Below are 68,014 nucleotides of genomic sequence, written 5' to 3' on the forward strand. Positions count from 1 at the left end.
AGTCCTGTCTCTGCCTCTCAAAGTGTTAGAATTACAGGTGTAAGCCACCGCACCTCGCCTAATTAAATTTTTAAATACCTATTTTCAGATATGACTTTATATTCCAGAACTCTCAATTCTGTGGTGGTCATAGACTTGGCTCAATTTGATCTTAAACTTTCGCCATTTGGGATTTGTCTGTGTGCTTGGCACATCTTTATGGACTGTGGCATTGGGAATCTGCATTATAAAGCAATTTTTTCTCATAGTAAAAGGGAAAATGATGGCTCAGATTAATGTGCAAGTTGGGTCTTCTGATGAAGATATGTCCTCATTTATAATTTAAAGCTGATAGAACTGAACTAAGTCCAGGCTCAGTATTAGCATTCAACTTAATAAAGGAGTCTTGGCTTTCAGCAGTAGGAAACTGATCAGGGAGAGGCATCCTAGTGTTTTGGTGTGGGATTACAGGAGTTTGTTAGAGGAGAGCCTAAGACCCCAAGACAACTTGTCAGTCTGTGGATCTGCATATCACCTGTTTTGACGATGTCCAGCACTGAGGTTTTTTCCCCAAAAGTTACTGCTTTCCTATCTAGTATGTGAAGTTTAAAGTTACTTGTCTCTTTTATGGATGACTTAATTGACCTTGGCCTTGTATGTTTACTGTTGAATAAACTGCTGAATGTTGAAAGCAAATGAAATGTGAAACAAAACCATCCTGCTGGGATGAAAAGCACAGTTGGCCCTGCTTTGTGGGGGCAAGCAGAGCAGTGCCTTTTAAAGGCTTTTTTTTTTTTTCCCCCTTAGGCTAATGAGGTGGCAAAAGTGAGGGAAGGCTGAATATCAAGTTTAGAATAGGTGCTGACAATTCAGCTTCTATAGTTTTTGGTTGTATTAAATAACCTGTTTTAAAATATACCAGTGGCACAACTGGGTCTGCCTTGTGACCTTGTTGGTTTGTATGGTGGTTTGTGATAGTACCAAAGCCACTGTTTACCCCAAATGGATTTTTAAATCCTAGCTGACTTTGACCAAGCCTGCCCTTTTTGCTATTTGCATAGTTAGGGTCAGGCTGGGCAACTTTGAGGCCTGGCTTTGGGACACTAGCCCATTGCTTCAATTACTGCTTTAGCCCCTAACTGAGAACTGGAAAGTTCAAGTCAATTGTATTAGCCCAGGTACACTTGTGTTTGACACAAAAGGCAGAATGCCAACTCCTTGGTCTATTCTCCACCTCTCCCCAAGTGAACTAGATTTTTTGTTTCCTTAGTTGAAGAGCATCTAGAATTAAGTAAAAAATACTGTGCAACCTATCTCCATTCTGCAGTTTAAGTTAGGCTAGAAAAGAAGCAGCTTTAAGACTGGGCGCAGTGGCTCACACCTGTAATCCCAGTACTTTGGAGGCCGAGGCGGACAGATTGCTTGAACTCAGGAATTCAAGACCAGCCTGGATAACATGGCGAAACCCTGTCTCTACTAAAAATACAAAAATTAGCCGGGCATGGTGGTGCAGGCCTGTATGCCAGCTACCAGGAGGCTGAGGTGGAAGACTAGCTTGAGCCTAGAGGCAGTTTTACAGTGAGCCAAGATCACGCCACTGCACTCTGGCGTGGGTGACAAAGCTAGACCCTGTCTCAAAAAAAAAAAAAAAACCAAAACAGCTTTAAGACCTTTGTTGGTATGGTGTATTCAAAAAGGAAGACAAAGACTTCTATCCAGCTAATTTTTGAAAACAGCCCTCTTTTGCAAGGTACCAGATTCTCACACTACTCCAGAGACAATATGTGTACTAAATTCTGTTTCTCAGCTAATTCAGGCAGACACGAAGTGAACAGAACAAGGACTAGAACTTGTAGTGTTAAGTTTCACACATACCCCATAGTACCCAAATGCTCATTCTCCACTCCAAAGTTCAGAGCCAGAGGCAAGGAAGATGATTGACTTCAGTGTAATACAGTAAAGGTAAAAAGAAAGGTTATTTTGGTATACTGACAAAATGACAAGTTGAAGGTTTGTGGGTCCCTTTCACTTAACAGAGGAGAATCTGTGATAGAAAAGGCTTAACTACTCACGATCATGAAGCACATGGGTTTTGCTACAGAATTTCTATACTTGGCTGGGAAAATGACTCAGAAGCAGACACCAATCTAGTACCTGTGTTTGTATACATATGGTACATCAATATGGAAACAGGCTTCTTGCTGTCCACCTGTTCACCACGGTGTGCCCTAAACTATATTTAGTGTGAGCTTCTAAAGTTGTTGCTCTTGGTCAGTGCCTACAGGATGAGGTAGGTAGTGGACCTGAGGATGGATACTGGGGATGTTTTTTTCCATAAGGAACTGTTTGCCAAGCAAACGTGAAGAGGGGCAGCAAGATTTGGTTTAGCTGGGGGTTATAAAAGCAGGGATGAGGCCAGCTTGACAAGGCTCTATGGAAGCTAACTCCCTGTTCACCAGACTAATTGTTACTCAGCTTTCCCCAGTAAGGGTGGGGAAATGTCAGCTATGGAGGCCAGTCTTGATGACACTGAAGCATGTCTCTAGATCACGATTTTCCCTCTATAGTTCACTATTCTATTTTTATTGATACTGAAACAGCCCCACCTTCATTGGTGAGATCTGTGCAGGGCAGAGGTTGAAAATATGGGTCTATTTCCATCTCCTTAACATGAGTAAGATGTGAGAAAAAATCAGTTTGAATGAAGCCTACAACTGCTGAAGTCAAGACAAAGCTTTCCCACACCCACCCAAGTCAGTCAGCCTGAAGAGTTTGGTCCGTTTGTTAAGCCTAAGTCCTGTTGGTCTCCCAGCCTTCCGCTAGGACCTCTTCTCACTTCCTGCCATAGGTAGATAGCTAGTGGTAGCAGCCCTTCCACGGGCCTTACTTGAGTCCTCCTATCTTCCTGCCAGAAAGAGGCTGGAACACCCACTCTACCTGCCAACAGAAAGAGGTCAGCCTCACAGCAGTGCTGACCAACTTGGCCCCATGCCCCAGCTAATCATCATGATCCTAGACAAAACTATACATCTCTCTAATGGTGGGGGGTGGCTGCTAACAAAAATATTCCTTTTTTTTTTGAGACGGAGTCTTGCTTTGTCACACAGGCTGGAGTGCAATGGCATGATCTTGATTCACTGCAATCTCCGCCTCCCAGGTTCAAGCAATTCTCCTGCCTCAGCCTCCCGAGTAGCTGGGATTACAGGCGAGTGCCACCACGCCCAGCTAATTTTTGTATTTTTAGTGGAGATGGGGTTTCACCATGTTGGCCAGGCTGTTCTCGAACTCTCGACCTCGTGATCCGCCTGTCTCGGCCTCCCAAAGTGCCAGGATTACAGGTGTGAGCCACCATACCCGGCCAACAAAAATATTCTTACTCAGACCAGGGACAACACTAGCAACAGGATTAAGAGGAATTTTTCAAATCTCTTAAGTCTTTTAAGTTAAAAAAAGGTTGCAAAATAAGGTAAAAGTTATAGCCTAATTACTGAACAAAAATACACAGTCATGTGCTGCATATTTCATCAATGACAGATCACGTATATGATTATGGTCCGATAAGATTATAATACCCTATTTATACTGTACTTTTTTTTTTTTTTGAGTCAGGGTCTTACTCTGTCACCCAGGCTATCACCAGGCTGGAGTGCAGTTGCATAGTCTTGTTGCGGGTACAGGCATTGAGTTACTGCACCCAGCCTATACTGTGCCTTTTCTATGTTTAGATACACAAGTACTTATCATTGTATTTCAGCTGCCTATAGTATTCAGTATAGCAACATGCTGTACAGGTTTGTAGCCTAGGAGCAATAGGCTGTATAGCACATAGGCTAGCTGTGTAGTGGGCACTACCACTTAAGTTTGTGTGAGTACACCCTGACAAAATTGTCTAACAAGGCATTTCTCAGAATGTATGTTGGCCGTTAAACAACACATGACTGTATATACATTTCTAGGAAGGGTACAAGAATATTAAAACTGAATTTTACTTTTCACAGTTTACCATTCTATATATAATTTGTGTTTAATTACCGGTATGAGTGTTTTTCAGACTTTTTTTTTTTTTGAGATGGGAGTTTTGCTCTTCTTGTCCAGGCTGGAGTGCAATGGCACGCTCTCAGCTCACCGCAACCTCCACCTCCTGGGTTCAAGCAATTCTCCTGCCTCAGTCGCCGAGTAGCTGGGATTACAGGTGCCCACCACTACACCCGGCTAATTTTTGTATTCTTAGTAGAGACAGTTCCACCATGTTGGTTGGGCTGGTCTTTGAACTCCTGACCTCAGGTGATCCATCTGCCTCGGCCTCCCAAAGTGCTGGGATTACAGACGTGAGCCGCCGACCAGGCCTTAAACTAACTTTTAGTTTTGTTTTTTTCACCCCTTTACGTATCTTGGTTTTATCTGGCTTACAGACAGTAGTCAATTCCTAATTAGGAAAGAGTTCTTGTTTGATACGACCAAACCTTTCCAACGGAGACTGGGGAGTTGGGGAGAAGCTCTTATAAACTGAAACATAAGAAATCATCATTATTCTTAGAATTCTACTCCACTCCTTAGTACAACTCTAAACATCACTAAAGTAGTATCACTAAAGGACTGAGCTGAACCAGGTTACAGGGTGGTATCCCAGAGTTTGAGATCACAGCTTCCATTAAGGGAATCATAGCTTCTACTCCTAAACCCTGCCCAATAATCTCATAGAAGCCAGGCGCAATGGCTCACGCCTGTACTCCTAGCACTTTGGGAGGCTGAGGCAGGCGAATCACTTGATGCCAGGAGTTTGAGACCAGCCTGGGCAACATAACAAAACCTTGTCTCTACAAAAATTAGCCAGGTGTGGTGGCGTGCGCCCGTAGTCCCAGCTATTCAGGAGGCTGAGGTGGGAAGATGGCTTGAGCCCGGTGGAAGTTGCAGTGAGCCGAGATCACGTCACTGCACTCCAGCCTGGGAGACATAGCGAGAACCTGCCAATAAAAAGACTGCCGAGTGAGTGTTCATTCTTCCAGCATCTACTGAACACCTGCCCTAACAAACATGGGCATGTGGAAGTTTCAGCATCCATGCAGAGATCTTGAAACATTACAGCTCTTCATAGGGTGGGTAGTTGAGCAGTTTGAGGGAAAGGAGATTCTAGTACCCTCAGCTGGGGAGGTTTCCTAGTGTCCTAAACCCTGGTCTCCTGCTTCTCTTTAGTGGCCCTTCTCCTGGTTACACAGTAGTGCTTGTCACATATTAGTCACTGCCATGGATTTCTCAGGTTTTCAGCATCATGACTACACTCCAATGCTCTGCACCCCTTTGGCAGGTGAGGCCATTAGAGAAATAACAGCAGTTTAAAAATGTAGTTTGTAGCAGGTGGACAGGTAAAGAGCTGGGTTAAATGACACCTCCACCTATCCTAGCTGTGTAAGACTGAAAGAACTCTGAATCCTTCCTGAGAGGATTGAACCAGCTAACCCTATGAAGTACATGGTGCCTGATGCCTGCCCCCAAGGTTTAATACAGTATTTAAGATTTGCCTTTTAAAGTTCCCCATTGTCAACCTCCTCAGTTCTCCACCCATCTTCCCATGTGAGCTCTGCCTTAGCCACACAATGGCCAGTCCTCCCTACAATGAGTCCATTTCCTTTATTCTCAATTTAAATTCAAAGTGGGGAAAAATTGCACTTGAGAATGAATCATCCATTTTATTTTATTTTGTCATGTGCTCAACAGCATCTCTCTCTCCCCTCTCCCTGGCAGGTCACAGAGATAAATTAAAAATAAAATCTACAAGGAAAATAATTTATAAAAGCACTCCCAGGTTCACACCTTCTATCCCTACTGCTCAGTTAGGCACCCCCTAACTGGGAATCAGTGCTTCCCCCCACCCTCATTTCACTCCTGCTTGTCTGGGGCAGATGGTACTCCAGAGCCAGACAGGGGTGAGGGCAGCAGTGGCAAACAGTTAAAAATAAAGACATTGTGGTCCTGGAACCATCTGGCCACCTTGGCACTCCCATGTCTGCCTCCCCCAGGCAGCCCTCCAGGAGCCTATGCTAACCTGGGGCTGTGGAGGGAGAAGCTGCCTGTGGCTGAGAGCTTGTGTGTTTAGGGGGGTGTGCTCTCAGCCCGTCACATGCACTTCTCAATCTTCTAAAAAGAAACCCAAAAAAGAAAGCAGACGACGACCTCGGGACAGAGGAGAAAAATCCCAAATGTTCACACAGTTACACGGAGTCTTTATGGCAAAGAGAACATTTAGCAGCTTTGAATATTGGGGCATCTCCTTTTTACTCAACACAAGCATTCTAGACCCTATAAGTGAAAGAGGGCACAAGCCCTAAAAAAATCAAAGCGCAAGAAATTCTAAGAGGACTAGTTTTTTGTTGTTGTTGCTGGGTTGTGTAATTTTTTGTGTTTTCCCAGTGATAAGCCCAGTTGTTGGTAGACAGAGGCCCGAGGGAAGGGTGACTCCCCAGTGTTGTGCTGAATCCTGCCTGGAGGCTGCTGCACTAGATCCTCCATCATTCCTCTGCCTCACAGCAGTCCCAGAAGAGGAAGGCTGCAGGCCCAGTTCCCGGAGCACTGCCAGCACCCTACCCCAGCTTACAGAAGAGCTCAGGAAGTCTGTGAGGGGTGGGGAACACAAACACCGAACCCAGGGAGGATGGCATTCACATGCAGGCTCTGATGGAGACAATGGGAGCCTCAGCTCAGGGGTGGCTGGAGCACAGAGGGAGATGGAGTGGCAAGGCAGTGAATGACATGCGTGATGTTGGGGCTGCTGCAACATGGGGCCACGTGACCCTTTCCAGTTCACTCTACCCTTTGACCCTAAATCTCCAAGCCAGTGTTGGGGCCCAGTGGCTCCATTTGATTGAAACGTTATGGCCAATGATATCCAAGAGCTCCCCTTCAGGGATGCCAAAATGCAAGGAGCAGAAAGAGTTAACACCGCCCCTCCCCAACCCCACCCTGTGTCTGTGTAACCCCCAGGGGTGAAATGGGGTTTATCACACCAGTGACCTAGGCCCACCAGTCACTCCAACCTGCTGCCTGGAATCCTGGCCAGAGCCAACCTTAACCTTCCCTCTGATTTTCTTCTCGCTTTGATTTTTTTTGGGGGGGGTTTCCTTCCTTCCTTCTTTCTTTCCCTCCTTCCTGAAATGAGACTTTCTGCCACCTTCCCTTCCTCTCACAGGTCCATTCCTTCCCCTCTGTTGGCCTTTGCTCCACATAGCTCCTCTACCTCCAGCAACTCCACCATCACCCTTGCCTCACAGGAAAGGGGTAGGGTGAGGACCCTGTCCATCCAAATGGTCTGCCCACTTCCACTCCACCCGAGTGGAGCTGAGCCAGCCAGTGCCTGCCTCTTCCTGTACACTGACCCGCAGTCATCCCATCTGAGAAGATATATTGGATAAGAAGGCATTTAAGTCCCCGCTGTAGGTCCAGGTCCAGGTCCAGGTCCAGCCTTTCTCCAGTTTCGGTCTTGGTGGGCATCAAACCCCCTTCCTCCCCAGGCTCACTTTCTCCGGTCCTTTGGCTTCCTCTCCTGCCGCCGGGCCTGCTGGTCGGCCATCGTGCGGGGGATGAGGAGGACACTGCCGTCCCCGGCGTACTGGAGCGCATACTGACTAGGCGAGTAGGGTCGCCCATTCTCATCCCGCAGCCGCCCAAACACCTCCTGGTACAGGCTCTGGACCTTCTGCTTCATCTGTCGCAGGGAGCGCAGGAACTCCACTTTCTCCCGCAGCAGCCGAGCTTTGTCGCGCTGCAGGTCCTCCACATCACGCTCCAGATTCAGGATGGTGTCCAGCTTGCGCTTGCGGCAATTCTGCGCCGCCATCTTGTTCTTGCCCCGGCGCCGGATATCTCGGATGAGGCTCAGCTGGGCTTCACTCAGCTGATATTTGGACAGCAGCTCATTGAACTCCTCCACAGGCAGGTTGATGATTTTGTCATTGGTGAAAGGGATCTTCATGGCTCGGGCTCGGTGCTCATCCCGGCTCATCTGCTTGTCCAGGAAGTCAGCCTGCTTCTCCTTGCTGCCTTTCTTGAGGGCACTGGGTGGTGGCAGGTCGGCTGAGTCCAGGGCACTGGGGGCCATGTTGTATGTGTGGTTGTGGCCCACGTGCTCCAGGTAGGGCAGGCATGAGAGCTGAGCTGGATCCTGGTAGCTCATGCGGCAGAACTTGGAATACTCAGGCTGGTAGCCCACAGCACCCTCGGCCTCTTCCAGATCCAGGGTCTCAGAGTCAGAGCTGTAGCCAACCGCACCTTCCTCAGAAAAGGAGGAAGAGGCAGAGGAAGAAGCAGAGGAAGAAGAGGAAGAAGAGGAGGAAGAAGAGGAAGAACTGCCTTCAGAGCTGCTTAGGGAAGAAGGGCTATGGCTCGAGTCTAAGGAAAGGCCTGAGTCAGAGTCAAATTCCTCCTCCAGCTGGGAGGCCTGCACAGGGTTAAAGCCTTCTTCAATGGCCAGGTCCATTAGGCTGATCTCATCCAACATGGCTTCATCTAACAGACCCCCCAAAGGGTCAGGCAGCTCTGGGCCTGCTGTGTCATTGGCTGTGCCATTGAGCTGGGGTGGAAAGAAGAGCCCTGTCAGGTTGGTGGAGCCGAAGGTGGAGTTGAGGCTGGTGGAATTGCTGGGGGCCAACGGGAGCAGCGTGGAGCTACTGGCCACAGGCAGGCTTTCCACCTCAGGGCTGAAGAGTAAGAAGTCCTGGCTGCAGCCCCCCAGGGACGCCTGATGCAGGCTGACATTCTGATTGATGGGAGTGTTGGGGGCAAGGCTGTAGTTGGTGCTCAGTGGGTCTCCAGGAGGGGCATTGTACAGGATTTCACTTGCTGATGTGTTCACTTCCATGGCCTGGGAGGGGGAGAAGAGCACCACTGTTCACTAGGAACTGACTCCCTCCCCTGGGGCTCACACACTGCAGGCACCCAACAGAGGCACAGCTGCATGGGTGTAAAGGCAAAAGACTATAAACCAAAGCCCACAGTGTCAGCTCCTGACCCAGCTTCATCCGCCAGGCCTGGCAGAGATGGGTTCTTCCATGTGGGCTCCACCCTAATACAGGACTGATCAGCTTTTCCTCATGTTTGGCCAGACTCCCCTATCTTGGAGGGAGAGGAAGAAAACACTACCTTGTTACTGCAAAATCAACACAGTGAAAACACCCAGACTTCAGTCAGAAAACCTAGCTGCACCACTTGCTGTGTAACCATGGGCACATCATTTAACCTCTCTGAGCTTCAATTTCCTCACCTTTGAAATAAAGGCTGACTAGATGACTGTGAGGGCCAAGTGAGCGAACGATGGCTGTGAAGCACCATGTGAATGTCAGCTATTATTAACGCAGAACCTTGGAAGCATTCAGTCAAGTGCCTATCTGCCTGAAGGAAAGGAAGAAGGCACACCCAGGAGGCAGGCCCTGATTTGGAAGGCTGAGTCCTGAGTTTTATTTAAGCCAAACCCTACCTGTCTTCACCTCCCTTGCCCCAAGGACACTCGTGGACAGGTTTCCTCTCATTGTCCCCACTTTTCTATGGATCAGAGAAAGTATTACTTTCTCTCCTCAGAGATGGAAAAGCAACTGAGTGCTAAGACACGCTGTGCAAAATCCAATAGGTTTGTGCCCGGTTCCGATAATCCTACCTGCATTTCCATGATGGACATGAGATCTTGCCACTGCTGTTCCAAATCAAATGGTGACTCTGTCCCGGTCAGAAGAGGAGACAAGAGGTTGTTCTGAAGAGCTGGGGGCTCACTCTCAGTAGGCACTGCTTCTGTTATGCTGGAAATGTCTGCTGGAAACTAGGGCAAAACACAGAGGCTTTAACAAGGGGGAAGGAAAGACCTTGTGCTTTCCTCCCAGAGATTACCACCTGGAGTCTGTTTCTGTTCTTCCTTCCTCTGCATTTACCCCCAGCAGCCAGAACAAGAGCTGGCCCCTCAGCCATGGAGGGACACACCAGATACAGGCTGCCCTGCTCATTTGGTGGGCTCTCACTGGAGTCCTCCTCACCTCAGCATTCTCCCCAAAGGGGCAGGTGGCTTCCAGCAGCCTAAGGCACTCTTCCAGGGACAGGGCCGTCTGGTCCTCCCCACTAGGCACCTGTGGCAACAGGAACTGTAAGTCTGACTGATCTGAGCCTTGGCTGCCTGGGGCTGAAGCTTCTTTCCCAGAATGGCTGAAGGCCTGCAGTCTCCCTCCCATTCCCAGGCTAATGGCTGGCCCGGAGTCCCAAACTCCCAGGAACAACAGAAAGGAGAGTGAAAGAGTCCTGAAGCAAGCAGGAAGATGCTAGATGCTCTGCCTCCCTTGCATTGTCTGTTGCCAAGGCCCGGCCTTTCTGCATCTGCTGCTTTCCACTCCCCCTTCCAAGGCTCAGCCACTGTGACTTATAGACCCCAACCCAAAACAGAAATTCAGGTCCACCCCACAACCTGTCTTCTCTAAGGGAAGTTTCTGGAAGAACTCCAGCCTGGTTTGTGTCAGGGAAGGGAAGTAGGGACAAAAAGAGAGCCCAGTGAGCAGGGGCGATGGTACCTGTGCAGGGAAGCTCTCCCCAGTCTCTCCATCCACTAGCAGGTTCCGTGCCAGAGCTTCCGCGCCCTCGCCTGCCCAGGTGTCCTGCTCGCCTCCATCTCGCAGCTCCTTCTCCACATCCTGCTCTTTCTGGCGATGACTATAGTCAAAAACCTCACGCCCAGCCCCCAGATCAATATCCTGTCGCCAAAGGATGTCAATCAGATCTATGTCCTGAAAGACAAATCACATGACTTTAGCTCTGAGGTCCCAGGGTCCCTTCTCTGTCCTGCCCCTCAGAGTTCCCTCCTAGTGTCACTCCAGTTAGTCGTGGGTGGGACCCCTCCCAGCTCTTTACCTGCCAGCCGTTACCCCCTGGTCCCTCTGCACCAGCAAATGTTCATTCATCTACTTCCAGACACTATCCCCTTCCCACAAAAAAAAAAAAAAAGAGCCACTAGCAAAACCATTAACGTGACTATCACCATAAGGGTGGGAAGAATTAGGGTCTGGACCAAGACACACCCAGCCAAAAGGCAGGGCCGCCTCACTCCTACATAAGAAAGAAGGGGAACATCAGGAGACACCTCTAGCTTTGGAGATTGGACCCCTTAAAACTTGGTTTGGAGGAAGCTGGCCATGGCAAGCAAGAGCAAATTATCATGCAGAATTACTTAGCAGTGACCAGGCTTGCATCAGCCTGTGGTGCCATTTCATTTGCATAAAGGGGTGGGGTGGGCTGGAGAGGAAAATCCCTGCATTTCCAACCACCTGATGCAACCAATGACAACGCCATGCTGTCTACAGCCCTTCCTATAGCCATTCCCTATTCCCCGGCTGGCAGCAAGAGTAAGGCTGAACACCCACAACTCCTCAAGCCCAGGCTCACCTCAAGACTCATCCCCGCCAGAATTCCCTCTCAGCTGATCCTAGCTGCTGCCTCCATTCCAGGGAAGCTCAGGCAGTCAGATGATCCCCGGGGGGGGCACCACACCCCTGCTCGGGACAGCCTCACTGTGTCCCCTCACACCAGTGCTCTCCCTTCCTCACCATACCCCAGGACTCACCAAATCCCCATCAGTCAACCCACTCAAGGACGTAACCCCCATCACTGCTCAGCTACAACTGCCACCTTGGGCACCAAAAATGCTTCCCTCCGGCTCTACCGTGGTGGCTCATGAACAGTTGCTGCACCAACTGCCACCCCCACTACTAACAGCATAGAACCCCAATAAATGGAGCTATTTGGGCTTCCTATACCCGGCACCCCCCTGTAGTCGAGCCCTCCCCACAAGCCTGAAGAAACCCTAAAGTGTTGCCTTCCATCCAGGGGTTAAAATGCAGACACACACTTTCCAGAAAGCAATTTCCTTAGATCAGACCCACCTCCCTACCTCTAAGCCGGTATTCCTCTCCCATTAACCCTCCCTGACCCTAAGACCTCCCAGACATACTACTTTAGCCTCCCCACATACACCAACCTGAACAGAAGCCCTGGACCCAGGAGCAGAGGGGGGCTGGGCCACCCGGTGACCAGCCAGCAAAGAGTTAAGGGGCCGGCTGCCTTTGGCATGGCCCCCACCACTGTGAGAGCTGCGGTCCAGGCGGGTCATGGTCTGCGAGATGAGCCCCAGGGCAGCCGGTGCCGGGAAGCCGGACAGGGGGCTGCAAGGAGCTCTTGGCTTTCAGGGAGCACACCAGGCTGGAAGGGTGGCCCCTTGCTAGCTCCGAGGGGCCTGAGAAGGGTGCCCCGCCCGTGCTGCTGCCTGGGCGGCCCAGCCCAGCCCCCTTCCTCCATCCTTGAGCAGCCCCCTCCCACCTCACAACCCCAGTTCCACTCAGGCGCCCAGCTGCCCCCACCCTGAGCTCACCGCAGAGGCTGCAGTGAGATGGGACTCCCACCCCATGCTCCGTGCTCAAGCTGCAGAGGAAAGCAAGCTCCCTGGGCCTATCCTCCCGCTCCTCCCCCCCACGCCCCCCAAACTTGTTACCTAGGCTGCAGCAAGGAGCCAATCCCCTCCCCCTCCCACCCCGCAGGTCACTGCTGAGGCTGCAGAGAGCCAATCCCCTCCCCCAGGTCAGCAGCTGGGCTGCGGAAAGAGCCAATCCCCTCCCACTGTCGTTACCTAGGCTGCGCCGAGAGCCAATCTCCTCCCCCAAGTCTCCGCTGGAGATGCGGAAGGAGCCAATCCCCTCCCACCGCCTGTTACCTAGCTGCAGACGGGAGCCAATCTCTGCATCAGGGCAGCTGGAGAAGCTGCCGCAAGGAACCAGCCCATCCCTGGGCCGCCTCCGTCTCCTTGAGGAGATGCGCCCAGGGGCGGGCAGCCCCACCCAGCCCAGTCAGCTGGGGTGGCGCAGTGAGAGCCCTGGGGGAAGGGGTGCCACTCTCCTCCCTCCTGTCGCATCTTGCTCATCCAGCCCACTCAGGACTGGGCAGACACTCCTCCCGCAGATTCTCTGGGAATCTAAATTATTTGCTGGAAGTGGAAGGAGTTACCCCATTCCTCAGGAAGGCAGTGGCCAGTTCTCAAGGCCAGGGACCACAAGTCAGGCTGGGCAGGAACCCAGGGTACCCAGGCCCACCATAAGTCGTAAGTTTTGTCACCCCAAAATAGGCCAGACTACGGAAAAGGGGAAGGCCATTTTGCCCACGTGCAGCAATGTCACAGTGCCGGCCAAGCCTAGCCCCAAGCAAGAGGAGGGGAGACACAACCCTGAAGCCCCACACTTAGGGAGACAGGTGCTCCGCTTTCTCCTGGCCACAAATGTCCCCCACTCCCTTTTCACCCTGGCTTTATTCAAGAGCATTCTCTGCCTGATACCTGGCCCACATCTCATCCAAGCAGAAAAGAAGCCCCTCACAGACCCAGTATCACAATTCAGACTCCCCGGATTGGCTTCTCGAGGGGAAATTTAGCTCCCTCCCCACTGCTGCTCCCCTGGAGCCTAAGGTCAGGTCAGAGAGACAGTATGTTCTCTCTGGTCACAGTCTGCTCCTAGCCTGGAAAGAGCTGTAAACAGGCCACCCCCCTGCTCTGGGCAGAATGCCAATCTCAAGGGGAATCCTATCCCTGACAAGGGCCTAGGCTATGGCTGTCCACAGAGCAAGCCTGGCAGCGGGGGAGCACTTCCACCCCAGGGATAATACCGGTTCCAGCAGTGCCTGTCACATGCTCTGGACCTGGGTATTTTTATCCCTGAGTTGCTGAGGAAATGTTGTTCTAGACACATAATAATCCTCCCTTCCCCCATACCCAGCCTGGGCCCCTAATGCTGACCCACCCCACCTCCCAAAGGGAGTTGTAAAGGCCTGAGATGAAAAGCACAACCTTCACAAGGGCCAAGAAATAGAGGAAAGCAGGGTCAAAGTCCCATCCCATTCCACCCCAACCCACCCAATAATATCCAAAACATCCCATCCCATCCCAGCAGGAACAGATATGGAGCTACCCCTGCAAGGTTTCCAGAAGCAAACCCAGTTCCACCCACCCCTGGGGGAGCTACCCTGGGGGAGGAGCATGGAGCAGAGACTGGGAAGCATACTTCAGAACACTGTGCCAACATTGGAGCCCACTTAAAGGAAAGGGAAACGGGAAGCAGAAAAGAGGTGAAGTTCCAAGTGGCCCTGTAAGAAGCTAAAATAAGAGGCCCTGAAAGGTAAGAAATGTTCCTGGCTCCTGCGCTCAGATAATCCTAGTCCCTCTCAAAGCAGGTCCAGTATGAGCCATTTGAGCACAGAGCAGAGTTTCTCAATCCCTGCACTACTGACACTTGGCGTCAGACAAATCTGTTGTTTGAAGGTGTCCTGTGTCATTCAGGATGTTAACCAGCATCCTTGGCCTCTACCCACTAGGTGCCAGTAGCACCCCTGCCCCAAGATGTGACAACCAAAACTGTTTCAAGATATTGCCACTGGGACAAAATCACCCCCAGTTGAGGACCACTGGCCTAAAACAAGCCATACTCTTTGACAGTCACTAACAGTCAGATAACTAAGCTCAGGAAAAGGCTACAAAGGAGGGAAGGAGGGAAAACATGGTCTGACCTGGCATGCAGAGGAGCCCATTTCTGCAGCATCTGTAAAACTTTTTACATTCCTCCACATGCCACCTCCAAAAACCCAATCGGGCTTTCTCCTTCCCTAATGGCCAGGGGAGTGCAGTGGGCCTTTTTCCCAACTACTTAAGGCTGGGGGGCAAGCAAAAGTCATACAAACCCAGAGTTCAAAGCAATCTTATGTTGGTGAGGCGGGGCAGCAGCAGCCATTCACATCTTAAAAGGCAAAGAACTGCATCGTTTTCTGCCCAGAACAGTATGTCAGCCATGTGACAAGAGCTAAGGATCTCTTCTGACAGCTCAAAGCAAGTTGACTTGGGCAGCAGAATGCAGTTTCTCTTCTACCTCCCAGCCTTCTCTTCCCTACTCCCTGCAGTGGGCCTTTAGAGCAAAGAATGGAAGCCTTGGCCCTCTCCTGCCCAAGAATAACTATCCAAATCTACCCTTTGGCTCAGGCCCAGGAGGTCTGAATTATCAGGACAATACAACAACAGGCCTGACCACAAAGGAGAACTTCAGGGTATGTCTGTGTTCTGATGTGGGGGGAGATACAAGGCAAGAGTCCATAAAGTATTTGTGTCTTAGCAACAGATGTACACTGCATCAAAGCCCATCACAACATGACTCCTCCCCCACCCCAGGCCTCCAGCAGTCATGCTGAAATCCAAGCAGTCAACACCCTGGCATGTGTAGGAACCTCCCACTGCCCTGACAGTACATTTAGAGGTAGGTCAATGGTTCAACACAGGGAAATGCTCCCAGCCCCCAATCCTAAAGTCAGACAGTTCAGCCCATCCCTACCCAAGAACAGTGCCTGAGGCCCTGCTGAAATCTGTCTGACTCTTTACAGGGCTCTGTGTTCTGACCACAATCATTCTGGACGAGCCCACCCCCAAACCCCAGGCCCCCCACACCCACCACAGGTCCACTAACCTCTTTGGTTAAGTCTCCACTGACTGGAGGGGCTACAGCCCCCAAATCCTCCAAATCTTCACCGAATCCCTGCTCCGTTTCGCTTTCTCGCACCCCGTTGTCTGGGCCTGTCACATCTTGGAGGCCACTGGAACTCTCGAGGGCGAGGCCTGAGTTGGGCTGACTGCCAGAGACAGACCCCTCTGGATCTCGGTGAACCAGCCAGGCATTTACCTCAGTGGTTGGCACCTGGAACCTGTCCAGGGCCCTCACCTGACTGAGGAGCCGCCGGGCAGTGAAGTAATTGTCCAGGTCTATGCTCTTGGGGTGGATACCATAGCCATCCAAGGTATTCCTCAGGTTGTGGAACTGGGTCTGAGTATAGGCAGAACTGGGCCCCAGGATGATCTCCCGGAGCGGGGGGAGCTGTGAGGTCAGGTAAGTATCCACGTCCACCCGTACCCCAATCAAACTCAGCAGAATGGTGAACTGGAGAAGTCCTTCCGTTAAGTATTTCTTCAGAGAAAGCATTGCTGAAGGACCAGAATGTTTATGCTTTTTGGTTTTTAAATCTTCCAAAAGACAAATCAAGGCCACTGCTCTGCCGCTCCAGCCAGCAGGTTACCCTCCTCAGTGCCAAACCCCGTATCCCACCCTGGCAGAACACAAGGGCTGAGCTCCCTGATGGCCCCAGAGGAAAGCACACCCTGTGGAGCCAAGGCCAAGGCCACACTCCAGACCACATTCACTTTTCCCTTCTTGACACCTCACCTCTGAAAGCACAACTGTTCCTAACCCAGTCCAGGCCCTCAAGGGCCCACGTGACTTACTGTCTCCACAGTCCACATACAGTCACTTCCTCACTCACATTAGTTGTCCTCTCTGTAGATTCCACTGCAGGCTGTTCTCAGGAACAGCTGATGGATTTTTTTTTTTTTTTTCCTTCTCCCTCCTAAGGTTTATTTTCTTTGGCTGGAGCTACAGGCCTTTCGTCTTGGGTCAGAGTGTCCCGCCTCCTCCACACTTACCAGGGGGGTTTCCAGAGAAACCTGAAATGGGAATCACAAAAGCAACAAGATGAGATTCCATACTTTTCACATCATGATCAGGGTAGGAAAACCTTCACAGTAGAAGGCAGAAAACACATTCAAAGTACACTTTCACTTTTTTTTTTTTTTTTTTTTGAGACAGTCTCACTCTGTCGCCCAGGCTGGAGTGCAGTGGTGTGATCTCTGCTCACTGCAACCTCCACCTTCCGGGTTCAAGCGGTTCTCCTGCCTCAGCCTCCCAAGTATCTGGGATTACGGCGCCTGCCACCATGCCCAGCTAATTTTTGTGTTTTTAGTAGAGTTGGGGTTTCACCATGTTGGCCAGACTGGTCTTGAGCTCCTGACCTCAGGTGATCTGCCCGCCTGGGCCCCGCAAAGTGCTGGGATTACAGGCGTGAGCCACAGTGCCTGGCCTAAAGGCCACTTTTATAGGAAGAAAGGACTACTTACACTCTCAGAAAAAAAATCCAAAATATAGCAACCGATCATAGAAGAACTATAAAAGGTATTGATCACAAAGGATCTCAGATACTTAATATTAAATGTGCAATATCCTAAAATGTAGCTTGGTTTGGATAAGCAGACAATAACTAGGTCATCCAAAATATCTTACACCTTTGTTTTATTTACCAGCCCTCCTCCCCCGCTACAGGTGCATTACCCAGCTTCTATTTTCATATGAGAAGCCCATTTCTTGTCTTAAAAGTAAAGCTGAATTTTCACCTCTCAGGAGAAAACCACCTATAACAGTTACCTTTTCCAGTTCAAAAAGGCAAGATTATTAAACAGTGAGAGTGTGGAAGGACAAAAGGACAATGTTCAGGCCACCACTTCACCCAGAAGAAGAACGCCTTTTGTTTTCTGAACTTTGAAATCTGATTTCCCTTTCCTATCCTCACATCTTAAAAAAAAAAAAAAAAAAAAAGGGAAAGGGCCGACGCTTGTAATCCCAGCACTTTGGGAGGCCAAGGAGGGCGGATCACCCAAGGTCAGGAGTTCGAGACCAGCCTGAACAACATGGAGAAGCCCTATCTCTACTAAAAATACAAAAATTAGCCGGGCGTGGTGGCGCATGCCTGTAATCCCAGCTACTAGGGAGGCTGAGGCAAGAGAATCGCTTGAACCCAGGAGGCGAGGTTGTGGTGGGCCGAGATCGCACCACTGCACTCCAGCCTGGGCAACAAGAGCGAAACTCCATCTCAAAAAAAAGAAAAAAGAAAAAAAAAAAAGAAAAGGAAAGAAAAAAAGGAGGAGAAGGATGGTGGGGGGCCTACTACGCAAGACTATTCCGTCCAGGATTTGCATAGGCAGGTTTTATTTTCATTCATATGACCTTCTGAGCCAAAGCAGAAGGATATGGCCACGTTCTCTAGCCAGACCGCCCAGTGCCGAGGAGGTAAATCTGTTTCTGGTCTCCACTTTTGAGCTTCCATTAATCTCACAAATCAAGACATACCCCCTCTCCTCTCCGGCGTTGTGACCCATCTACCAACTTCATTCTACAGGGGGAGAGCGATCTATACGTACACAGCGTACGTGTACACACACACACACACTCCCTCTCTCTGGTCAGAGTAAACACAATTGCGACCCAGAATTCCTGCTTACGCTACCCTCCCGTTCTCACGCAATTTATTACTAAAACCTCCCAGGAGCCTAAGTTCGAGAAATCGGATAAAGTCCCTTAAAAATCGAGTTAGGGGCAGGGCCCTGGCCTGAGGCTGGTCCCACCCTGCCCGGATACCCGAGTCCGGCTGAGACCAAGTCGCCATGCCCACTCTCGGCGCCGGAGCTTCTAGCCTCCTGGGGCGGCCAGCGAACAAGTGCTACCTCCCCGGCCTTGACCCACCCTTACAACAAACCCCACCCCGCCCTCCGTCCCGATGGCCCCACCCCACTCCCAAGTCCGGGCCTCACACCACGCCTTCTCGTGCCCTCAACCCTGCCCAGTCCATCCCATCCCAGAGCCAGCTTTCCTCTCGGCCCCGCGCGCGGCCCCTCCCTGTCAGGCCCAGGGCCGGGCTCTGGCGGGAACCCTGCTCGGCCCCCGCCTCCTGCGCCTCAGCACCATCCCGTCGCCCGTCGCCCCATAAGCCTCGGCCCCGCGGCGCTGCACCCCTCCCTTCTAGGAAAGGAATGTGCCCGATACCCGCTGCTTAGCTCGGCGTCCGCCGCTGTCGCCACAGCAGGCCCTAAGCCCGAGTCCCGGCCTCGCCGCCGCCACCGGCCGGCCTAGAGCTCCGAGCCTCCGCTTCCCTCCCCGCCCCCTCCTGCCACCGCACTCGGAAACCCGCCCGCCGCAGGCACCCTAGGAACAGTTTCTCCAATCAACGAGCCGAGACCGGGGCCGTCGACGGATGTCCCTCTGATTGGCAGCAGAGAGGGCCCAATGGCTGAGTGTACCTCCTCATCTCCGGACCCGATTTCCCAAGACTGACATAATTCCCGGCCCAGTGGGTACCTAGGCCCGCCCCGCGGTGTGGACCGACCAATGAGTAGGGCGAAGGCCTTAGTGTCTAGCATTCTGGGCCCCTCGGCCGCGCATTCGTGGCGGGCGATCTTAGCGGGCTGGGAGTTGGGTGAAGTATCCAAGCTGGGCGCTTCCAGCGCTTTCTGTGGCGGGGGATTGAGGGCTTAGGGCAGGGAATGGGAGGGTGTATCGCCGCGGGAGTGCGGAACACCTCCGCCTTGAGGGTTCCCACAGTGACTTGCAAAAGTCTAGTGAGACCCGAAAAGGCTGAGGCGGGACACGAAGCATGTGGTGCTTGTGGTTGCGACGCTCGTGCCGCCATCTTGGGTGCTGGCGGCGGAAACCGGTACCCCAACTTCCTCTCGGTGCGAACCTGGAGAAGCCTCCCCAGCTGTGAGGGACGGTTGCGCCTCGTGGCCCAGGCAAGGGTGCCTTCGCTGGAGCAGTCCCGGGGACGGTTGTCATGAGGGTGGTGGGACGTTGGCGGAACGTTGGTGGTATGAGAGCTGTGGGGTAATGGCGATTTTTGTCATGGTAGAAACACCCCAAAGAGCCCCCCTCACTTGGTCTCCCACGCTGCTTAGTCTTGCTTTTTTTAGGAACGTTTCTCAGTTTCTAATTTCTCCAGTCCCATCTGGTTATATTTCCAAAACATGTTTGTGACTCTCAAACGTTAGTTTACCCCCAGCATCACTTGGGGAGCTTGCTAAACTACGAATTCCGAGGTCCCACTGGAGAGTCTGATTTAGTGACCCTGGAGTGGCGGCCGGATAACCTGCCTGCTGGGATGATTTTAACGCAGCTGATGCGAAGACCCCATTTAGGGAATCATTGGGTTGGAGTTTGCAGTGCGTTCCTCCCAGCTATAAGACAAAGAGGTGTAAACTCAAGTCTGTCTTCTTAGAAGAGCCCATTATTTATGGGTGAATCATTAGTCCCTGTACAACTAAGGACAACGCCAACTGATAACTCAGTAAATAATGAGTCCATTTTGTGCTTGCTGTTAGGAGGCTTAATTTGGGGTGGTTTACAGATTAAGTACTTTCACTGTATATAATAAACGTACACCAGCAATTCTTACAAAACTTCTGAGCTAGTTTACCAGTTTCAAAGACTAATTCAGAGAGCATGTTTTACCTATTCCAGACTGGACTCGAACTCCTGGACTCAAGCAATCTTCCCATTTAGTAGGGACTACTGACGCGTGTCTCCCAATAAATATCTGAGTATAAACGACATGAGGACTAGAATTTTGTGTGTTAACTGTTATAACTTAGTAGACACTCAAATACTGAGTACTTGAAGGGGGACTCAAGCAGGCAGGCCTGTGATTTTCCTGTTAAAAGCAGAAATTAACCACACCTTGGAGGATGTACAGTTTTGAAGGATATGGCATGTTACCAATAAAATAGGAGACCATTCAGTCCCCAAAGGAGTGAGACAATGAAGATAAAGACTGGTAGTGTGTAAGAAAGGAGGAAAAATTTAGGTGTGGCCATCAAACTCTAAAAATAAGAAGGCTGAGAAGGACATATTTTAAAATCAGCACTGGGCCGGGCACAGTGGCTCACAGTAGCACCTTGGGAGGCCAAGGGGGGAGGATTGCTTGAACTCGGGAGTTCAAGACCAGCCAGGGCAGCGTAGTGAAACCCCCGTCTCTACGAAAAAACAAGCTGGGCCTGGTGCCATAAATCTATAGTCCCAACTACTCAGGAGGCTGAGGTGGGAGGATTGCTTGAAGCTGCAGTGAGCTATGATGGTGCCAGTCTGGGCAACAGTGAGATCCTGCCTCAAAAAACAAAAGAAAACATAACATTGAAAGATATAAAGGCTCGACTAAAGTACAGTGTTTAAATACAAGATAATTTTGAGAAGGTGAAAACAGCATACTAAGATTGATCTTTTTTTTACACAACAAATACAGAACAATTTTCAGTCCTAACAGTTCAAACTAAAACTGGACAATCGTTTATGTGAGTTTCCTGCTTAGCCATTTCACAGAAGTGGCCCGAAAAAGGGAAAGAGAGTTGCAAGGACCAAAGAGAGTAAAGGTGTAGAGACAAACGCAATCGCAACAGCAGGCCTAGGTCTGGCAGGGTGTGGGCGCCCAGGATATTTGATACTCCATGGAAGGGAGTGGAGACGACTGTCTTCCATTCTGTCTAGAGTTCCAGATCAAGTCTGAGCAGGTGCAAGCTTTCCCAGAACCTGCTGATTAACCTTGTAAAACCCAGGGTGTGTCCTCCTTCACCCAGGAAGTCCCCCCTCCCCCCCCCCCCGCTTTCCCCCAACACTCCCCCCGCTCCCTTTGCCTGGGACAGCTGTTAATAGGACAATTACCCAAGAAGCAAAAGAAGGATCCCATGCTGATGTGTCATCAGTCCCGGTATATCCATTAAATCAGACTGAGAAGACCACTGGAAAAAGTGAGCGCATGCGCGTGGCTCCCTAAGGGAAAGGCTGGCAGCCATTGTAAAACCAGGCCTTGCCCCTGCGACTCCGGGCTGTGCAGGAGAGAGAAGAAAGCAGTGGAAGCCGAGAAGAGGGTTAGGTCTAATGCACAGGGATTTGGGGCCAGCTAACTATAAAACATACACAGAAATCCCCACCCCCACCCCAGGAATAGCAGTGTAGTGTCCACCGACCCAGCTTCCCTCGTAGGAAAAGCTGCTGCTGCCACCAACAGGCACCTCCATCCCGCAGTCACCCCAGAAGATGACACATGCCAGGAATCCCCAGAGAAGGGGCTGTGGGAGGGCAGGCTGGCTGGGGCTCCGATTTCTTCTGGAACAGTGAAATTGCTTTTTCCCTAAAAGGGAAACCCAGTCTTTCTGCCATTCTGGTTGCCCATCATCTAAAAATGTCTCTAAGGCCAGGCACAGTGGCTCACACCTGTAACCCCAGCACTTTGAAAGGCCCAGGTGGGCGGATCACTTGAGCCAGGAGTTTGAGACTAACCTGGCCAACATGGTGAAAACCCATCTCTACAAAAAAAAATACAAAAATTAGCCAGGCGTGCTGGTTCATGCCTGTAGTCCTAGCTAGTGGGGAGGCTGAGGTGGAAAGATCACGTGATCCTGGGGAGGTTGAGGCTGCAGTAAGCTGTGATTGCGCCACTGCACTCCAGTCTGGGCAACAGAGTGAGACCCTATCTCAAAAAAAATAAGAAAAAGAAAAACATGTCTTTAAGTGTTGCTAATCCATGTAAGTATTTCTTACTTGGCAACCTCATCTAATCCAGGGGAATAGATTAGATAGATGATTGCCTGAGATTTCCTTACAGTCCTGAGAGATTCTAGGAATACATCATGTCAATACTAAATGTTAGCATGTTTTGCAAAGAAATCAATTAGTTTTCTGGCTAATCCGGACATCTGGCCCTCTCTCTTACATGGTAAACATCAGCAAACTTGTTACCATTAAACCACCAAAAAATAAAGCTATTCTGTAAGCCAGCCTCTTTCCTGTGCATGACTACCACACTCTTAGAAGATTGCTTCTAATCCTGGCTGCACATTAGAATCACCCAGGTGGGGAGCTTGTAAAAACTACCAATGCCCAGGTCCCACCCCACACAAATTAAGACAACCACTCAGAGCAGAATGGGACATCAGTATTTTGTAAAAGCTCTTCAGGTGATTCTTATGTGCAACCAGAGTAGAGAATCACTAGGTTGGAGCAAAAATCCATGTTGAGGTTAAAAAAGAAAAAAAAAAAAAAAAAAAGATTGTTGTGGGCCGGGCGCGGAGGCTGAAACCCTTAAATCCCGGACTTTGGGGTTCCCGTTTTTGTTGGTTTGAGATGGAGTCGCTCTGTGGTCCAGGCTGGAGTGCAGTGACACCATCTCAGCTCACTACAACATCTGCCTCCCAAGTTCAAGCATTTTGCCTGCTTTCAGCCTCCTGAGTGTCTGGTATTAAAGGCGCACACCACACTTGGCTAATTTTTGTATTTTTAGTAGAGACAGGGTTTTGCCTTGTTGGCCAGGCTGGTCTCAAACTCCTCACCTCAAGTGATCTGCCCACCTCAGCCTCCCAAGGTGCTGGGATTATAGGCGTGAACTACTGCACCCGGCCTATTTGACTTTTAGGATGTGCTCATTCTCAATCCTAAAATGTTCTTTCTTCACCTCTACAATGAAAATATCTCATTGTTCATTAGTGTCTTAGTGTAGCATTTTTTGAAGCCGAGTTCAACTGTCCTGTATGTCTTGCTATGTTGTCTCAAACAATACCAGGTAGTGTTCTTTGTAGAGCTCTGTGTGACATGTCACAATCAAGGAGCTGCCATTAAGAGGTGGGAGGAGTGGATATTTTGGACTTACAGCTGGGTTCGAAAATCTGGCTCTGTCTCGTACTAGTTGGGCCATCCTGAGCTAAATGGAGATAACAATATACATATTCACAAATCTTAAAACTCAGGTCATGTGTATAAAGCCATTCATGCCCGCGGGAAGAGCTGAGTATAAGGCACTGTCTTGAATAATCCTGTCTTCACCTACCCTACAACTTTATCTCAGACAAAGTTATCTCAGAGAAAGCCAAAGGTGATGAAGAAATGAGAGCTGTCCTTAGAATGGTCTATTAGAAGCCTATCCTACAGACAGAGCATGGAAGCTTTAGTTTTCTCTCTAGAGGATGCCACCAGCACACACTTCCACACCTCATATTCCACACACACCTCCCCCTCTTGACATTAAGCAGGAAGGATAGAGAGAGGCTGGTACCCAAGGGAGCTGTTTCTTCTTGTCACATAAGAACAGATGCTGAAATCCTAGGACAGACAGCACAGAAATGTGGCAGCAGGAGGGTGACTCAGAGGAAATGAAACGGTCTCCCCTTCAAGCTATACCAAGGCCCAGAGGAGAACCTCCTTTGAATCACCTGCCTCCTGGGACTCCATAGGGCAGGGACCAATTCTGAGTGCACTACTTAACAGGTTCCAGCTGGGTAGGGATGTGCACAGCCTACCTCCCCACCCTACTGTACCTACCTGAAGGGAGCAGAGGGCAGAGAAACATGAAGGCTGCATTCTTTTTGAACCCAACTTGACTTCTTCGAGCTGGGGAGGCTCTCCCGCCGAGTCTGCTGCTGCACGTGCGTGCTTCTCATGTGCTGCCAGCCTTAAACTGGAAAGTCCTCTTAGGGTCATGCTCTGTGGAAGACACTGTCCCAATACTGGACACACATAGCTCGCATGTTTACGTAAAACCGCAGTAAAGGTGCACTTCAGGATGTGTGGGGAAGCGGGTGTCATGGAGAGAAAGAAGTTCTGGGGTCTCCGTTGAAGGAGTTTGGGGAGGGGTTATCATTGGGGAGAATCTTGTCCTTGAAAAGTTGAACTTGGCTCTGAATTTACTTATTCACCACTACAGTTAAGATGTAAAGAGATTTTATGGGCCAGGCACTGTGGCTTACGTCTATAATCCCAGCACTTTGGGAGGCCGAGGCAGGCAGATCACTTAAGGTCAGGAGTTGGAGACTTGCCTAGCTAACATGGTGAAAGCCCGTCTCTACTAAAAATACAAAAATTAGCCAGGCATGGTGGCACACGCCTGTAATCCCTACTACTTGGGAGGCTGAGGCAGGAGAATTGCTTGAACCTGGGAGGCAGAGGTTACAGTGAGCCGAGATCGTGCTATTGCATTCCAGCCTGGGCGACAGAGCGAAACTCCATTTCAAAAAAAAGAAAAGATGTAAAGAGATTTTAAGAATGGGAACAACAAAGCTGGGCACAGTGGCTCACGCCTGTAATCCCAGCACTTTGGGAGGCCAAGGCAGGCGGATCATCTGAGGTCAGGAGTTCAAGACCAGCCCGACCAACATGATAAAACCCTGTCTTTACTAAAAATAAAAAAGTTAGCCAGGTGTGATGGCTCATACCTGTAATCCCAGCTACTCAGGAGGCTGAGACAGGAGAATCGCTGGAACCTGGGAGGCAGAGGTTGCAGTGAGCCTTCATCATGCCATTGCACTCCAGCCTGGGCAACAAGAGTGAAACTCCTTCTCAAAAAAAAAAAAAAAAAAGGCAATAACAGTGGTAGAGGTGGGGGTGATGAGAACTTTGTGGTTCCTAAGCTTCCTTCCCCAGCCTGCTCCTCTGATTCCTATCCCCTTGGCCCCTCTCCAGTGCCTTCCCATCACCGACCTGTGTAACTGACTGCTTCCCCACCTCGCCTGTGGAACCAACCAGCCCCCTAACTCCCCTATCATCCCAGGTCTTCCTCTGACCCTTCTGGAGGCTGCTGGTCTTTTATGGTGGGTACCATATGCCAAACAGAGGCTGAGAAATTCTCCTGGAGGTTTTTTGGTGCTGTCTTTGTAAATATGAGCCAAAAAAAAAATGGACTAGCTCACAGAAATATTAAGACATCAAAATAACCAAATCAGTATTTTTTAAAAATAACATACCCAGCATGACCATTGACATAACTTCTGATGATCTGGAATCCGAAGAAATAAAATGCCAAAGTACTGGATCTTTTCGCTTCCTGCTGTATCAAATAGTGTCATTATGTTCCCTGTTATAACTGATAGCCTGCAAGGAAGGTTCAGATGTGCCTCCTAAGTCATCATATAGGGAGGGTCAGTAGATGCTTCCTCAGATGTCTGCATGGTCTGCTTCCTCCTTTCCTTTAGCTCTTTGTTCAAATGTCACCTTCTTAAAGGTCTTCTCAGGGAATGGCTTTCTGGCTTGCCTGTCCCTGACCCTTCACATTCCACACCCCATTTCTGCTCTATTTTCTTTGCAGCACTGATCCCCAACTCACATAATATTTACTTTACCCATTTGTGTATTATATCTTGCACAGAAACGCATGCATGCACACACACACACACACTTGATTATAAGTTCCATGACAGCAAAATTTTTCTTTTGTCTACTATTGTGTCCCAGTGGCTAGAAAAATATCTGGTACATACAAAGCACTCAATAAATATTTGTACAGCACATAAAATATGCCGGTCTTGAACTCCTGGCCTCAAGTGATCTGCCCGCCTTGGCCTCCCAAAGTGCTGGGATTACAGGTATAAGCCACCACACCCAGCCAATATGGTATCATTGATAGGTACATTTTAATTATTATTAGTTAAAATGTGGTATTTGTGAATATTTATACATGATCTCCCTCATCCTGAATTCCTTTATTCATTTACTTCACAAATGCTTATTAAATATCTGTCATCCGCCAGGTGCAGTGGCTCATGCCTATAATCCCAGCACTTTGGGAGGCCGAGGCAAGCAGATCACAAAGTTTCTTACAGGGCTTGGTGATGACAGATTTTTTTCTGTTTTTTGTTTGTTTGTTTGTTTGTTTGAGACGGAGTCTGGCTTCGTCACCAGGCTGGAGTGCAGTGGCGAGATCTCGGCTCACTGCAACCTCCACCTCCCAGGTTCAAATGATTCTCCTGCCTCAGCCTCCCGAGTAGCTGGGATTACAGGCACCTGCCATCACCCCCAGCTAATTTTTTGTATTTTTAGTAGAGATGGGGTTTCACCATGTTGGCCAGGCTGGTCTCAAACTCCTGACCTTGTGATCTGCCTGTCTCGGCCTCCCAAAGGGCTGGGATTATAGGCGTGAGCCACTGTGCCCGGCTGAGCCTGGGAGTTTGAGGCTGCAGTGAACTATGATCACACCACTATACTCCAGCCTGCCTGGGTGACAGAGCAAGACCCTGTCTCAAAAAAAAAAAAAAAGAAAAGTCACATTCATTCGTTCTCACAGGGCTCAAAGTCTGGGCGGGGAGAAGGAACACTTGTAAACAAACTAGTAAAGGCTGGGAATGGTTCACGCCTGTATCCCAACACTCTGGGAAGCTGAGGTGGGAGGATCACTTGAGCCTAGGAGTTCAAGACCACCATGGGCAACATAGTGAGACCTTGATCACCCTCTGCCTCCCCCTCCCCTTCTGCCTCCTCCTCCTTCTCTTCCATTCTTTTTCTTCTTCTTTTTTTTTTTTCTTTTTTGAAACAGGTTCTCACTCCCATTGCCCAGGCTGGAGCACAGTGGCATGATCATGGCTCTGCAGCCTTGAACCCCCAGGCTCAGATGATTCTCCCACCTCAGGCTTCTGAGTAGCTAGGACTACAGGTGCACACCACCCTACCTGGCTAATTTCTTTGTAGTTTTAGTAGAGACCAGGTCTTACCATGTTGCCCAGGCTGGTCTTGAACTCCTGGGCTCAAGCCATCTGCCCACGTCAGCCTCCCAAAGTGCTGGGTTTACAGGTGTGAGCCACTGAGCCCAGCCTTGAGACCTTGTTTCTACAAAAATAAAAATAAAAACAAAATGATCTGGGAGTGGTTGCATGCACCAGTGGTGCCAGCTACTCGGGAGACTGAGATGGGAGGATTGCCTGAGCCCAGAAGGTTGAGGCTGACGTGAGCCGAGATCGAGCCACTGCACTCCAGCCTGGGCAACAGAGTGAGACCATGTCTCAAACAAGCAAAATTAGTAAAAATAATGTTTAGAGATTGAGAAAAGTGCAATGAAAGAAAGAAATAGGAACTAAGATAGAGAATGTGACAGGAGAGACCGATCAAGTCAGATATGGTGGCTGTCAGGAGGACCTTTTGGTACTGATATTTCAGCAGAGGCTTGAAGATAAGAAGGCTTGATGCATTCAGTGAGGAAAACCCCATTTTGTAACCATCTAGGGTAAGTGACTGTGGTCCACAACATAAGAGGGCTTGAAGAGAAGAATAGGGAAGAAATTTAGAGTCAAAAATCTGGGTTCTATTCCCAGTCAACTAGCTGTATGGTCTTCAAAAGGTGACACAACCTCTGAGTCTCTCTTTCCTTAAAATGAGGGTCCATTATGCCTACCTCACAGGTGTGGGCTACGTTAGATAACGTATGTGAAGGTGTCAAATGTAAAATACACGCACAGTGTTTTTACCAGTAAATGCATACGTACCACTAACATACATATCACTGGGGTGTGAATTTTCCACTTGCCAGTATATCCTGAAATGAGAGCTTGTCTTTGGTACACTTAGACCAAAGAAACCAAAACATGCTGCAAAGCCCAATGTCATTGGTGGAGCATTTGTGCTGCTGGGCGTCTGTCTTGCTTTTGATGGTGCCATATCTGTGTCTTAGGAGAGCCTGGGGCGGTGTCTTGGGGCCATGGTTCCCTTCTGCAAGTAGTGAGAGAGGAATGGGAAAGCCTCTTCACAGAGGAGTGTCCCCAGAACTGTCCTCATGTGCTCTTGCTTATAGACCCTGTCCCGGAGATCTAAAGGGTGATCTGACATATTTGTCCCCATGGTACCTACCAGAGGTCAACAGACAAAAGTGGGCTTTGCTTGTGTTTGCTGCTGGCCCCAGGACAGCCTACAGACACCGGTGCACACCAAAGCCACAGGCCGGAGAGCAGGCAGGAAGCAGGACGAGGGCTGGTCTTGGGGCACCCTGAAGATGCAGAGTTCGGGGCTGTAAGGGACTCGGGAAGGAGCCAAGGAGAGAGGGAAAGGAGAGGTGGGGGAAGAAGAGCTGGGGTGAGGGCGGGAGGGGAGAGCGGGGAGAACGAGCAAGAGAACGGGGCCCCGAGGAAAGGAAGGCCACGCGCGAGAGGGGGCCACGGGGCGGGCGCGGAGGCGGGGCGGCGGCGGCGGGCAGGAGGCGGGCGGCGCTGTCAGTGCGAGGCGGCGAGCGGAATGCAGCGACCCGAGGCCTGGCCACGTCCACACCCGGGGGAGGGGGCCGCGGCGGCCCAGGCCGGGGGCCCGGCGCCGCCTGCTCGAGCCGGGGAGCCCTCGGGGCTGCGGGTACGGAGCGGGCGGGAGCGGGGGTCCCGGGCGGTGGGAGCTGGGCCGGGACGGTGCAGGATTGAGGGGAGCAGCCAACTCAGAACTCGCGCGCCCAGCGGCTGGGAACTTTGTGTCACCCCTGACGGGCCCCAGGACCCGGGAGGAAAAGTTCGTCCCGGCGCCAACCGGCGAGGAGGCCTGTCCTGAGTCCGTCGGCGCGGGGCTGAAGTTCTGGGTCCGTTTGGAGCAGGGGGTGGCGGGTGAGTTGCGATTCCGCGGGGAGGGTAAGGAGTGGCCTGTCCGTCCCAGACTCGCCTCCCATCACCGGTGGGTGATGGGCATGCTGCTGGAGTCCACCCGGGCCAGGGCCAGGGCCTGGGGGTGCGCTGAGAGCGCAGGTCCAGCCCGGCCAGGGATCAGCTGGAAGGAGGAGGCTCGGCCCCGCTGTCCCCCCCGGCCCAGGTTCTGTGATACACTCCGACTCGGGCTCTGGAGCAGTCAGTGCATGACAGAACTTGGGCCCGGAAGGACCTTCTGCACCCAACGGGCACAGCGCCCACTCGGGGCCTGCAGTGGAACATCTGCCTGGGAGTGGAGTGGGCACCTGGGTTGGCCCATGTGGCACAGGGTTGGGCAGAACCAGCTGTGGACCTTGAGGGCTGGGGTTGCTGGAGCCTGAGGGTGTATCCTAGGGCCAGCAGATCCCATAGAGACAGGGTGTCCACCTTGAGTCAGGGGCCAAACAGAACTCTCCTCCCCGGTGTCAGTTGCAGGAACCTTCCCTCTACACCATCAAGGCTGTTTTCATCCTAGATAATGACGGGCGCCGGCTGCTGGCCAAGGTAACCTCTGACCCCACCTGTGAGGGACACAGTTCCCATCCAGCTGACACTCCTGTCTCAGGAGAAACTCCACTGTGGTCTCTGTGACTCAGGGCAGCTCAGCTTAGACCCCTCCAGAAGTCCTTCTCATCCTCCTGCCTTGTCAAGATGCTGCTCCCTGAAGTGAGGGGTCTCCTCTGTTTCTACTCATGTTCCCTGAAGTGTTTCCTCATCATCGGTACTGGCCAGTTGGACCTGGGCATGGGAAGTTTCTGCCTAATGGATCAGTGGAGTGTTGAGCCTGGGACCCAGGAGTCTTAGTCCCCAAACCCCTACACAAGCTCTTTTGTTCTTTGGGGTTTGTCTCTAAACCTCCTTAAAACCTCCACTTTTGTTCTACAGCTTGGTAAACACTAAGGATTTAGCCTAAGGAGTCTAAGGATTTAGAACCAGATGGGATTTTAGAGACTGTAATACAACTCTTTAATTTTGTAGATGAAGAAAATGAGGTGTAGAGAAGCTAAGTGAATTGCCTGAGGTCACAGGTATTAATATCCTAACAGATCCAAACTCATATTTTATTTATTTACTTATTTAATTTTTTCACTTCTCCCATTTCACAGGTTTCACAGGCAAACTCAGGTTTTTTTACATTAAGCTCAAGGTGGTTTTCACTGTACCCCCATTCAATTATCTGTTATCTATCCTAGCAAACACGGCCTAAAATAATCCAAAAATAAATTTGTGCTGTCAACACAATTAATTGTAGTGGAGCTACAGCATCTGCATTAGCTATGAAATGCATTATAAGGCCGGGCGCAATGGCTCACACCTGTAATCCCAGCACTTTGGGAGGCCGAGGTGGGCAGATCACTCGAGGTCAGGAGTTCAAAACCAGCCTGGCCAACATGGTGAAACCCTGTCTCTACTAAATATACAAAAAATTAGCTGGGCATGGTGGTGGGCGCCTGTAGTTACAGCTACTCAAGAGGCTGAGGCAGGAGAATTGCTTGAACCTGGGAGGCGAAGGTTGCAGTGAGCCAAGATCGCGCCATTGCACTCCAGCCTGGGCAACAAGAGCGAAACTCTGTCTCAAAAAGAAAAAGAAAAGAAATGCATTGTAAGGCCAGGCGCAGTGGCTGATGCCTGTAATCCCAGCACTTTGGGAGGCTGAGACGGGTGGACTGCTTGAGCCCAGGAGTGCCAGACCAGCCTGGGCAACATGGCAAACCCCATCTCTACAAAAAAAGTATGAAAATTAGCTGGGCGTGGTGGTGTGCGCCTGTAGTCCCAGCGCTCAGGGGGGCTAAAGTGGGAGGATCGCCTGAGCCTGGGAGGTTGAGGCTGCAGTGAGCCATGATCGAGCTACTGCCCTCCAATCTGGGTTATAGAGTGAGACCCCATCTCAAAAAATAGATTTTCTGTTTGTTTGTTTGTTTGTTTGTTTGTTTGGAGCTGAAACTTTTCTGTTTTTATGACATTCAGATAAGCAGCAGCCAGTAGGGGGCTGGCTAATCTGCCTGCAGATTGAGTACTAAGTGGCAAAATCCACATCCAGAAAATTGAAAACTGAGCTGACCACACCTTGCCCCAGCAGATGGTCAGAGGTGGATCAGCAAGGCCAAAGGCTCTTGCTCCCTACAGATTAAGAAACTGAGTAAGAGAAAGAGGCTCACCATTCCCAAACAAAAAAACATTAATTTAGTTATGGGATATGTGCGAGGGATTGTTTCTTAGATATTTAATCTTCACTATAACCCTGTCTGCAGTCAGACCGTCCTTACTGCTCAAACCCAGCTTTGGCCTCACAACTGTGAGATGTTGGGGAAGTTACCTGACTTCTTTTTTTGTTTTGTTTGTTTGTTTGTTTTGTTTTCTTGAGACAGAGTCTCACTCTGCTGCCCAGACTGGAGTTCAGTGACGCGATCTCGACTCACTGCAACCTCTGCCTCCTGGGTTCAAGTGATTCTCCTGCCTCAGCCTCCCAAGTAGCAGGGATTACAGGCGCCCACCACCATACCCAGCTAATTTTTTTTTTTTTTTTTTGAGACAGAGTCTTGCTCTGTCACCCAGGCTGGAGTGCAGTGGCGTGATCTCGGCTCACTGCAAGCTCCGCCTCCCAGATTCACGCCATTCTCCTGCCTCAGCCTCCCGAGTAGCTGGGACTACAGGCGCCCGCCACCACGCCCAGCTAATTTTTTTGTATTTTTAGTAGAGACAGGGTTTCACCGTATTAGCCAGGATGGTCTCGATCTTCTAACCTCGTGATCCACCTGCCTCGGCCTCCCAAAGTGCTGGGATTACAGGCGTGAGCCACCGTGCCCTGCCATTTTTTTTTTTTTTTTGTATATTTAGTAGAGACGGGTTTTCACCATGTTAGCAAAGCTGGTCTTGAACGCCTGACCTCAGGTGATCCATCCGCCTTGGCCTCCCAAAGTGCTGGGATTACAGGCATGAGCCACCATGCCCGGCCGTTACCTGACTTCTTGATGCCCCAGTTTCCCCATCTGTGTAATGGGGATCATAAAGTAGCTGTTGTTATTATCATTATTATTGTTTAAGAAGGTGTGCTGGTTTTGCCATCTTTCCTGTAGACTCCGGGTGCTGTAGAATTAGTGTGCGCTAGTGACCATGCCAATCCTTAGCACCCTGCACATCTGCTGAATGTACAAGATCCTCCAAGAAACCGGAGGGGACTCCAAAAGCAGGCCTCAATATCCCTCTACTTTTTGGGACTTTCTTTGCTCAGAATTTCTTTTGGAGGGGGCGGAGCATGGTGGCTCACGCCTGTAATCCCAGCACTTTGGGAGGCCAAAGCAGGTGGATCACCTGATGTCGGGAGTTCGAGACCAGCCAGACCAACATGGAGAAACCCCGTCTCGACTAAAAATACAAAATTAGCCGGGCGTGGTGGCACATGCCTGTAATCCCAGCTACTGAGGAGGCTGAGGCAGGAGAATTGCTTCAACCCAGGAGGTGGAGGTTGTGGTGAGCCGAGATCGTGCCATTGCACTCCAGCCTGTGCAATAAGAACAAAACTCCATCTAAAAAAATAATAATAATTTGTTTTGGAGGAACTAGTGAGCCAACAGGCCTAGGGTGCAGTAATGGAGAGATGGGGCAGGGAAGCAGGATCCCGCTTGCCCAGCACCTAATCTTTCCTGCCCCCAAATCTAGGGAGGATCCAGGCTGTGTGGAAAGCTATGGTCCGTTCTCCTTCCCTTTCTCATAGTATTATGACGACACATTCCCCTCCATGAAGGAGCAGATGGTTTTCGAGAAAAATGTCTTCAACAAGACCAGCCGGACTGAGAGTAAGTGTCCCCCTGTTTCTCCACCAGACTATCAGATGCACACTGTCATCTTCTCCAACTGGACACATATGTCCCCATCAGCCTTGCACACCCACAGGCCATTTCGCTTTCTTCAGAGGCTTTTTGTCCTCTCCTTCCCAGGTGTTCTCCACTCCCTTCCTCCAGGGAACCTCCACTCCCTGTCACTCTCCAATCCCCCTGACTACCTATCCCCCCAGCATCCCCAGGCCTCTCTGTAGCTGAGGAGGCCAACTGTATTGTGGTCCCAACCTGAATCTGGTCCCAAGGTGCTGCACAGGGTGGGAGCGTGGACAGGAGGTAAACTAGTCAACAACTGGGCTTGTTGACTCCTTGGCCTGAGGCAGTCCCTAGAAATAGAGTATCGATAAGGGGAAGGACATGGGGCAGCCTAATGGTAGTGTCCCTAGTGCTATCTTTCCAAGGGTTCTCTAGAAAGGGGAGAAAGAAATAAGAGGAGAGTCACAGAGTCATGGTTGAGGAGGAAGGGCTAGGCTGAGACCAGGCAAGGTGGCCAGTACTGAAAGCTCCCTCCATTTCTAGGTGAGATTGCATTTTTTGGGGGTATGACCATCGTCTACAAGAACAGCATTGACCTCTTCCTATACGTGGTGGGCTCATCCTACGAGAATGAGGTGAATTCAGGAGGTTGGGGCAGTAAAAAGGGCTGTCTATGGGGAAATGTTATCTGGAATCTGGGCTTGAGGTTGGGACCTGGAGGCTCACCATTGGACCCCTCCTGCTAGGCTCCATGAGGTAGAGGGGGGCAGCAAGAAGGGTTCTTTCTGGGACAATGTGTATCCTCGATAACCCTTAGTTTCCTTGGGAACCAGGAATGAAGTCATCACTTCATCTGCAAGGGAGGCTTTGTCCTTCTTAGACATAACTAGAGAAAGATACACTAACTGTCTCCCAGTGGAGAACTCCAGTTTCCCAGCCCAGACACATGGAAGTTCCCTCTAACGTCACACTGCAGTCAGTTTCCAGCCCAGGCCTCTGAAAAGGGAGAACTCTCCATTGCTGCCCACACAGGTGGGCTCCAAGTGCTTCCTTTGACCTTCTCAATCTCAAGCTCTCTTGTTTTCCTCCTCCCGTATCTGCCCATCCCAGCTGATGCTCATGTCTGTTCTTACCTGCCTGTTTGAGTCTCTGAACCACATGTTAAGGTGAGTGAGGTTCTCTGCCCTCCAAGGCCCCATCCCACAGGCCCTGATATGTCACAGGGCACTTCCTCCCTGTTTATCTCCTGAGGTCCCCACAAGACTAAGATAATCTAAAAAGAAAAGTTCGTAGTCGACACAATGAACCAAAGTAGGGCTATGCTATAGCATCTAACCTAGTTGTGAAACGCATTCGGGGTCCTGTGGTGGGTGCCAGGGTGTCAAGGCCCAAAGTATGGGAGGTTGGACGAGGTGGGGTATAAGGAAGCAGAACTGCCCTTTGCTCAGCAATGCCTTGCACGGGCTCTGTGCTCACTGCCCTTCATATTCTCCTTCCCAATCCTTGTTTGGTGAGGGGTGAATGAGACAGGCTTTGGAGAGTGGGGTCAGCCTCACCTAGGCAGGGACTCAGTTCCTCCCAGCCACAGGGAGGCTCGGGAGCTTGTGTCCACTTTCAGGAAGAACGTGGAGAAGCGCTGGTTGCTGGAGAACATGGACGGAGCCTTCTTGGTGCTGGACGAGATTGTGGATGGCGGGTGAGGAGGGGACAGTCAGGGACACTCACAGCAGGAGTGCCTTTGGGAGTCATCAGCCCCAGATGGCACCCAGCATGGCCAGAACTCTGACCAACTTTTCACTCCCTTCCCCCAGCATATTCCCAGGGATCCCATTCCCCTACCCCTTCCCCTTACTAGCGCCCCACCCATGAAGATGGAAGTTAATTTCAATGTTAGCCAAAGTCAAGCCAAACAAGAGAGTAACCTGATGTCAAACTATGGGAGACTATTGAATAGGCAGGGTTTGGGGAAAATCCAGTTTGGTCTCCAATGCCCAGGAGAAGCACTGGCACAGATGCTGACCCTCTCTGGAAGGACTTCAGACAGTCCCACCAGCCCCACGTGTCCTGCTCTTAGGGCTCAATTCCAGCACCAGCTAGATGCGTGACCTGGGTCAATTACTGACTCTCCCCCAGCCTTACTTTCTCCATCTTTAGGATGGAGGTAATAAGGGATTGTAGGGATTAAATGAGAAAATACATGTGAAGCTTATGGTTCTCATTCAATAGGAGGCAACCAATGTTGCCTCCTATTGGTATGCTAGTATATTCTTAGGAAGTTAGGAGCTCTTTTAAAAAAGTTGGTTCGTGAATTTCCATCAGGGGACCAATATTGAGAGAGAAAAATTCTGGCTTTGGGGAAAACAATAACAAAAATTTCTTTTTTTTTTTTTTTTTTTTGAGACAGTCTCACTCTGTCACCCAGGCTGGTGTGCAGTGGCCGGATCTCGGCTCACTGCAAGCTCTGCCTCCCCGGTTCATGCCATTCTCCTGCCTCAGCCTCCTGAGCAGCTGGGACTACAGGCGCCCGCCACCGTGCCTGGCAAATTTTTTGTATTTTTAGTAGAGACGGGGTTTCACCATGTTAGCCAGGATGGTCTCAATCTCCTGACTTCGTGATCCGCCCGCCTCGGCCTCCGAAAGTGCTGGGATTACAGGTGTAAGCCACCGCGCCCGGCCTATAGAAATTTCTTGAGCACCTTAAAAACATACATGCCTCTATCATTACATCATTTTATACATTACGAAACAGGCTCAAAGGTTCAAGTGACATGCCGGAGGTCATTCACACAGCTAAGGAGTGGCAGGGCCAAGATCTAAAACCATGTGCATAGTTCCAGGGGCCATGCTCTTTCCACGGCACTGTACTGGACTGCCCGGGGCATTAAAGAATGCCTCCCCTCTCTCTAGCCATTAACTGCCTGCTACTGCTAGGCTTCCTACAGAATTCTGGGACCCAAAAGTGAGTGGGGTAATGCCAGGTATTGGGGAGCCAGAAGCATATACAATTTGGTGAACGCTCTTGAAGGAAAACTTTACACAAACACACACAAAACTACAAATGCAGAACCAGATGCAGGGCTCTGGATGGCTTGTGCAAAGGAGGATGCCTGAGGTGTAAGCTTCACAAGCTTCCCGTCTCTGCCTCTGAGGAGTTCAGTTTCCTGCCAAGAAAAACTGGGGAAGCGCCAGTCGGGAGGCAACGCCTAAACTGGAGCCTTGGCCTGGGATGCTCTTTATGGATTCCAGGACCCCGGGCTAGGAAGCCTGGGACCTCAGGGTGCTCAGCCCAAGGATGGGGCCTGGAAGAGGCTCCCAATAAATGTTTGTCATTTCCAGTGATTTAGTAAAAAAGAAAAACAAAGCTTCTGCTCTGGAGGAGTCTCACTGGGTAAGGAGGTGCACTCAGATCCTGTCATCTTTGTCCTGCCGCAGTGACAGGCCCTCACATCCAATACCCTGTATATAACCCCAAGGCCTCATGAAGGAGTGCCTGCTCTCTGAGAAAAGCTACAATATTTGGGTCTACCAAAAGGGAAGGTTTTTTTTTGTTTTTTGTGTATGTGTTTTCTTTTCTTTTTTTTTTTTTGAGACGGAGTCTCACTCTGTCACCCCGGCTGGAGAGCAGTGGCGCAATCTCGGCTCACTGCAATCTCTGCCTCCCGGGTTCAAGCAATTCTCCTGCCTCAGCCTCCTGAGTAACTGGGATTACAGGTGTGCGCCACCAAGCCTGGCTAATTTTTTAATTTTTTAATTTTTTTTTATTTTTAGTAGAGACGGGGTTTCACCATATTGGCCAGGCTGGTCTCAAACTTCTGACCTTGTGATCCGCCTACCTCAACCTCCCAAAGTGCTGGGATTGCAGGCGTGAGCCACTGTGCCCGGCCTAAAAGGGAAGATTTTTAAAAAGAGCTGTTTTTTTGGTTTGTTTGTTTTTTGTTTTTTTTTTTTTGAGATGGAGTCTCACTCTGACGCCCAGGCTGGAGTGCAGTGGTGCAATCTTGGCTCACTGCAACTTCTGTCTCCCGGGTTCAAGCAATTCTCCTGCCTCACCCTCCCGAGTAGCTGGGATTACAAGTGTATGCCACCATGCCTGGCTGATTTTTGTATTTTTAGTAGAGACAGGGTTTTGCCATGTTGGCCAGGCTGGTCTGGAACTCCTGACCTCAGGTGATCCACCTGCCTGGGCCTCCCAAAGTGCTGGGATTACAGGCATGAGCCACCGTGCCCAGCCTTAAAACAAAGCAAAACAAAACAAAACAAAACAAAACTTTAAACATGTTTAAAGTAAAAAAAAAAAAAAAAAAATAGGAGGAAGTTGGGGAGAAGGTAGATGCTGATTTTTGGAGTTTCATTTCTTTTATGCAGGGCATGACCCCATGCCATAAAATAACAGTGCAACAAGATAAGAACCCCCAGGGCCTCCCTTCCTAAGTCTTTTCACAGTGAATCCAACCCTATACCCAGAAGGTGAAGTGAACTTTCAAGAGCTCTGAGTTTTGAGAGTCCCTGCTTTTGACATCCTGATCATTCTAGACCAGACTGTTCTCATCTGGTTTGGAAGATTTTGCCCAGGGATGACAAAGCGTGTGGACCACTGGGTTGAAGCATCAAAGAATCAGAGCTGAGGGCCCTCCATGCTGAGGGAGAGTTCTGACTTGAGGGCTATCAGTGGGAAGGGACCTGGAAGGTGGAAGTGTTGCAGGATGCATTGGGAGAAGGAAGAGGCTTGGCAAGGAGAGGGGGCAGAGGGGAGGATTGTGCCACTGATTTGCCTCCTGGTTTTTCCTCTCATCTCATAGTGTGATTCTGGAGAGTGACCCCCAGCAAGTGATCCAGAAGGTGAATTTTAGGGTAAGAGTCTTCTTGCACACCTCCTCTTTTAGGCTGCCCTTCCTGTCCTTCCTGGACATGGGGCTGCCAAGGCCGAGACGGTAGAAGCCCAAGCTCCTCTAGCAGAAGACAACGACTGGGCTGATACACTTGTTAGGGGTGAGATGAGCAGCAGTTTGTGGGTGGGATGCCAGTTAATGGAAGAGATCTTCCTGTCCTCTCCCCGGCTAGGAGCACAAGTACCTTACCTCTTCTCTGGTAGGAAGTACAGACTGGGGAAATAAATACATCCTCAAAGAGGCACCAGGTGGCTGCCTTGGCCTTGAGGTTGGGGGTCAGGGGTATGGATAGAACCTCCCTACCTTGTTTGGCTTTCTCATGTCTGGATGAAACCTTTCTTCCCATCTTCCCTCACCCTCCATGCACCATAGCACAATCCCAGAAGTCCTGGCTTCCAAATGACAGGCTGCAGGACTTCTACTAACCAGTCACACAGGTGCAGCTCTGAATCACCCTAACCACTGCATCACCTCACCCCTACCCCCAAGCCCCTTTCCTTCACCTCCCTGACCCAGGACCCTCATGCTGGCTCTACCCCACCCTTTGACTCTGCTTCCTTACAGGCAGATGATGGCGGCTTGACTGAACAGAGTGTGGCCCAGGTAGGCCCCCCTGCATCTGCCTTGGCTAGAAATGGTCTAGAGAGATACCGGGAGCAGAGCATCCTAGGGGGACCCAGTGAAGCTATCAAGTCTGAAAAATCAGGGGTGCAGGAGGGAAGGGATGAGGCAGTGACAGGTCATATCTTGGAGAGACTCGCTGGAGGCCTCTGGGCTCTCCAAGTTGGGGGAGCTGGGTACTAATGGATGGATGGGCGTGTTACCATTAGCCCACCTCATCTCCTGGCTTGGTTTAGTTGGATTGAAACTAGGATGAGCGGCCTACCTTGGAGATGGCTGGGTCACTTGTCCTCCCCCGCAAAAAAATCTGGGAACTCAGGCCTCTGATGCGCCCTCTACAGAAACCTGGAAAGGGTACCAAATAGGAGTTTGGCTCCTAAACCCTGTCCTTGCCATTTAGGGTACACACTGGGATTATTAAGGGACTCTCAAACTCATGATAGGATCTGATTTTCCCCACTCATCACTTGTCACCTTGCCCCTGAATGACCTGGCTATGGAAGAACCTGCCACAATGTTGCATGGTCCTATCTAGAGGTGCATGCAGAGCGGGAGGCCAGGGGGAGGTTCCTGACTCTGAAGCCTGATCAGTTCCCCAGCTGCACAAACTTCCTGCTAGTTCAGGATGACTGTCTTGACCTCTCTTCTGTCTGCCTGCAGGTCTCTCTGCTCAGACTAATCCTGCTTGTATGGAACTTCCTGCCTTGGCACTAACTCCTTGTGCTGTGGTGGCCCTACCGAGATGAGCCTGTGCTGTCTCGTGTGGAGTTCCAGGTGTGGCGCCCATTTTCCTGCACTGCCCTTAACATTCACTTTGCTTCGCCCTCCCCTCTGATTCCCTATGTTTCCTTATACCATGCTGGAATGAATGCAGCTACAAGGCAATTTTCAGGGCGGAAAGAGGGTAGGGAGTAATGAGCAGAGCAGATAAGAACACGGGTGCTCATGGGAGTCATCCCAGGATACATGTTCCACCTTACCACCTAAAGCTGGGTGACCTAGGGCAAGTTACTCAACCTCTCTGGGCCTCACATAATAACAGGACCCTCCTCATGGAGTTATGACAATTCAATGAGCCAATGCCTGGCAAGCTCTTAGCAGGGCTCCAAGCAAGTTAACACATGCTGAATAACCATCAGTATTTCTCCAAAGGAAGAAAGAATGAAAACAGCATTTTTAATGGAATTCTGGAGTAAAAACAAAGCAAGCTACAGGTGGCCAATGGGCGATAAAATGAGGACAAAGTTAGATTCCGGCTAGGAGAATCAGGGGAACCCTAAGCCACTGTCCCCAAGAGAGGAGGGAGATTGTGCAGGAGGAGGAGACAGACACAGTGTTCCCTCCTTCTCTAGAAGGGAATGAGGCTGAGTGGCTGAAGGGACAACCTACCTGAGGGACACACTTGGTGTCCTGTCCCCCTCTCCTGCTTTGGCATTGTGCATGTGTGCGTACACTTGTATGGATTTGTGTAAGCACTGGTCTGAGACTTTCCACCAGGCATCCCACCGCAGGGTCTGGCCGGCCACCATTTGCCAGCTATGCCACATCAGCAGTGGGTTGGGGTGGGGTGTTGAGGACACATTGCCAGTCATGGCCAGAGCTAGGGGTTTGCTGAGGTGTCAGCACAGGGAGTGTCAGGCCTGGGCGCCGTCTCCGCCTGGACGTGGCACTGTGGGCGGGAACTCTCATGACATGACAGCGGGGAGACAGGCTGCTGACACACCCACGCTGCAGATGCAGGAGCCAGAGGTCTGGGCAGGCTTGGCCCTGAGGTGGGAGCTGGCTGCAGCCGGTTTCCTCTGCGCTTTCTGACTTGAAGGGTTGGCCGCGTTTAAGCCAAGCGGAGACAAGATGCTGCCACCTAGCGACCGGGGGTTGCAGGGGCGCTTAGGGAAGGTGGGCTGTGGACCTCCACATGACTGTATGTGGAGGCATTTAACATTCTCAATTCTCTCTCAACCTCCCCACCCCACCCCAGGTTCTTCAGTCTGCCAAGGAACAAATTAAATGGTCCTTATTGAAATGAAGGCTGTGGATTCAAGGCTCCCTGCCCCCCAGACCATTTCCCCAATCCTGGCAAAAGCCCAGAGATCCCACGGTCAGGAGAGACCCCTCTGCATCCCCAGGTCCCTCCCGGAACTGATTCCTAAGGTCTCCAGCCAGGGATTCTGAGATGCAAAGGTTTGGGCCTCAGGAGAGTCACCTCTTCTCACTGCCTTGGCCTTAACTCATACCTTAGGCATTCCTGGCCCCAGGGCCCTAATAAACCTGCTTTTGTCTTCTGCGAAGGGTCTCCTTCTCTCTTGGCCTAGGAAGAGTGTGTGTGTGTGTGTGTGTGTGTGTGTGTGTGTGTGTGTGTGTGTGTTTTCAGATAAGGGCCCCTGCACTTCCTGTGGCTCGTCGTGGGGATATCCAGTACCACGGTGGGGCATGTCCCTGTGGTGGTGTGACTGGGGAGAGATGTGGGACAAGGGAAAGGGTACTATTTAACACCAGGGGGAGGGGGGTGCGACGCTGATACCACGCAGCCCCATGCGTGGCGCATACTGCCAGGTAGGGGAGAGCAAAGGATGGTACCCCTATTTTGCGATGCAGTACAGATATGGCGGCTCCGCTGGGGATTCCTTGAGTCATTTTTTCCATTCCCAGCCTCCAGAAGGGAAGGGAGTAAGGCTTCCTCTGAACAAACCGAGAAACAGCATGGCTATTTTTCTTGGCATGCCTGGAACCGTGGAATTCCATCCTGGCATACACCCTGGGCACTACAGCTCTCTGCAAGCTTGCGGGTGGTGGGGGCAAGGAAGCATCGCCAGCCCCCACCGTGCACGTGTCCTGAGCACCCTGTGCGCTGCAGAGGGTGTGAAGAATTGCAGGTCAGGAGGGAGAGGAGGGTGGAAGGGTGTCCCAGGGACAAACGGGAAGGGTGGAGATTGTATAGCCTTTCTGGGCGACACGACTTCCCTTCTCTGTCGCCGTCCCAGAACCTCTGTTTTCTCCCTTCCACTCTCTGACGCGTACACTTTCTGCGTCCCTGTAAATGCATCCCTGAGCCTGTCTAGCGTTGCGTCCCGGGACAGCTCGTTTCCCTCGCTCCTTTGCGGACTGCAGCTGGTGGCTCACGCTCCACCCGGGCCCCGCCCCTCGCGTGCGCTGAGCACTGTGGGAAGCCCCGCCCCAGGAAAGCATCCGCGATCTTATAGTGCCACCTGCAGGGACAGGTGGGAAACGCGCTCCCGGCTGGGCCGCCCCGCTGACTAACTCCGCCCCCAGGGCGGGCCAGACTCCAGCTCCTGGGCGTTACTCGTTGGTTTCCGACACCGGCGACAGGACGTTGCCCTAGCAACCTGCACGCGTGACCTATCCTGCTAGTTGCGCGCCAGCGTGGGCACAGGAATTTCAGCGAGGGAGGGAAAGTGGCGAGACGTGGACGTTAATAGAAGTTGTCCCTGCGGTTTTCAAGTCCTACATTATAAAACTATTTAAGATTGAACATTTATAACGGGCTTGACTACTTCTACAATTAGAGAAAATGATACAGTTATGTAAACATTTACATTGTAAGCGCTGGGTGCATAACCCATCCGAGTAAATAATGCAAAATGGCAACTCTTGGAAGGGGAGAAAAAAAGAGTATTCGGTTAAATTCCGTGGAGTTCAGGGGCTACTATGGCGACAAGAAAGGAGACATTTTCTAGAAATATTTTGGCAAATACGCGGCCACACCCAGGGCTTGGCTCCCTCCACCACCCTTAAGCGACCGCAAGGAGGGACTGGGAAATGCGCTTCCTAGCAACGCGGTCGCGCCTGCCTCGGCCCTGCCGTTCCAAAGTAGCAGGGACGGGAATGGAAAGGGACAGGCAGGACCCGGGCACTTCACACAAACTAGCTCACCGAATCCTGTGAATTACGCCATGCTCTCCCCATTTTACGGAGGGGAACACCGAGGCTCAGGTTGAAGTGTTTGGTGCAGTTTCCGCAGAGCGGGGCTCCGGACTGGGGAACTGCTGGGGACAGGTGGCTTTCTCGCGCATCCCTGCCCTAGGCCCATCCGAACCCCTGGCTCACACAGGAACCGTACTGGGTTAAAAGGAAGGAGCTGAGGGGGCATGGCAATGACGAGAGGCGACCAGAAAAGTGTCCTCGTCCGCGATGGCTGAGGGATTGCTGGGAGCAGCGCTGCTCCGAAGCAGCCGACGGACCCACGCCGCAGCGGAGAGGACAGCGCAGAGCGGGCTGCGCAGCACTGCCAGAGGAGCCGGGAGGGCCGGCAGGGAACGGCGCTGCCCCTTCCCGAGGACCCCGAGTTTGCAGGCCCAGCTTTCTGGGGGCTGAGGCAGAGACCCCGCTGGGGGTGGAGGGCCGCCGGCTGCTGTGCCCCCAGCTCCCACGTGGCGCCCGCAGCCCAGCAGAGCCGCCAGGATGACGAGCCTGGCCTGCCGCCCAGAGTCCTGCCCTCTGGCACCGGCTTCCTCCAGACGGCCTCATTAGCGCTGCCACAGGCCGGAGTCGGCGGGCGCGGAGGGGAGCGCGGGGGACTGATTTTCGGGAAGGGCGGCCGGCGGTTCCGGGTGGGAGGGCAGCCAGGACCTGCCTTCCAGTCTCCTGCCATCCCCAGGGTCCCTCTGCATCTTTCTGCATTCCTCCACCCCTTGCCCTCGTGGGCGATCCTGCCGACCCCAAGTGTATAAGGGAAGGGGGCCTCGGGGCCTCTTCTTTCCTCCAGCAGAATGGGCACCAGGACACGTCTGAAACCCAGAACCCAGGAGCCAGGGCCCAGCCAGACGGCACGCACAGAAACACCGGCCCCTGGGCTCTGGCGCGGAATAGGACGCCAGCGACACGCAGACCCAACCCGGGGCGCAGAGGTAGCGCGGCCTGGCCCTGGGATCCCCTTTATACCACTTAGAGCCTCGCACGCCCCCTGCCTTCCAGCTATTGGCTGGCAGGAAGGCGGGGCTCGTCGGGTTAGCTGGCATCCAGGCGGTGATGGATGGCTCCCCGCTGGCTGGACCGCAGCCGGGCGGGGCGCTTTGCAGGACTGCAAAGATTGGCGGGGGTGGGGCCAGCTAGGCCTGGGTGTGGGTTGTAGGGGGGGATGAGCAGGACACCGCCTGAGGCTCAAATTTTCTGTGCCCTTAACCACCCTTTGACACTTTGCTGTATAGCGGAAAAAAACCCAAAAAACAAAAAAACCTTACCTCTAAATTCCTGCTAGATACCCTTTAACTTTGGAGGCCGATGCAGGTAATGTTGAATAATTTACCCAAAACAGTCTGGGCACAACCTTACAGACCTCCATTTCCTTCCAATTTGGGTCTCATTCATTCAATAATATTTGTTTGTTGATTCATTCTTTCAAATATTTGAGTGTTTGCCATGAGCCAGGCACTGGGGAAAGAGAGGGAGAGACTGACTAGATTCCGCAGTGGGGTGAGGGTGGAGGTTAAAAGGTAGGAAGTGATTTAAGAGATATTCGAAAGTAGAAATGCCTTTAAAAATCAAATGATGTTCTTTATCTTGATCTGAATATTAGTAAAAAGTCACAGACCGAGCGCAGTGGCTCATGCCTGTAATCCCAGCACTTTGAGAGGCTGAGGTGGGCGAATCAGGAGGTCAGGAGTTCGAGATCAGCCTGACCAACATGGTGAAACCCAGTCTCTACTAAAAATACAAAAATTAGCCAGGCATGGTGGCGGGTGCCTGTAATCCCAGCTACTGGGGAGGCTGAGGCAGGCAAATCGCTTGAACCCTGAAGGTGGAGGTTGCAGTGAGCTGAGATCTCGCCATTGCACTCCAGCTCTGGCAACAAGAGTGAAACTCTGTCTCAAAAAAAAAAAAAAAGTCACCGAGTTTACACTTAAGATATGTGCTCTTTCCTGTAGGTAAGTCATACTTCAATAAAAAAGAAAAATAAATTAACCGAATGGCTGACAAATTATATTCTAGCATCAATGTGTGTATGGTCCTCATCTGTTCCCTAATCTCTTCCTCATCTCTATCAACAGAAACTGGTAAACATGTTAGATGAGGTTCTAAATAAATGAGAGTGTGAGACACATGTAAATTTTATACTGCACATATAGATTAACGCCATTCCTCAAAATGGACCCTTTGGTAAGAAAAGCAATGTTAATAATAACAATAATAAAATAAACTATTTTGGAATGAATTTGTTCAGCAGACATTTACTAACAGGCTGTTCCAGGCCAGGCACCTTGCTGGGGATTGTCGGGAGCTTCTAAGATGAATTGGGAAACACAGTTCCTGACTCAAGGAGATTACAATTTGGCTGGGGACAAAGTCATGTATGCAGACAAGGAAATTATAAATATTCACAGAGGAAGGGGGGGTAGGGGAGAGGGATAGCATTAGGAGATATACCTAATGTAAATGACGAGTTAATGGGTGCAGCACACCAACATGGCACATGTATACATATGTAACAAACGTGCACGTTGTGCACATGTACCCTAGAACTTACAGTATAATAAAAATAAATAAATAAATAAATATTTATTTATAGCATGTAAAGAAGGAAGATGGGAAAGAGACACCCCAAAGGGAGCAGCAACATAAGCAAGGTCAGAGGTAAGGAATCTCCATTTAGGCTGGGCGCAGTGGCTCACGCCTGTAACCCCAGCACTTAGGAAGGGCGAGACAGCCAGGTTGCCTGAGTCTGGGAGTTCGAGACCAGCCTGGGTAACATGGCAAAACCCTGCCTCTACAAAAAAATAAAATAAAATTAGCTGGGTGTAGTGGTGTGTGCCTGTAATCCCAACTACTGGGGGGAGAGAGGGCACCATGGGCTGAGGTGGAAGGATCACTTGAGCGCAGGAGGTCAAGGCTCAATGCTGTGAGCTGAGATCATGCCACTGCACTCCAGCCTGGAGGACAGAGCAAGACCCTGTCTCAAAAAGAGAAAAGAAAAGAAAAACATCTCTGTATTGTTTAAGGAATTTCAGGTAGGCAAATGTAGCTGGAATGGTGTGTGTCTGCATGGAATGTGTTGAGATCTGAGGTTTCTTCTAGACAGGTTGCAACTGGGTCACAGTGGGCAATGAACGCCATGCTGAAGAATGACTGCCATTTACTGAGTTTGCTACTATACACATCTTAAAATTACCATTGTCCTCAAAACAACCTAACAAAGTAGGTTGCAGCCTCAACCTCCGGGTCTCAGGCTATCCTCTCACCTCAGTCCCCCGAGTAGCTGGGACCACAGGCATGTACCACCACACCCAGCTAATTTTTAAATAAATTTTAGTAGAGACAAGGTCTCACCGTGTTGCTCAAGCTGGTCTTTGGCCTCACAAAGTATTGGGCACACTGCGCCTGGCCTGTTAGCCTTCTCAGAGCTGAGAGTCTGAAAGATTGAATAATTTGCCTCAGAGCTCATAGGTAGGATTTAAACCCATTCTGGTCTGAATCCATTGCTCGCTCTTCTTTACCCCAACCACAGAGCTAAAGAACTTGGCTTGGGGCCGGGCATGGTGGCTCACGCCTATAATCTCAGCACTTTGGGAGGACAAGGTGGGTGGATCACCTGAGATCGAGACCAGCCTGACCAACATGGAGAAATCCCGTCTCTATTAAAAATACATAATTAGCAGGGCATAGTGGTACATGCCTGTAGTTCCAGCTACTCGGGAGGCTGAGGCAGGAGAATCGCTTGAATCCGGGAGGCGGAGGTTTCAGTGAGCTGAGATCGCACCATTACATTCCAGCCTGGGCAACAAGAGCGAAACTCTGTCTCCAAAAAAAAAGTCAGTAAAGAACTTGGCTTGTGTTCTGAAGGTAATAGGGAGCCACTGAAGATTTTCAAGCTATTAGGTGGTATCATCAGCTCTGTGTTTTGAGGGAGGAACTCTGCTAGCAACATGGAACCTGGGTTGAAGAAGAGAACAGGAATTTAGGGTCAATTTATGACCCCCAAAAGGAAATATTTTCATTACAGTCACTTCTCATTCTTTATCTGAAACAGTACCAACCAGCTTGATTGCTGATCTTACTCACCAAGCAGCTTACAAAAATCAAGTCCACTCTCAGAATTTGAAGAGTTGGTGCTTGAATTAATTCAGATAATTGCAGGCAATCATTCCAAAAGAGGCCCTCCAAAAGGACCATTTTGTCAGGGACAATGGTCTGAATATTTAGGTTCTGAAAAGTATGTTTAAAAATAACAAGTTGGCTGGGCGCGGTGGCTCATGCCTGTAATCCCAGCACTTTGGGAGGCCGAGGCAGGTGGATCACAAGGTCAGGAGTTCAAGACCAGCCTGGCCGAGATGGTGAAACCCCGTCTCTACTAAAAATACAAAAAAAAAAAAAAAAATTTGCCAGGCATGGTGGCAGGCGCCTGTAATCCCAGCTACTCAGGAGGCTGAGGCAGGAGAATCACTTGAACCCAGGAGGTGGAGGTTGCATTGAGCCGAGATCGCGCCATTGCACTCCAGCCTGGGCAACAAGAGCGAAACTCCATCTCAAAAAACAAAAACAAAAACAAAAAAAACAAAAGCACAAGTCTACTTTGTATCTTATATATTTTATATTTAGTGCCCTCTTATCACTCTCACATATCCCACTCTGAAAATAGACACATACATTTCAAATGAAAGAAAAAGAAGTAGCAAGAGAGATCTGATTCCATTTGACCAGATCCACAATTTCTCTTTGTCCAGACACCGGAATTTTTTTTTTTTTTTTTTTTGAGACTGGGTCTTGCTCTGTCACCTAGGCTGGAGTGCAGTGGCATGAACATGGTTCACTGCAGCCTTGACTTCCTAGGGAGAAGTGATCCTTCTACTTCAGCCTCCTGTGTAGCTTGGACTATAGGTGCACACCACGACGCCTTTCTTTTTTTTTTTTGGTAGGGAGATGGGGGTCTCACTTTGTTGTCCAGGCTGGTCTCAAACTCCTGGGCTCAAGTGATCCTCCTGCCTTAGCCTCCCAAAGTGCTGGGATTACAGGATTGAGCCACCATGCCTAGCCTTTTTTATTTTTATTTTTCCTAAGGGACAGAGTTTTGCTCTGTTGCCTAGGTTGGATTGCAATGGCATGATCATGGCTCACTGCAGCCTCAACCTCCAGGTAGCTGGAACTACAGGCACATGTAACCATGCCCGGCTAATTTTTTGTTTTTTGTAGAGACAGGATTTTGCCATGTTGTCCAGGCTGGTCTTGAACTCCTGTGCTCAAGCGATCCACCCAAGTCAGCTCACGTTTTGGGATTACTGCCTTATGAGATGTCACATCCAGTCCACACACCTGAGTTTTTTTTTTTTTTTTTTTTTTTGAGACGGAGTCTCGCTCTCGTCGCCCAGGCTGGAGTGCAGTGGCGGATCTCAGCTCACTGCAAGCTCCGCCTCCCGGGTTTTTACGCCATTCTCCTGCCTCAGCCTCGAGTGGCGGACTACGAAGCCTGCCACCTGCAGCCCGGCTAGTTTTGGTATTTTTTAGTAGGGCGGGGGTTTCACCGTGTTAGCCAGGATGGTCTCGAACTCCTGACCTCGTGATCCGCCCGTCTCGGCCTCTCAAAGTGCTGGGATTACAGGCTTGAGCTACCGCGCCCGGCCAGACACCTGAGTTTTAAGAGACTGAAAATATGTGTTTTACTCTCATGGCTGCCAGTGAGCCCTCATCTAAAACAAACAAACAAACTTGAGGATGAAAACTCTGGAAGTGATGAGGCTATACCCTTGCTTCCAGACAACAGCTTCTTAGTAACAGGGTGTTCTGAGGTGGGGATATATGGGGTGAGTAGGTGAGGACTCAGGTTCTGGTTGGAATGATTGGAAGACTGGTCTCAGCTGCTTACCATTCCTAGCAGCCTTGTGTTTCGAAGGTTGGAGGGCTCTTGGAATATCCCCTCCTAAGAGATGGCTGGAAAAGTCTGGAATTATTTTATCTTGGGGAAACAGGTAAGATAAAAACTTCTGGGACGGGCTGGGCGTGGTGGCTCACACCTGTAATCCCAGCACTTTGGGAGGTTGAGGTGGGCAGATTACAAGGTCAGCAGTTTGAGACCAGCCTGACAAACATGGTGAAACCCTGTTTCAAACATGGTGAAACCCTCTACTAAAAAATACAAAAATTAACTGGGCATGGTGGCATGCGCCTGTAATCCCAGCTACTCAGGAGACTGAGGCAGGAGAATCGCTTGAACCCAGGAGATGGAAGTTGCAGTGAGCCGAGATTGTGCCACTGCACTCCAGCCTGGGCAACAGAGTGAGACTCTATCTCAAACAAACAAAAGTTCTGGGACCCAAAATCCCCCAAAATCTCAGTATTCTCCAGATGGCAGCAAGAAGAAGTAGCTCTCACAGATTTGCCCAGAAGATGGTGCTGTAAGACAAGCCCCTCTTTCATCCTTAGCCTGGCTGGGATCAGTGACAGGACTACGAAAAGGCTTGCAGACCAGACCTACAGGACATCTCTACTCCCTATTGGGCAGGAGTTATCTCACAGTGCTGAGCATTGCAGTCCATTCCTAGATACTCCCTAGACCACAGAGGAGAACCTTGGGGGTTCCCCATCAGAGCTGTGAGCACCTCCATTGGAACACGAAGGTGAGAGACCCTGGGAACCTGGGACAGCAATTATCCTGAGAAAACAGGGCCTCTGATCAAGAAACACTGTCAAGAAACACAGACCTGGCTGGGCATGGTATCTCACTCCTGTAATCCCAGCACTTTGGGAGGCCGAGGTGGGCAGATCACTTGAGGTCAGGATTTCAAGACCAACATGGCCAACGTGGTGAAACCCCGTCTCTACTAAAAATACAAAAATTAGCTGGGCGTGGTGACACATGCCTGTAATCCCAGCTACTCGGGAGGGTGAGGCAGGAGAATCACTTGAACCCAAGAGATGGAGGTTGCAGTGAGCTGAGATTGCGCCACTGCACTACAGCCTGGGTGATGGAGTGAGACTCTGTCTCAAACAAACAAACAAAAAACAAAACAGACCTTTTCCTCCAACTCTGGAGATCTGGCCCCACTCCCCAAGGTAGCTGGGAGGTTGGGGAAGGGGGCTGAGGGGCTTGGGCACTGACTGAAGTTTATACTCTTTAAGGTAGAAAAAAAAAAGTGGATCTTTCTGGGAGAGCAAGCTAGAGGCCTTCAGATTAGGAAAGTGAAGCTCAAAGGGTGACTTACCCAATGTCACACGGCTAACAAGGGACAGAAGAGAGACAAGAAAGAGAGGTGGAACCCTCTCACCTCTTTCTGCCCTGTGTTTTCTGCAGAGCGTGAGAATATAACGTTTATAAATAGAACTCCCTTGACAAGGAGTGCTTTCCTGGACAGTTAGAAAAAATAGCAGGGCTCTTGACTCAAAACTCCGATGCACATTTTTATTTGCATGCTTTTTTTTTTTTTTTTAAATAGAGTCTCACTCTATCAGTACAGTGGCACAGTCTCTGCTCACTGCAACCTCCACCTCCTGGGTTCAAGTGATTCTCTTGCCTCAGCCTCCCGAGTAGCTGGGATTACAGGCTTGTGCCACCATGCCTGGCTAATTTTTGTATTTTTAGTGGAGACAAGGTTTCACCATGTTGGCCTGGTTGGTCTTGAACTCCTGACCTCAAGTGATCCACTTGCCTAGGCCTCCCAAAGTGCTGGGATTACACACATGAGCCACCGCACTGGGCCTTCTTTGCATGTTTTTTTTTTTTTTTTTTTTTGAGATCGAGTTTTGGTCTTGTTGCCTAGGCTGGAGTGCAGTGGCACGATCTCTGCGCACTGCAACCTCCACCTTCTCGGTTTAAGCAATTCTTCTGCCTCAGCCTCTTGAGTAGCTGGGATTACAGGCACCTGCCACCATGCCTGGCTAATTTTTGTATTTTTAGTAGAGATGGGGTTTCACCATGTTGCCCAGGCTGGTCTCAAACTCCTGAGCTCAAGCAATCTGCCCACCTTGGCCTCCCAAAGCTCTGGGAGCCACCACAGCTGGCTCCAATAGCATTTTTAAAATTTTTATTTATTTTAATTTTAATTTTTTATTTTTTGAGACAGAATCTCTCTGTCACCCAGGCTAGAGTAAGTGGCACCATCCCGACTCACTGCTGCCTCTGCCTCCTGGGTTCAAGTGATTCTCGTGCTTCAACCTCCCGAGTAGCTGGGACTAGAGGCACCCAACACCACGCCAAGCTAATTTTTGTACTTTTAGTAGAGACAGGGTTTCATCATATTGGCCAGGCTAGTCTCAAACTCCTGACGTCAAGTGATCCACCCACCTTGGCCTCCCAAAGTACTGGGATTATAGGCGTAAGCCACCGTGCCCAGCACCTGTGTTTTTTAAACAATGAAATTAATAAGTGTGTTCCATCAGCTGCACTTCTTTTCTGAGAGAGGATAATTTACATATAAGACACAGAAAAGCTTCTTGCACAATGTTCTTTTAATAGGATTTATGTAAACTCACATTTGTCAAGATCCATAAAAGTATTCTATTTCTTTCACACATGTAATTTTTTTGTACTTCTCTCTCAGTGAAGGAGGCAGGCGTTGTCATTCCCACTTATCAGGTGATTGAGGAGCAGAAGCAATGCGGCCTGAACCCAGATATGGATTTCATTTTGAAGAAAGGTCTCCCTTCTTGTAGGGCACTATCCTGGACCCACTGGGCCTGCCCTTCCTATTTATTTCTTAGTGAAACCAGAAAGTTTGCTGGGGCCAGTATGATGGAGCATCGTGACTGACAAATGGCTGGGATTAGGCTAATGGGTAGGCAGCTGTATATGGAGGAAGGTGATGAGGGATCAGACCATTTCCCTAGATTCCAGTGGAAACTTTTCAGGCAGTATCTAAATGAATCAGAGAAGATAAGAAGCCTGGAATACCTTGCAGAACACTGCCCATATCCTCCCAGCCCCAAGGAGGATTTAGGATGCAGGGAGTCTGCACATGAAACAATTGTTTACATAAGCTGGAGAAGCATGCCAGGAAACCAGTCCAGGGGCAGTTTCCAGGACCTGATTGATACTACTCCATCCTGGAAACTGAAAGAAAAAAAAAAAAAAAGGGTGAGTCTTTAGTTCTGTACTCCCTTTAGTTCTGGGAGTGCATTTGGAGTTTCCTTTAAATTCTTTGTGGATACAGGAGGTTGAGGGAGGAGAATCACTTGAACCCTGGAGGCAGAGGTTGCAGTGAGTGGAGATGGTGCCACTGCTCTCCAGCCTGGGCGACAGAGCGAGACTGTCTCAAAAATAAAACAAGGCCGGGCGCGGTGGCTCAAGCCTGTAATCCCAGCACTTTGGGAGGCCGAGGCGGGCGGATCACGAGGTCAGGAGATCGAGACCATCCTGGCTAACATGGTGAAACCCCGTCTCTACTAAAAATACAAAAAACTAGCTGGGCGTGGTGGCGGGCGCCTGTAGTCCCAGCTACTCGGAGGCTGAGGCAGGAGAATGGCCTGAACCTGGGAGGCGGAGCTTGCAGTGAGCCGAGATCGCGCCACTGCACTCCAGCCTGGGTGACACAGCGCGAGACTCCGTCTCAAAAAAAAAAAAAAATAAATAAATAAATAAATAAATAAATAAAACAAAAATGTCAGGCATGGTGGTTCGTGCCTGTAATCCCAGCACTTTGTGACTCCATCTCAAAAATAATAATAAATAAAATAAATAAATTTTATGTGGATAAATTGAGGAGAGCTAACGTGCAACAGATGAGAAAGAGACAAGGGGTGGGAGTGGGCACAGTGGCTCACGCCTATAATCCCAGCACTTTGGGAGGCCAAGGCGGGTAGATCACCTGAGGTCAGGAGTTGAAGACCAGCCTGGCCAACATGGTGAAACCTTGTCTCTACTAAAAATACAAAAATTAGCTGGGCATGGTGGCACACACCTGTAGTCCCAGCTACTCGGGAGGCTGAGGCAGGAGAGTTGCTTGAGCCTGTGAGGCAGAAGTTGTAGTGAGCCAAGATCACACCACTACACTCCAGCCTGGGAGACAGAGCGAAACCGCAACTCAAAAAAAAAAAAAAAAAAAAAAAAAAAAAAGGAGGGGTGGTGGGGAGTGCTGGGAAGGCAAGAAGGAAATAGCAGAGGAGAGACAAGGAAACCCCTGGCTTGGGAAGGCTCTTGCCTGTCCCACCTCACGCAAGCATAAACATTCCTGTCAAGACGGGGGCCCTCCAGAGGATGTCCAACTTAAAGCTCAGATCCTGGGCAGCAACAGCGGGGAGGGGATGGGGTGTCCCAGGGCAGATGGCCTTAAGGGGCCTATTTGTAGAGGCGAGGCCCAGAGGCTGTTGTATGCAAGCTGCTTAGGGCCGCAAGAGAAATCCGGAGCTTCCCTGATGACCATCTTTCTTCTCCTCTTTCTGACTCTCTTCTTCCTTCCACTCTCCCTAAACCTGCTGAATCCCTTAGGCAGCTGGGATCAACATAAGCTAGAAACTGATGCGTATACAGGGGAAACCGGGAAGCCTAGAAACAGCAGAACCTGGGAGAGGTACCTGTGTACAGGGCAAATGAGGGGAGCCTGAAAACAGCTGAATCTGGGGAGATGGAACTGCCTAGTGAGAGAGCAAGGGGGTTCTGGAAACTGCTGAACCCAGGGAGGCCAATTTGTGTACCAGGGAAATATGGGGGAACCTAGAAACAGCAGGATCTGGGGAGACGGTCCTGTGCAGGGGGGCAGACAGAGAGAGTAGCCTGAAAACAGTTGAATCTGGGGAGGCAGATTCGTGTGCAGAGGGAACAAGGGGAGACTGGAAACAGCACAATCTGGGGAGATGGGATAGTGTACAGTGGAAGCTAGGGTGGCCTGGAAACCGGGGCTCTCAGGGGATGAATCTGCTTGAAATTGCATGGGGGAGGCGAGGGAGCCTGGGGAATCTGATGTGGCAGGCGTGAGCAGGGACACAGGCAAGCACGGGGTGGAGTCAGGGTGGTGGTTGCATGGAAGGGGAATGCAATGGAACTCCCTGCCTTGTAGGTTTGAGTTAGACCCCTTGGCAGCCTCTTCTTGCAGACAGGGCAGGGTAAAGGAGTAGCTCTCCATTGAGGAGCCAGGATTTCACATGGCAAGAAGAGAAAGGCCTTTGTGTGCAGTTGCTGCCCTGGTCCTAAAATTCCAGGTCCAAAGCCTGGAATTCCCTAGGAGAAACAGCCCAGGAGTTAGAGTGGGAAAGGATGAGGAGATTGAAGGCGCTTCCGTCCCCTTGCCTGCCTTCTTCCCAACCCCTCCCTGACAAGGACAGGCCTCTTTCTCCCTTTCTACCGACCAGCCTGACCTCTCCCTTCGGCAGTTCTTTTCTGAGTGACAGACAGACAAAGACAGAGCTGCAGACAATCGACTGAAGGAGGCCCCACAAAAGTTCCCTCCCAACCCACCATCCCCCCATACCCTCCCTAGAGGCCCTGAGCCAGCCAGGGCCAACAGGAGCTGTCACTCTAGTGGAGCTGCCTTCAGGTGACAGGCCTTCAGGAGGCAGGGTGACTAGGGCTGGGAAAGGCCTGAGATTTTTGGGATTCAGTCCGTGCCTCTTAGAAACCAGAGTTTCCCAGCCGGTTGCCTCTAAGAGAGGAAAGGGGGCAGAACAGTGGCCACTATTGCAGAAAGAAAAACCTGGTTCCACGATTTCTAGCTGTAGGATCTTGGCCAGTTGTCATTCCTCTCTGGGTTTCAGTTTTTTCATCCGTAAAATGAAGGATTGGTCCAGATCTCTAAAGGCCCTTGCAGCTCTAACGTGAGGATTCTTAGTGGCCTCGGAGAGAGAGCTCAGCTTGGCATTTCTTCTCATTTGCTAATACGGCTCAGAACTTTCTGGCAAACATTGGAAGGAGGCTGGCATTTGGGATGCTGTGAGAGTGTTTAAGCAAGCTCTCCCTGGCATTGATAACACTTCTGGAACATGTATGTTTCTACTTTTCGTCACTCCAAAGGGTTCCTCCCCTTGAGCAAAATTATTTTTTACGCCAGCCACCTCAGGTTTCCTGTCTTGTGATTTAGGCTGGAAGGTGGAATCTGAACCCAGAATCTCATCTCCCTGCCCCAAATCTGCCTTCTTCCCTGCCGGCCTCACTCCCAACCTCTCTGTGCTCTCTTGCCTGTGGCTTCTGTTATTACCTGGTTTCTCCTAAAGCCAGGGATGTTTGGAAAGAGGGCTTATGCTTGGGCTCTTATAGTGAAGCCTCACAGTCTCAGGGAAAGGACCTTCCTCCCCTAACAGAAAGACAGCCAGGTACCCCAAGGCCCTGAGGCATCACACTGCCCCTTGTTCATTACTAACCCGGAAGAGGGTTCGCAGTGCATCCCTTGCGAGGCTGCCAGCGGGGGTTTCATCTGAGACCATCTATAAAAAACCACCATGAGCCTGGAAGCATGGAAAGCATAGTGTGTGTGTGATGCAGAGGGGGTCAAATAACCATGGGCCTAATTCAGGCCAGGCCTGAGTGGCTGGAACACCAGACCTGTGCTTCTCCACTCTTCCCTTTAGTCTGAGAAACCACTGCGTTTAGCACAAGAAGCATGGCTTGGGCTGGTGCTCTGATGATTCCAGAAACCCTGCCCACCTCCAGTCTGTGCAGAAGAAATCATTCCCAGCACTTACAGAACGGGAATGGAAGAGTCCTGTTCAGATGGAAGGGGAACTATGGTTGCCTGCCTTACCTCTCTTGGGGACCTCAAGTGACCTGCCTCAACGTACCAAGGGGGAGGAGGAGGAGTCTTCAGGGGACAGTGCTGGGAGCTGGACTCCCGGGGTCCAGTGTTACCAGAGAAGACCTGGGGACAGAGAACCTCTTGCGAACCGCACTGGGGCCAGTCCTTCCTAAACACAGGCTGAGTGCGGGGCGTCTCTCCCCGACTCTGCCTTCCTGGGCACCGTCAGGGATGCGCGGGCAGTTCTTAACGAGTCCCAAGGCTGTGGGAGCTGAAGGGGTAGTGGGCCGGGCGGAGGAGGGAGTGGGGAGGGGATCTGATTAGAATCCGGGCCGTATGGCGAACACTGCGGAGATGGAGGTAATCACTGAGCGGGCGAGACAGCGTGCTCGGCGACAGCAGGCGGCCCCGCCGTCGCTATGGCAACCGCGGCCTCCGGGGCGCGCGGCTAGGCGCAGCTCGGCGTCCGCGGCAGAACATCTGCTTTGCACCGGGCTGCTGGGAGCCAGGGGGCGCGGGCGCGGCTGCTCCCCCCACCCCGCGAAAAAGAAACAAATTAGGCCAACTGTCCAATGAGGGGCCGCAAATGTATTTATTAATGCGAGGGAAAGGTTGTTCCGGAGCGCAGTTTGATTAATGTTTGAGTCTTCAGCTTGTCAGTCTGGTTTTGTCTCCTGCAAAAGGGGAAAAGGGAGGGGTTGGGTGAGGGGCTGGTAGGGGAGTGGGGAGGAGAGAGACAACAAAGCGGGAGGGGATGTTAATAGCCAAATAGGCTCTTTTTCATGTTTCCCCCAGCCTGCCACCCTTGATGGATGGCTCAGACAGACACCAGAGCGCATCAGGGAGACGCAAGCCCCTCGGAGAGATGGCGGGATGGAAGAGAGGGGGCCGCTGGAGCCTGGCTGGGGTCGGTGGGGCGGGAACTCCCGAGGGCTGCCTGGAGAGGAATGGCCCCAGGAAATGGGCAACTCCTGGGGAAACCAGAGGAAAATTGCACTCATGTCCCCAAGTCTCCTTTCCGCCCCCAGTTTGCCCCTCTGGTTCCTGGAGATAACACCGAGGTCGAAGAGTGAGGGGTCTCCATACCCTCTGGATACAGAAAGGGGTGAGAAGCTCTCCTCCGTGTGTTAGGGATGGGAGAAGGGAAGTAGGCAAAAGCCTAGGCTTCGAATTCTCCTTCCTCTCTCTTTCCTCCACCCTTCTCTTTTCTTTCCTCTCATCCTATGTCCTCTGCCATGTATCCTGTCTTCGCTTTTGCTCCGTCGTCCTTCCTTCCTCTTTGTCTCTTCTATTGTTTCTTTCCTCCATCTCCCCCATGCCCCGTTGCTGACTGTGATAGGAATTGCCTTGCGAAGATATCTTCTGTGACCAGTCTGAACACCTATAACGTTTTCTATTTTTCCGTCTCTAGAGTCATGGAGGAACTGAGAGCCCCCTTGGAGCCTCAAATTTGACCCAGTTTGTGAGAAAACGCAACCCCACCCCTTTTCTATCCTCCCCACCAAATCCTCAGCTCCAGCCCACTAGGAATGTGGAGTGGAAACTGAAAATTACAGATTTCTGGCCAGGCCTGGGATTCAGAAACACAAGAGAAGGTCTGTAAAACTTAGGCTGCTTTGAGGTTAGAGGCTTCCTCTTTACTATCCCTTGCCAAAAAAAAAAAAAAGAAAAGAAAAAAAAAAAAAAAAAAGAAAAGAAAAGAAAATAGAAAAGAAAAGAAATACCCCTTTAAAGCCTAAGCCAAATTCTAACATGACTATGTAGCTCATTTTACCTTCTTGTACAAGAAAGAAGTGCATTTCTACATCTGAAGAGCTTTGCAAGAGGGAAGTTATTGGACACCAAAAAACCCATTTGATGGCGGGGCACAGTGGCTCATGCCTATAATCCCAGCACTTTGGGCGGCCAAAGTGGATGGATCACTTGAGGTCAGGAGTTCAAGACCAGCCTGGCCAACATGGTGAAACCCCATCTCTACTAAAAATACAAAAAATTATCCGGGTGTGGTGGCATGCGCCTGTAATTCCAACTACTCGGGAGGCTGAGGTGGGAGAATTGGTGGAAACCAGGAGGCAGAGGTTGCAGTGAGCAGAGATGGTGCCACTGCACTCCAGCCTGGGTGACAGGGCGAGACCTCATCTAAAACAAACAAACAAACAAAAAACCTGCTTGAGCAGATCAGAGCCCCACTTTCCACGGAAGATTTTTATTTATTATCATCAGCATCACAATTATTATATTTAATTATTATTTACAGTGTTGGGATGGAGGGATTATTCTCTTAAAATGTGATCATAGCACAGTGGTTAAGAGCAGTGGCTCTGGAATCAAACCATCTGGGTTGAATTCTGGTTTCTTCACCCACGAGCTGGATGACCATGGGCAAATTACTTAGCTCTCTCTAAGCCTCAGTTTCCTCATCAGTAAAATAGGATTATAGTCGTCCATAGATCACTGGGTTGTAGAAAGGGCAAATGACACAATCCATGTAAAGTGTATAGCATTGTATATAATGATTATTATGTGCCCAGTACACATTGACTGTTACTTGGTTATAGATCCTTTTCAAACACATCGCACGATCACCAGCACTGAATATGCATTGTACTCCAACTATGTACATGACAGTACATTAAATATAAGGTAGCAAGAGATATAAACATGATTTCTGCTCTCAAAAGTTTACAGTCTTTCTGATGAGAAACAGTAGATGCATTAAAAATTACAAATCACCTGAGGAATCATATGCCAAATGCCAAATGAATAGTACAAATGCCAGAGGCTTTCAATGTTCAGCTCCAAGGGAGGGGTTGCAGGACTTGGAGCTAGGGGTCCCCTGCAAAAGGGGCCACAGAGCCTGGGTCTTTAAGGAAGTGAGGGATGGAAAGAAGTGAAGTGAAAAAAGGGAATGGCATGAACAAAGACTGTGAGGATGGCTTGCTTTTGGATGAATGAGTTTGGCTGCATCTAAAGAGGAAACTTGGGGCTGAGTAGGTGGCCTGTGCCTGTAGTTCCAGCTACTCCAGAGGCTGAGGCATGAGGATCACTTGAGTCCAGGAGTGTGTGACCAGGCTGGGCAACACAGCAAGACCTCATCTCTAAAAAAGATAAAAATAAAGTTTATCAGCCTGGGCAACACAGCGAGACCTGTCTCTACAAATAAAAAAATGGCCAGGCATGGTCATGGCTGCCTGTGGTCCCAGCTACTTGGGAGGCGGAGGTGGGAAGATGGCTTGAGCTCAGGCAGTCAAGGCTGGGAGCTGGGACAGTGCCACTGCACTCCAGCCGGGGAGACAGAGTGAGACCCTGTCTCAAAAATAAGTAAATAAAATAAAAATAAAGTGTAAACTTGATAAGAATCTTGAATACAGGGCCAGGCGCAGTGGCGCATGCCTGTAATCCCACCACTTTGGAAGGCCGAGTAGGGTGGATCACCTGAGATCAGGAGTTCGAGACCAGCCTGGCCAACATGGCAAAACCCCATCTCTACTAAAAACACAAAAATTAGCCAGGCATGGTGGTGCATGCTTGTAGTTCCAGCTACTCAGGAGACTGAGGCAGGAGAATCGCTCGAACCCAGGAGGCGGAGGTTGCAGTGAGCTGAAATCGCGCCACTGCACTATAGCCTGGGTGACAGAGCGAGACTCCATCACAAAAAAAAAGAATCTTGAATACAGGACCCGGATACTTGGATTGTATATTGTATGCTTAAGGGAAGTGTGGAAGATTTTTGAACAGTAGTACCACACATGTAAAAATATAGGTATATGTGTATATATATATATGTGTGTGTGCGTGTGTGTGTGTGTATTTTTTTAAGGAAGGTTAATCTAGTGGTGGTGCATAAAATGAAATGGTATAAGAGAGACTGCAGATCAGGGAACCAGTAAAGGAGGGCTAGGGCCAGAATGAAGAGGAAATAATAAATTTGAGAAACATGAAAAAGTTTGATGACTAAATGGATGTTAGGAAGAGATGGAGAAGAACAGTGATAAGGCACTAAGCTCTAAGGCTTTGAACCTGGGTGATTGGGAGAAAATCTACAAGAACAGGGTTTGGTCATCATTACCCTGAGTTCTGGTCAGAGCCCAAGTTGCCTGAGTTTAGCAGATCACTGTAAAGCCTGCTGCCACATGATTGTTGATGTGTTTTCATATTTATTGGGTATCTATTATGGTGTGGGTATGGTAGGAAGTTAGTTATCCATCCTCCATCAGTCTGACATGTGTTTTGAGTAGTTGGAAATTGGTTACCCTGTACATCTTCCATTGCCTACCTGCCTCCGTCATAAATGATCTTAGAGGCTAAAGGTTCATCCTATGGAAAGCATAAATAACCCTTTGGGGGCTAAACTTAAGGCTCAGCTCCACCCACCCAATAATTTAGCAAATGAACCAAGAAGAACGTGCCTATCACATAGGTCCTGTCCTCTGAGACCTTAAGCTGAAAGAGGGTCTGATGTTTGACTACCAAGTAATGAAGCAAATTTATAGGCAAATGCCTTAGGAGTCATTCCTCTCTATTTGAGGATAATCCCTTCAAAGTCATCTCACCAGGAGGCTGCATTATTCCAAATGCTTCCATTGCTTGAAACATTTGGGAAGGCTCCATGGGAATTATCTTCAGAGTCTTCGGCACATTTGTGTTGCTTTCCTCAAATGAACCAGATCCTTATCCTTAGAAGGTGGTGGGATGGTTTGAATGTTTTTCTGTGGTTGCCATTTTCCAAAAAAGTTTTGAAACTGCTTTTAACAATGGCAAAGTGTTGAAATAGAATTATAGTCTCCTACTAAGAAGTCATGACAACTGAATGCCATCTATGATCCTGGATTGGATCCTGGACTGGCGGTAGAGAGAGTCTGACGATGGGAATAGTCATACAGGACATTAGTGGGAAAAATGGATGGACATTGAATATGCGCTGTACAGTAGATGGTAGTCTCATAACAATGTTAAATTTATTGATTTTGATCATGATACTGAGGTTGTTTGTGTAAGAGAATGCCTTTGTTCTTAGGAAACACATTCTCAAATATTTAGGAGTAAAGGGACAGGATGTCTCCAATGTACTCTCCAAAAGTTCCAAAAAAATGCATATGTAAATATGTAGATAGACAAGGATGAAATGAATGGAGCAAAATGTAAAACAATTGATGAATCTGGGTAAAGGGCATATGGGAGTTCTTTGTACTATTTTTGACATTTTTTTATAAGTCTGAAATTTTTCAAAATAAAAAGTTACCAAAAAACCAACTATGTAGCCTCCATCTGAAGGAGAGAGATTCATTTAGATGTTGATTCTTTCAAAATGGTCCTCTTAGGAGGCACTGTACTCTTCAACACTTTATCGGGATTAGGTGAAAATATGAAAGACAAGCTCATCAGCTCTGTGGATGATACAGAGCTAAAAAAGAGTTAATGTTTTGGGTGACAGGCTAAGGATTTAATAAGATCTTGGCAGGATGGGAACAGTGGCCCAAACTGAATACAGTTTAACATAATGTATGCTCCATCGGTGTTAAATTGAGTTGGGTGAGGTGAAATATAAAAGGATTAAATGATAAGTTTTATACCTGTCACCAAAAGAGTTAATTCAGTAGGAATGAGGAAGACATGGCCTAAGAGTGACATATACTAAAAACAGTAAGTTTAGTTGCCTGCAACCTCAATATGCTGATATGATAGAGAAGCTACTATGGGCCAGGCGTGGTGGCTCACACCTGTAATCCCAGCACTTTGGGAGGCTGAGACGGGCGGATCACATAAGGCCAGGAGTTCGAACCAGCCTGGCCAACATGATGAAACCCTGTCTCTACTAAAAGTACAAAAATTAGCTGGGTGTGGTGGCGTAATCCCAGCTACTGGGAGGCTGAGGCACAAAAATCGCTTGAATCCGGTAGGTGGAGGTTGCAGTGAGCTGAGATTGTGACCCTGCACTCCAGCTTGGGAGACAGAGCAAAACTCTAAACAAACAAACAAACAAAACTGCTGTGATCTGCATCTGCTGTAAAAAATTATAGATTCTGAGCTTCATTAATAAAATACAGTCTTTAGAACAAGGGAGGTGATGGTCTTTCTTTATCCTGTGCCCTTGGGAATTAATCTTTAGGTCTGGGGCACTATTTATAAAGAAAGGCATTGCTAATGAAAAGGCCTATGGGATATATAAACAATAGTGAGATTTTGAAAGGAGAGCACTTGAGGAATAGGTGAAGGAATTAGGAATGTTTAAACTCTCGGGGATTCCTATTGGCTGCCTTCTAGACATTTGATTGGCATCTGAACTGGGGAGGAAGATTTACATGTTCTTCATCAATTCACACAATGACAAAAGGACAGAAGGAGGTGAATTACAGGGAAATAGTTCCTGGTTTAGTATGAGAAAGAATTTTCTAAACATTAAAAGTCTGAAAATAGGGCCGGGCGCGGTGGCTCAAGCCTGTAATCCCAGCACTTTGGGAGGCGAGGCCGGTGGATCGAGTCAGGAGATCGAGACTATCCTGGCTAACACAGTGAAACCCTAATCTCTACTAAAAATACAAAAACTAGCCCGAGGTGAGGTCGCTGAGCGCCTGTAGTCCCAGCTACTTGGGAGGCTGGTAGCGGGAGAATGGCGTGAACCCGGGAGGGCTTGCGAGGTGAGCGAGATCAGGCCACTGCACTCAGCCTGGGAGATAGGCGAGACTCCGTCTCAAAAAGTCTGAAAATAGAAAGGCGTTACGTAGTGAGGTAATAAGTTCTCTGTGGCTGGAAGTATCCAAAGAAGACTATTATGAGGACTACTATAATAAGAATTCTTGCAACAGGAAGGACCCTAGGTTAGGTAGACTGCTGGTCTGTTGAACTCTAAAATTCTAGGTAATTACATGTCTATTTAGAGAAAATAAAAATAAAAAAATAAACACCTACCAGCCTCTTTTCTCTGTGGTCTTTATTATATAATGTTTACAAAAACTGCCCACACACTCACTGATTGTATAAAGCTTGGGAAGCCTGTACTGGGAGCTTCTTCATTTTGTATTCCTTGCTTCCCTACCCCATCTCTTTTCCAACCTTCCATCCTGCCCCTTGGTTGCCTCTGTCCAGAACTTTCCGTGTCTGCGTGCAGGATGGGACTTCTTGAGAGATTTGTAATATTGAAAATTCTGCCAGGCACAGTCACTCACGCCTGTAATCCCAGTACTTTGGGAGGCCAGGGCGGGCGGATCACTTGACACAAGAAGTTCGAGACCAGCCTGTCCAACACGATGAAATGCTGTCTCTACTAAAAATACAAAAATTAACTAGGCATGGTAGCACATGCTTATAATTCCAGCTACTTGGGAGGCTGAGACATGAGAATTGCTTGAACTCAGGAGGTGGAGGTTGAAGTGAGCTGAGATTGTGCCACCACACTCCGGCCTGGGCAACAGGTGAGACTCTGTCTCAACAACAACAACAACAAAAACAAAAAAAGAGGCCGGATGCAGTGGTTCATGCCAAAAAAAGAAGAAGAAAAAAAAAAAAGAGGATGGATGCAGTGGTTCATGCCTGTATGCCTGTAATCCCAGCACTTTGGAAGGCCAAGGCGGGTGGATCACTTGAGGTCAGGAGTTCGAGACCAGCCTGGCCAACATGGTGAAACCCCGTCTCTATCCAAAATACAAAAGTTAGCTGGGCATGGTGGCACATGCCTGTAATCCCAGCTCCTTGGGAGACTGAGGCAGGAGAATCGCTTGAACCCGAGAGGCAGAGGTTGCAGTGAACCGAGATGGCGCCACTGCACTCCAGCCTGGGCGACAGGGGGAGACTCCATCTCAAAAACAAAAACAGGACAAAAAACAAAAAACAAAAACAACAAAAAAAGAAAAGTCTGGGTATTGTGCCAGTCTTCTTAGCGAGGCTGACTCTACCCCATAGCTGACTGGCATTTGCTCTCAGAGCACAGGTTCTACATTTGAGGAATTTCGCTGGAATCCCAGCACTCTTGCTTAGTGTGGCAGAAGGCGAGGCGAAGGTGTGAGGTAGTGGAATATGTGGGTTCTCAACCCCAAGCGGAGCAAACCCCTGAGGATGGACTGCACATCTCAAGAGCAAAGGAAGGTAGAAAACAGAGATCAGAGACAGCTTCTCTTTCTCTCCTGCAGCCTTTCCCCAAGTTCTTTTCTGTTTTAATCACAGGAAGAATGATTAGTCAGCCAAGGAAGGACGGGGGAAGAAAGCAGATGAGTTTTATCTGGCTGGGGTCTGCCTGAGCCGCAGCCATGTGACTACCTGGCTGACCTGGGGTCTCCATCACGTCCCTGCCTGTCCACAAGACGGATCAGCCTGCCCTTCTCTGCAGCACCCACCCCCCATTCCAGGAGAGGGTTGCTAGGATAATTATAGCCTACTTGTTTCTCTCTCTCCCTCTCTCTTATTTCTGTAGGTCCTGGACATTTTTTACTTTCTCAGAGGACTGGAGAACTTCTTCAACACTGTAGTAAACTAGAATCTGAAAGCTTCCTTCCAGCAGAAATGAGGAGGTTAAATTCTCAGAAACCGTTTCCATTTTTTACCTTCTCTACCCACCTCCCTCCAGTGTTAACTGGGAACCTATTGCTTTGCCCTTCATTTCAACAACACAGAGCCTTTCCCCAAATATTCAGGCCTCTCTGTTATCCATAAAACTGCTCCCCTCGACCTGCTGGGCTCAAGTGACCCACCCACCTCAGGCTCCTGAGTAGCTGGGACTACAGGCATGCCCCATTTCTGGCTAATTGTTATATTTTTTGCAGAGACGGGGGTCTCATCATGTTGCCCAGTCTGGTCTCGAACTCCTGGGCTCAAGCTGTCTGCCCACCTTCGCCTCCCAAAATGCTGGGATTACAGGTGTGAGCTACTGTGCCCAGCCTCAGGTATCTCATTCAGTATTGAAGGAAACAGACCTGGCTTTGAATCCTGGTTCTATCAGTTGCAAACCCTGATCTTGGGTAAGTGGCAAAATCTCTGAGAGGATCTATTATTCCACTTGTGAAATGAGAATAATTATACCCATTCACAGAATTTTTGTAAAAATTCAACAAAATAATGCATGCAAAGCTCTTAGCCAGTGACTGGCAAAGTACGTGCTCAAAAGATGGCAACTATTGCTCCTAGGGCTCACCTTCGTTTGTGCTAAGTGGATGAAGCAAAAGGAGATGGCAGGGGTTAAGGGAAGCATACCAGAAAGGAGGCTCACAGAAGAGACACTGAAAGGGCTGGATTTGGTTAATGGAGGATGGAGGGTGGAGAAGGAGGAAGAAGATGGGGAGAAGGAAAGGGGAAGGAAAAGCATTCATTGGAGACTGGCCTGGCAGAGAAAGAGAGAAAGTTGGGAGGCACAGAACAAGACAGAACACGGGAAAGGGATGGACAAACAGCAGATGGGAGAGGACGACAGAATGACAAAGACCAGGGGGAAACCCAGCTGGTGTGAAGCAGACAAGAGGTGCTGGAGAAGACAGAAGGAAAAGAGAAAACCAAGGGGTGGGAGGACGGTGTCAAAATGAGACAGGGAAGTAGGGGCAGGACAGACAGACTGAGAGCGAGTTGGGAAAGCACAAGACGGACAGACAGATGGCAGGGACAAGAGGGTGCCCTGGGTTGCCTGCATTCTGCTGTGTTTACCAGCTAATTGAGTTAAATTGTTGTCAGAGATGTAATTAAAGGGTAGAGAGAGCTCTCTGGCAGGCCCGAAACAGATGGAGGGGGCTTTAATTGGTAATTAAATTCTTCCCTGGCAGCTGAGGAAGGAGCTTGTGCTTCAGCCTCACAAGGCCACGGGTGGCCTTCCCCCACTCCTGGCCCCTCTCAGGGGCTCTTTGGGGAGGGGGCTGAGCCCTGCGCACCAGCAGCCTGGCAGGCGGCGAGGCCTGGTAACTGCAGAAGAATGAATGCCAAAGCGACCCTTCTTCCCTGCTGAGTCTGGCTCAGCTCCCATGCGCGAATCCAAGCACACCCACCCCCGTGCCTGCCCCTACTCGACCTCCCCACCCTCACCCACCAAACTAGCACTGACCGATGAATTCCTACGTGGCCCCCATTGCTTCACTTGGGATCCCAGGGAAGAATAGTGGGACTCTGGCCCTGCAGCCTGATCAGTTTGGGAAGAGTTAGTTGGTTTAGTCAGGGACCCAGGCAGACCCATCTGTTGGCAAGGCTCCCACGAGCCTGTCAGCATCTGCCCCCCTCCCCCTTCCAGGAAACATTGTGCAGAGATTCTATTCCGCCTGGCACATCACTGTCTGGCACTAACTCTGCTTCCATCCTTCTCCTCCCCCTGTCCTCACCCCCACAGCAGCAAATAAGACAGGGATGGGATCAGTCACCCTGATGGGCAGATAGATTGGTTAGATGCTCTAAGATGTGGGCATTTAGACTCATCAGCTTTCAATTCCAAATCTCAGTTTGACCTGCATTTCATTGGAGAAGGACCCATGGGATGGCAGTTTTCCCCGAAACCCACAAATTCTAGACATGATCCATTTCAAAGAAAGAGATAAGTAAAAAAGAGCACAGAGGCAAGGCTTTTTAAAAGAAGGCTGAAAGGGAAGTCAGGCAGAAAGAAAACCCAGGGCAGACATTGTGAGATTATTGTAAAATGCATGGCTGACTATGAGTCAGCAATACAGTGCTGTTCTTACAAAAGCAAACTACATGCTGGAAAGCAGTGGTAAAAACACCACTCACTACACCCTCCACCTCCTGAGCTAAAGCAATTCTCTTGCCTCAGCCTCCTGAGTAGCTGGGATTACAGGTGCACGCCACCACCCCCAGCTATTTATTTTATTTTAGTTTTTGTAGAGATGGGGTTTTGTAGAGATGGGGTTTTGCTATGTTGCCTACATTGGTCTCAAATCCCTGGGCTCAAGGGATGCCCCTGCCTTGGCCTCCCAGAGTGCTGGGATTACAGGCATGAGCCACCATACCCGACCCTTCATTTCTTCAGGAGGCTTTCCCCCACCCTCATCTTACACATCCCAGGACTATCTGCCACTTAGCCTGACATCACAACATGCTATTTTATTTTTTTATTATTATTTTTTAGAGATGGGGTCTCGCTCTGTCGTCCAGGCTGAAGTGCAGTGGTGTAATCAAGGCTCAATGAAGCACCTTGACCTCCTCCCAGGCTCAAGCAATCCTCCCACCTCAGCCTCTCAAGTAGCTGGGACCACAGGCAAGTGTTACCATACCTGGCTAATTTTTTTTTTTTTTTTTTTGAGACGGAGTCTCGCTCTGTCGCCCAGGCTGGAGTGCAGTGGCACAATCTCCACTCACTGCAGGCTCCGCCTCCCGGGTTCATGCCACTCTTCTGCCTCAGCCTCCCGAGGAGCTGAGACTACAGGCGCCTGCCACCGTGCCCAGCTAATTTTTTGTATTTTTAGTAGAGACGGGGTTTCAGTGTTAGCCAGGATGATCTCGATCTCCTGACCTCGTGATCCGCCCATCTTGGCCTCCCAAAGTGCTGGGATTACAGGCGTGAGCCACCGCGCCCGGCCGTTTTTTAAATTTTTTGTAGAGATAGAGTCTCATTATGTTGCCCAGGCTGGTCTCAAACTCCTGACTTCAAGCAATTCTCCTGCCTTGGCTTCCCAAAGTATTGGGATTATAGGCATGAGCCACCATACCTGGCCAACATTGCAAATTTAACTGTCTGACTCCCTGCAAAGGCCAAGGATAGTGTCCATTTTACTCATCTCCCCAACAGCTACTAAAGGACCTAGCAAGTAGGAGGTGCTGAATTAATTTTTATTGAATGAAGAAATAAACACAGAACATTCAAGGTGAAGAAAGCAAACTCTGAAAGTCATCAGTGAAGTTATTATACAGAAGAGAGGCCTAGAAATGCAGCCAAGATTTAGGTTAGCTGTAGGAAAGAACTCTTTTTTTTTTTTTCGTCTTTCCCTATTGGCTAAGGGAAAATAAGGAAATCTCTTTTAGAAACAGAAAGAAGACAAAGTCTTATGACTGGTCAACTGGTGGTAGCATTCACCGTCCGCTGTGGGAGGTCAGGAGAGAGTGCGCTGGTTCCCAAACACCAGACCCATCCCCCACAGGAGATTTTTAATAATCAGTATGTCTAGAGGCAGGGGTAAGAAACTGTACTTTTTATTTTATTTTACTTATTTATTTTTTTGAGACGGAGTCTCGCTCTGTCGCCCAGGCTGGAGTGCAGTGGCACGATCTTGGCTCACTGGGTTCACGCCATTCTTCTGCCTCAGCCTCCAGAGTAACTGGGACTACAGGTGCCCACCACTACACCTGACTAGTTTTTTTGTATTTTTAGTAGAGACGGGGTTTCACGGTGTTAGCCAGGATGGTGTCGATCTCCTGACCTTGCGAACCGCTCGCCTTGGCCTCCCACAGTGCTGGGATTACAGGCGTGAGCCACCGCGCCTGTTCTAGAAATTGTACTTTTTAAATCGTCCCAGGTAACAACAATTCTGATGATTGGCAGATAGAAATCACTAGATTAAATGCCAGGTTTCTTTCGGCTACAAACATTTGTTTTTCCTCTCCTTTTCTTTTGCTTGCTGGCATTTTTTCCCACTAGCTAGAAAAAATCAGCCCGGCTGATTCTACTAGGCTTGAAAGATAGCAAGCTTGGGAATATGGAAATCTTCACAGAACCTTGGCAAAAATAGAGGCGAAACATGCTTGTGAAGTGGGCCACTCCACTGCATGCACAATGCAGGCTCCGTGTTCCCCCTACCATCCCCATCATAAAGACCAGACTGAAATATGATTTTAAGCTTGGTTCAGTAGCCCCATTCTACAAAACGGTACTGAAATACAAAAAATGTCATGGTCAGGAACTGCTGGAGCTATGGGTTGAGCCCTGCATCTGAACGCTGGCCTCCACTTCCTGGTTAGCATCCTCCCCACCACATAAATTGACGAAGCTTATTTGGCTCCAGCTCTCCCTGGATTCATTCATTCATTCAGCATTCATTCTCCTGCAGTACCTGAATGGATTCAAATGTCATACCATTTCCCGTCACCCAGCGGGGC

At 49.8% G+C, this 68,014-nt stretch overlaps 2 protein-coding genes across 6 annotated transcripts; one reads left to right on the forward strand and one right to left on the reverse strand.

The window, feature by feature from the left end:
- Positions 1-5,653: 5,653 nt before the first annotated feature.
- Positions 5,654-18,785, reverse strand: NFE2L1 (nuclear factor, erythroid 2 like 1). Of its 3 annotated transcripts, none has more exons than XM_009190159.4 (6): positions 18,666-18,785; positions 15,489-16,516; positions 10,518-10,730; positions 9,993-10,082; positions 9,623-9,781; positions 5,654-8,833 (listed from the first exon to the last, which is right to left on the reverse strand). In XM_009190159.4, the coding sequence occupies exons 2-6, from the start codon at positions 15,996-15,998 to the stop codon at positions 7,487-7,489; spliced, it is 2,319 nt and encodes a 772-aa protein (XP_009188423.1). In that variant the 5' UTR covers positions 15,999-16,516; positions 18,666-18,785; the 3' UTR covers positions 5,654-7,486. The 3 variants fall into 3 exon arrangements, with proteins under 3 accessions (XP_009188423.1, XP_009188422.1, XP_009188424.1); XM_009190158.3 differs by lacking the exon at positions 18,666-18,785 and adding an exon at positions 18,261-18,439; XM_009190160.3 differs by lacking the exons at positions 9,993-10,082; positions 18,666-18,785 and adding an exon at positions 18,261-18,439.
- Positions 18,786-28,628: 9,843 nt separating this feature from the next.
- COPZ2 (COPI coat complex subunit zeta 2) lies at positions 28,629-40,690 on the forward strand. Of its 3 annotated transcripts, XR_639051.3 has the most exons (10): positions 28,629-28,757; positions 29,507-29,581; positions 32,793-32,874; positions 33,436-33,527; positions 34,003-34,058; positions 34,511-34,588; positions 37,692-37,743; positions 38,346-38,384; positions 39,063-39,176; positions 40,381-40,690. XR_639051.3 is itself a non-coding variant. In XM_003912667.4 (9 exons), exons 1-9 carry the CDS (start codon positions 28,647-28,649, stop codon positions 40,426-40,428), a joined length of 633 nt encoding a protein of 210 aa, XP_003912716.1. In that variant the 5' UTR covers positions 28,629-28,646; the 3' UTR covers positions 40,429-40,686. The 3 variants fall into 3 exon arrangements, 1 of the variants encoding a protein (XP_003912716.1); XR_639052.2 differs by lacking the exon at positions 29,507-29,581; XM_003912667.4 differs by lacking the exon at positions 39,063-39,176 and having other exon boundaries at positions 40,381-40,686.
- Positions 40,691-68,014: the final 27,324 nt, after the last annotated feature.

The sequence above is a fragment of the Papio anubis genome, chromosome 17 (genome assembly GCF_008728515.1).
Source record: "Papio anubis isolate 15944 chromosome 17, Panubis1.0, whole genome shotgun sequence".
Taxonomy (NCBI): Eukaryota; Metazoa; Chordata; class Mammalia; order Primates; family Cercopithecidae; genus Papio; species Papio anubis.

Coding starts and splice junctions, on each gene's coding strand:
- COPZ2 (XM_003912667.4), top strand. CDS start 28,647: ATGCAGCGACCCGAGGCCTGGCCACGTCCACACCCGGGGGAGGGGGCC. Junction 28,758..29,506: donor GGGAGCCCTCGGGGCTGCGG/GTACGGAGCGGG, acceptor CCCCGGTGTCAG/TTGCAGGAACCTTCCCTCTA. Junction 34,059..34,510: donor TCTCTGAACCACATGTTAAG/GTGAGTGAGGTT, acceptor GTCCACTTTCAG/GAAGAACGTGGAGAAGCGCT.
- NFE2L1 (XM_009190159.4), bottom strand. CDS start 15,998: ATGCTTTCTCTGAAGAAATACTTAACGGAAGGACTTCTCCAGTTCACC. Junction 10,731..15,488: donor GTGGAGACTTAACCAAAGAG/GTTAGTGGACCT, acceptor TTTGTCTTTCAG/GACATAGATCTGATTGACAT. Junction 8,834..9,622: donor TGTCCATCATGGAAATGCAG/GTAGGATTATCG, acceptor TCCCCCTCCCAG/GCCATGGAAGTGAACACATC.